At 41.4% G+C, this 72,089-nt stretch overlaps 2 protein-coding genes across 2 annotated transcripts; both read left to right on the forward strand.

Annotated features, from left to right (window-relative positions):
- The first annotated feature begins 1,434 nt into the window (after window positions 1-1,434).
- On the forward strand, window positions 1,435-54,166 carry LOC149276577 (sodium/hydrogen exchanger 7-like). The gene is made up of 17 exons (XM_089503512.1): window positions 1,435-1,600; window positions 22,960-23,159; window positions 32,272-32,349; window positions 36,935-37,011; window positions 38,226-38,338; window positions 38,427-38,532; window positions 41,928-42,069; window positions 42,818-42,923; window positions 43,094-43,182; window positions 43,906-44,019; window positions 44,569-44,680; window positions 45,555-45,708; window positions 46,979-47,038; window positions 49,616-49,679; window positions 49,776-49,858; window positions 50,683-50,788; window positions 53,921-54,166. The coding sequence occupies exons 1-17, from the start codon at window positions 1,435-1,437 to the stop codon at window positions 54,164-54,166; spliced, it is 2,016 nt and encodes a 671-aa protein (XP_089359638.1).
- A 7,876-nt stretch (window positions 54,167-62,042) lies between these two features.
- On the forward strand, window positions 62,043-63,350 carry LOC149276578 (carbohydrate sulfotransferase 7-like). Its single transcript, XM_089503513.1, has one exon. It carries the CDS (start codon window positions 62,043-62,045, stop codon window positions 63,348-63,350), a length of 1,308 nt encoding a protein of 435 aa, XP_089359639.1.
- The last annotated feature ends 8,739 nt before the right edge of the window (window positions 63,351-72,089 follow it).

A 72,089-nucleotide genomic window follows, 5' to 3' on the forward strand; every position in this document is an offset into this window, starting at 1 on the left:
ATAAGGGCAGTGTATGTCTATATGTGTGTTAATGGGCAGATGTGTGTGTAAAGGCAGTGTGTATGTGTAAATCTGTGTGTAAGGACAGTGTAAATAAAATAACCTATGTGAAAAATGGCTGGGGGGCACACTTTTCTTGCCTCGGGAGCAAAAAGAGCTAGCTATGGCTCTGGGGGCAGAGTGGCATATAGGGGGTATAAGGCATTTCTGGGGGCAGAGTGGCAAGCCTGGGGGCAGGTGTGCATAACTAGGGGGGCAGGCTGGCAAATAAAAGGAAATAAAAACAAAAAACAAAAAATTCTCAATCATAGCTTTTATTAAATATGAAAAAATAGTTTACATGAATCAATAAATAAAAGTTTCTTACAAGAATATCATGAAGAATAATGTAATCACTGTTTTGTTCCAATGAATAAAATATAACTTTTTCATCTAAAAATGTTTGCAGTAGCAAATGTTTTGATTCCATTGATGTATTTCATTTATTAGGGCCTTTTAACACTTGCTTTCTGGCATTTTAATACAAGTAATGTGATAAAAACAATGTTTTATAGTTATTTGTACGGTAAATAGTATGACTTGGGTATGTATAAGGGGTGCGTATGGGTATAAGAGCTCGACGGCAAGATAAACTATATGGGGCTGGTCTCTAAATGTTTCCAGGGCTGCTCTTCATTCCCAGTCCAGCCCTGACCATGGGAAAATATGCATGCAAAATTTAAATGTAGTCATATGTGCAATATCCTCACAGCCAACTAGCTCCATCACTGGAGTTTCAAGTGTTTCCATGAGACCCCAATACCATACATCTCCCTTTCACCAGGCACTGTGCTGTACAGCTGCAATATTGTTGCTTTTACCTGTTTTAACTTTTTTATTCTTTTCCCTCAATGTACTACTTTATATTTCACAATCAAAAGCTTGCAAGCAGGGCCTTCCTTACCTAATGCGTCCACGTGCCTCAGTATGCCAATTCTAGTTTTGTGTGCTTAATAATGTTGTAAAACTACAACAAAAATGCATACATTCATGAATTTATAAATAATAATGATAATCACAAGACGTTAGAATAAAGTCACGTGTACGTCCTCTTGCGGGGGGGGGTGCAGTGGGCGGGTCCCAATCTCCACGGCGTGCTGTGCGTGTAGTGATCAGTGGGATCCTAGCCGTTCTAATCGGAATGGTTCTGCAGGGTGGATTCTGCGCATTGGAGATTGGAAGGAAGAAGAATCATAGTGTGTGTGTTGCGCAATAACCCCCCTCCCTAGCAAGCCGGTGTGGGACTCCCCTGCACAGTGTTGCTGGGAAGTGGTTTGGATCCGGCAGCTGACATAGAAGACCTAGCCTTGTTGTCCCTGCACGGCATTGATCATGCACAGACTCGTCTATCTGCTGATCCCTTGGATCCCCTGGATACATGCTGAAGACAGCGCCATGGAGGAGATCGCCACAGAGAAAGAGGCAGAGGAGAGCCACAGGCAGGACAGCGTGAGCCTGCTGACATTTATCCTACTGCTGACTTTAACCATCCTAACCATCTGGCTATTTAAACACCGCCGGGCACGCTTCCTGCATGAGACTGGGCTGGCTATGATTTATGGTGAGAGAGCAGCGAGGGGTGTCCGTGCAGTGGGCTATAATGTGATTATTACCCGGGGATCTTGGTGATATTAAGAATAATACACTGTGGGATACACTGGCTATGATGTAGATATAAGAATGCTGCAGGGGGAGTGACATGTTGTGGTGACATGCTGAGCTTGCTATAAGGAGACACAAGAGTGTAATTCTACTCCTATTGTTAGAAGAAGGAAGTGGCAGATTTTAGTCTTTTGCTGGACAAGGTCATTTTCTAGCAGCAAGCTATTGTGTTAAGGAGTCCTAAAAGATGCTGCAGCCAGGACATTTTAGGTGCCATTGGATGATGAAGCACAACATTGGGATCTAAAAGTTTATGTAGCATTTGGAGACCTTATCGTATTGACTGGAAGGATTTGGGCTCCATTCTTGCGTGTAGCTGTAGTACTTGCTGAACACAATAGCAGCAATGCAAGTTGTAGGAAGAACTCCTTAGCATTTGGTTTTGTAATTAGGAGATGACTTTAAAGGCAGCTCACCAATCATTTTACTTAATCAGACATATGATATCTTAATTCCTACTACTTTGGTTACTACTACAGTCTGTGGTGTAAAATATGCTGAAGGATGTTTAATGAGGGGCTTGGATAGACTGAGTTCTGCTGTGTGTAAATACATATTTTTGCTTTTTTTTCCCCTTGTTTAAACAAATAACACCGTTATATTTACCCTTGTCATTGTACTTTGTTATTGGAGTGTGCAGAACAGCTGGTTCCACAGGTTATTGATGTGGGTCCATTGTTGTCTGGGAGGTGCAGAAGGTAGTCACTTGACTATGCTAGACAGTCATTTCCACTAGACTTCTGGCACTTAAAATATTCATCAGCTGATCTTATTTCAGATGGATTTTCCGTAAGTGTAGCCTGCCTTGAACTATACTCTCAGCCAGGGACAATAGTCTGGTCTTCCTATGTTCAGCATAATGGTGGTGTGTGTATGTATCTATCTATGTATGTATGTGTGTGTATAATATGGTTGGTGAACTGTCAGGTTAACTTTTCTGGAAAATGACTGATTAATGGGAAATCCTGGCTGCTAACCGCACTCTAGATTTTCTCTTTAGGTGATTGAATGCTGTTCCTAAGATTATAAAAAAAACGTAAGAAGTCATCTGGTAGCTTGTAGGCTTTCCATTATTTTATATACAAAATATAATGAGCAAATATGTAGCAGCTGGTGGGTGCAAGTCTAGCACTACTGGTATGAATGGACCATCATTGGGTATGAGTCCTAAAACAGTGATTAAGGAATTCCTAAGACTCGTACAAATGTTCAGCTGTCTGCGTAACAATAGTATACAAAAAACAAAATACTGTCTGCGCTTCTCACCCTAATAAAGTTGGCAACAAATATATAAACATAAATGAGTGGTTTTGGTTATATGAATTGGCCAAAGCATAATTAAGCTCACCTGCCACGTCAAGGCACACTCTCAATAGGGTGAGAACCTACTCTCACCTCCTACATAGTGGGCACACAAAGCAGTTTATACTGCTACCAAAACCTTATTAATGTGTTAGGGGAGTGCAATTAAACCTCCTCCCATTTAACCCCTGGACAGCAAGATGCAACCAGACTGATGAGGAGCCAACAACCTCAAATATGTGCAAACAGGGAAAAGAAAAAATGTCGGTGCGCTAAGCTAGTCTCAGGCTCAAATAATACAAATGTATAATATGAGGCCTACCAAACAGTGTGAGAATGCTGCAAATACAGTGTGTTGGCTGTACAATGTATACAAAAAACAAAATACTGTCTGCGCTTCTCACCCTAATAAAGTTGGCAACAAATATATAAACATAATATAAATGAGAGGTTTTGGTTATATGAATTGGCCAAAGCATAATTAAGCTCACCCGCCACGTCAGGGCACACTCTCAATAGGGTGAGAACCTGTTGAACCTGCGTAACAATAGTAGGCAGTCAATGGGACGTTTATAAGACAAATATTGCTTCTTTTAATAAAACGGAGTCCAAAGAAATGAATGGCTTGCGTTGCTGATCTTATAAAAAAGCAAGACATAGAGGTCTAGCATATGTTTTTAATATATCTTGTGTTGCACTGCCAACATTCAGAAACTTTTGAACTTAGGATATTATCCAGAAAAAATGGTGTGGAAACGTATAGAGGGATTCTTACCTAGGGCGGCAAGAATGAGGGAGAGACAGAGGACCTGAGGGGAAAAAAAATCCAAACACATAAGCTTGGCCTGGCCTAGGACCCTTACGAGTTGTAATACAAAGAGGTATGAAAGAGGTTTAGTGGGTATGTGGCTTTTATGATGTTTCAGGAGGTTGGCTGGTAGTTAATGGCCTAAGGAATATTGCTTAATCAAAGTGAAGGAATTAATGATTGATTTGCTGGAGCCTTGTCCATGAATCCCCACTGTGACCAAACTGTATTCGTGAAGAGAACAACTCCTATAATCCATTAAATGGAAAATCTATATTTTTCTATTACAGAAATGGTTTATTTGTGTCATCTGGAGTCTCAACAGACCACTAATACAACAACTTACCGTCATTTTTTTTTCTTCTTTCTTTTAGAGCAGGCTGTAAATTGGCATGTCTTATCTGTTCCTCACAGGGAGGTTTGTGTCCTGTTTAATGCCAGATTTTATTGTTAGAATTTTTAGTGACAATATCTTAATAAATTAAATCTTATGAAATCTAGAATTACACTTCATTTTTTAATTGCTATATCTGAAAGGAAATGTAATTTCCAAGCTTAATGAAGGGAACAGAAAGTAGATATGAAATGAGGTAAAAAGTCCCTGCACAGCGATAAGCAGAATTAGTCGCAAATGCACACTTTTATAATCTTTCATGCATAATAAAAATTGGCTCACTCTCTGTGGCCTCGTAGCGTGTCACGAAATCATGTGTCTCTTCGCAATCTGTGTGAAAATGATAATGCTGAGTATTATCAAGCCTCCGCTCTACCACTGGTTTTATATTTGTTCTGAATTTACATATAATCACCAAAATAGCCCTTTTCATATTCTCTGTTACATTGTAGCTCTGTTACATTGTAGCTCTGTGGTGTGATGCATCCGATAACGCATAGTAATAATTGTCAGCAGCCCAGAGTTAAAGGGGCTCTGGTATTAAATGTGTGACACTTGGATGTAAAGTGTATTGGGGTTTTTTTTCGCTCAGCTTGTAACATATCCTGTTGGATGCCTCAGGTCCTGTTGCAAAGTGTCCTGGTTTTTGCAGGACAGTCTCTGGTTTCACAGGACAGTGATGGCTTTTAAGCACTGTCCTGTTTTTGCTGGCAATGGGGATCATGGGATGGTTGTGGAGATCCTCTGACTTCCCAGTGAGCTGTAAAATCAATGTAGTATTGCAACTTCTACATGGCCACCTCATGACATTCCGAGGAGGCCACATAGAAGCTGAGTGCTGCAAGGTGGTTCTTCAGGTATGGTAGCCATGTGGTCCTTCTTGGCTTTAGTCTTGGTCACTCCCTGCTACTAGCTGCTCCCCCTGACACAATTGGTCCAATTTGGATTTATACCACATATGTGTCATAGTTAAACAGTAAAATTGAATAATGCATCTTACACTATCAATGGAACAAAGTATATTTACTAACCCGGGAGAATGCAAGCGAACTGAATTATCTGATTTCACTGCACTCTATGAGCCAGTCCCTGATGGTTTTTCTAGTTAGACAGTGTATATGCAGTAGCGTACCTAGCGGGGGGCGGGGGGGCGGTCCGCACCGGGTTCCGTTCATCAGGGGGGTGCCAACTTACCGGCACCGGGCACCCCTCCAGAGACGGACAGTAATGGAGGAGCGATCTGCGCGGCAATAGCTGCTGTGTGCCGGGGTTTGTTGTCAGATCCCGGCGCACAACACTGATGCTGCGCCCACCGCTGTCCGTGCCCTCTGAACCGGAAGAAGACAGAAGAACTGAAGAAGAGGAGCGAAGAGGAGGAAAAGGAGCTGTAAGGAGAAAAGAGGAAAGGTAGGAAAGCATTCAGTGGGAGTGACAGTGAGAGTGGACCGGTATATGTGTGGACCGGTATATGTGTGGACCGGTATATGTGTGGATTGGTATGTGTGTGAGATTGATGGGTGTTGTGCTGTACCATTTCCAATGTATTTTTCATTATATAATTATGCTCTAAAGTACATCATAACTCCCATCACTCTATACTGTTCCATATAATGGCAGAGCTGGGAGACAGAGGCCTTGCACCCCCACCGCAGGACTCCTGAAAGGTAAGTGAACTTCAAAGAGGGAGGGGGTAGATAGGGAGAAGGGAGTGAGGGCAATCATACTCCTATCATACCAAGTCTGCGAATATGGGTATGCCTGGGCATGATAGGAATGTGATTGCTGTTAACAGTCATATATATATATATATATATATATATATATATATATATATATATATTTGTGACGGAAGCCTCCATCACTGGGACCACTGGAGAAGCCTGACTGCCAGCCTCCTCCCTATTGACTATGGGCCCTGGGTTTGTAAAGGCTTCTGTGGCTACCCCCAGCAGTATCATCTCATCACTGGCTGAGGGGATTATCTCCAGCAGACGGCTAGGATCTGCCACCAGGGAGTGACCACCATTCTTTTAGTAATGTTGTATAAATCAGTCTCCCCCCTATTGTATTGTTAATCTCGTTACTGCCCCTGTTGTCTCTGTGAGGCAGATTAAGGGGGCGGTTTGTGTCCCAATATCTTCTTTTATGTTAATATGTGTTTTGCTGGATATATCCAGCTCTGTGTGTGAGAAATAAATTGGTCTTCGTTTGGTTTTACCCTACACTGAGTCTCGGCTAGTGACTGGGGAACCGGGGAAAGTGTGGTGTCCCAGGCTAAGGGAGCACAAGACAGCGGAGGTAGTCGGTCGGACTAGCCAGCTCCGTGACATACATATATATATATATATATATATATATATATATATATATATATATATATAAATATTAGGGCTGCAACTAACGATTATTTTCATAATCTATTAGTTGGCCGATTATTTTTTCGATTAATCGGATAAAAAAAATAAAATTTTTCATTTATTTTAAATTATTTAATAAAGTAACATAGGATGTTAAAAACAAACGGCAGAATAAATTTTTTTTCTTGTTTTTATTTCCCCAACCTGCCCCCCAGTTATGCATATTTGAGCCCAGGCTTGCCACACTGCCCTCCCCGACATGCCACACTGCCCTCCCCACATATGCCTTATATACCCTATATGCCTTATACCCCCAGATATGTCACTCCGTCCTCCCCAGGTATGCCGTATACCCCCCTGATATGCCATAGTGCCCTCATAGGATTTGCAGACTCGTTCACAGACACAATACTTTTATAAATAAATACAGGATTAATCTTCACTGCCCCCAGGATTTAGATTCCCCTCAGTTTGCCCCCCTTTACCTCTAACTGCACCTTAAGTTAACTTTATTAAATTAAATTAACCCTCAGTCCTCAGCATTAAATTAATCCTGAAGAGAAGACCCCATTAACCAAAACTGCCCTAAATTAACCCTGAAGACCCCATCAACCACAACTGCCCCTAAATTAACCCATTAACTATAACTGCCCCTAAATTAACCCTAAACACCCCATTAACTATAACTGCCCCTAAATTAACCCTAAACACCCCATTAACAATAACTGCCCCTAAGTTAACCCTAAACACCCCATTAACAATAACTGCCCCTAAGTTAGCCCCAAACACCCCATTAACTATACCTGCCCCTAAGTTAACCCTAAACACCCCATTAACTATACCTGCCCCTAAGTTAACCCTTTCTTCCTCCCTGTCCCTCCCTGTAGTCACTGCCGATTGGCCCCGCCCCTTTCTTTCTCCAGCAGCGATTGCAGGGAGGGACTGGAAAAAGGAAGTGGGCGGGCCAATCGGCAGTGACTGCAGGGAGGAACTGTAAGTAGCAACTTCTGCTGTGACTCCTGTGAGTCACACTAACGGATTATAACACGAGGGGTATTTTTCAGAGCATTTGCTCTGAAAAAACCCTCATTTTATAATCGATAAAAATCGATTCAGCTAATCGATTTTATCGATTAGTTGTTGCAGCCCTAATATATATATATATTTATTTTTATGGTGGGGGGGGGTCATATTCGGTTTCGGCCAGGTAAATGCTGCATTTTCGGTTTCAGTCCAGAATTTGTTTCGGTGCATCCCTAAGCCAGACAATGAAGTGGTAGTCCTACACCACATCAATGTTTGGCTTAGTATATAGTGATAGGAGTTATGCTGCACTATTGTCAATGTCTGGCTCAATGTATAGTGATAGGGATTACGCTGTACCACCATCAATGTGTGCCTCAGTATATAGTGATAGGTGTTATGCTGTACCACCTTCAGTGTCTGCGCCGGTATATAACGGTAGAAGCTATGCAGTTTTAAAGTGTGTGTGTGTGTGTGGGGGGGGTGCCACATACATGATCCGCCCCAGGTGCCAAATACTCTAGGTACGCCCCTGTGTATATGTACAGTAAAGTAAGGGTGGTGATGTTGGTTCATTAATGAACCATTATTTTAAAAGAATAGCAATGCTAAAAAAAAATTAAATTAGCTGACTAAGTCGATTTTAGGTCAGTAGATCTCAATAATTATCCCAGCAAAACACAAGTGGCACGACAGCCTACTAAACAACCTTTAGATACTTGTGTGAACACTTGATGAACACTATAAATTTCGGGTAGGGAGGCATCAAAATATCGTTCTAAAAATGTATTTATTTATTTTTTGCAGATAACTCTGACACCCAGTGTTGGTCATGTACAGTTTCACTCCCACCCCAATTCTGATGCACTCTCCACTAGAATAAGCCATTTTGTCCAGCATGCTTTTTATTAAATAACAAACTCACACTTTACAGAGTGATCAGAAATGATCTGAAAACTGTATGTCCCTGGAAGAAAATGGCTGAGAGTCCTTCCAGTTTATTGAAGCATGTCAGCAGCTTCTAGGAATTGAAATGCTTATTTGATCATACCATTGTGTTTTAGAATATGTTCATCATTTTTATCATTTCTATTATGTCTAGTATAACGCTGCCCAATTGTCGTCTGTTTCTTTTTCCTTTTCTTATGCAGCCGTTTCAGACCAAGGATTTTGTGGGTTATTATTAGAATTAGCTAACAAGGGTCTCCCCGTAAATGCGGATCCAAAATCGATTTTATGTCTTTTTGTAGTTCTCGGAGGCTTTTGCTTATTGTCCTTTGAAGCGCCCTTGGAATGTAATAGCTTAGTGCTCTAGGGTTTTGCTGAACCTATGAACCGAGCAGAATACACGTCATGGGAAAGAGAGATTTAATAATGCTAAGCTGGAAAAACAGCACTGCCTGCAGCTGATTGGTCTGTAGATGTGCTTTAAAGTTATGAAACAATGCGGCAAAACATGGACATGTAAATATGAATACATGCAATGGATTTATGGAATGGTGGAGAGAGAGGGAGATGTGGAAACCATTGTGCTTAAAGGGACACTCCTGTATCCCTGACAGTCACTAAAGCACCGTAAAGGGAACGTTTAATGTCCCAGGAAGCAAAGCTGGTCTGGAGGATGACATCATCGTGGCCTACAGCTGTATATGCGTGGCCACATGCAACTTTTTGTTGTTTGCCTAGCATGCCTATCCAGCCGCTGTCGGGTGAGTATGAGGTGATGTCACCCAGATGATTGGGCCTGCCAAGTTGCTATTGCAAGAAACAATTCATGATAAAGTTGCTCCCAGCTTCTTATGTGGTCTGATGATTTGTGCCACTGATTGGCTAATAAAAGCAGCCAATCAGTGGCAGGAAAGCACTCCTATGCAATTCGAACTAAGCACCGCTCCATAGGTTTTTATGTCTGGAGGGGTCTTCATATGCATTATGACCATTGACGTGTAGTGATCTTAAGTCAGGAAAATATACCTAACTACAGATATAACTGAGATATTTATCCAGGGATATATTAATGCATGTTTTTTTTATTAGAAGAAGCTTTATTTTTTTTTTCTTTAAATATATTTAGTTTCCTTTGCTGTTATTAATGCACTTCAACTTTTTTTTTTTTATCAATTCCGTTTATTGCAAAGAGAACCACAACGGTAAACGGTCACAAAATGAGTGAACATACGAGGAACACAGGTACAGACATACCCAGATATACAAAACATGATTTGAAACCACAGCAGAATGCCATAGGCAAATAGGCATGCAATACAAAGTACCCGTAACCTTAACGATAGAATGACACCAGGTAAGTAGCACAATATGCGGTTCAATTGAGAAAGCAAGAGCAGTGTATGCAAAGGCCTATGAGAATCGAGTAGGTACTGGCAATTTGCGAGCGCACACCGCCTCAGCGCGTAAAACCACAGAATGTGAGGCATTAATCAGAACAAACAAACGACAAAACGTGAGCGGCATCGACAATAATGACAAAAATGAAAGGAAAAAATCGAAAACAATAAGGGGTAAGTAATCAAAGGTGCGGGAGAGTGGGCATATGCAGAGTAGGGAGAGCAGAACACTCAGAGAGACGGCGGGGCATCCACACCCACTATGGCAGGGAACCTCGGAGACAGGAGGAAGGTCTTCCAATGAAACCAGCGCAGTTCATGCTTATGCGACAAGCCCTTAGAAGCCATAACCAGGGACTCCATCTGACAAAGAAAGTTAACCTTCTGCACCCACAGCCTAATCGGAGGTGTGGAATGTGATCTCCAGAGCTGAGGGCCAGAGCTGAGGGCATCAGGGCCCTGGCTGCGTTCAAAAAGTGTAGGGTCAAGGAACGCTTATAGCGACCAATCGGAATGGGAGGGGCCTGTAAGAGAACCAGCTGAGGCGTCAACTGGTAATCCGGGTCACAAACCTCTTTAATAATCGCAAACACCACAGACCAGAACGGGCGTACCCGGGGACAGTCCCACCAAATGTGAACATAGGAACCCGCAGACGACTCGCAGCGCCAGCACAACGCAGAAACCTGAGGCAAGAACTTATGGAGTTCCACAGGGACCCTATACCACCTGGTGAGTATCTTAAACGCCAGTTCTTGCGTCTTACTAGAAATGGACCCCTTGTGTGTAAGGTAAGCAATGTTGCCCCACTCCTGATCCGAAAACCGAAGCCCCAACTCGCCCTCCCAGAAGCTATAGTAATACGGTTTGGTCTTACAAGTGGTGTCCAGCAGGGCAGCATACAAAAGAGACAAAAGATGAGGGGTCTCCTTGCCAACATCACACAGAGATTCAAAGGTCGTGAGAGGACGCAGCACCCGGGGATCGCGGAGCAAGCCTGAAACAAAATGCCTAAGTTGGACATAAAAAAAATTAAAGTGCTTAGGAACAGGACGGAGTTTGCAAAGGTCAAGGAGCGGGCGCAAAGAGGAACCCGCGAGGACATGATGCAGCCGGAGTACAGACGACCCGGCAGGCAGCAATGCCCCCAGGTGTGCCAGAGACAAACCCGGGACAAAAGCCGGGTTATGCGAGACAGGCGTGAGGGGACCAGGATGAGTAAGGAGATGACCCCTGGATAGGACTCTCTTAAGAACCCTCAAGGTAGGTGAGACGGTAGGGTGACGTGGGATATGCAGGTGGCGAGATGGCTCAGGAACCCAAGGGACAACCGAGATATGTTGGGCAAAAATCGAATGCTCCATAACAACCCAGAGTTTAGGCGCAAAGATGGACCACTCTACAAGCCGCCGGAGATGGGAGGCCATCCAATAAAGCTCGATGTTAGGGAGCCCCACACCACCCGACAACTTCGGTCTAGTCAAATGAGAATAAGAGAGCCTAGGGGCCTTACCCCTCCAAACATAACCAGTAAAAAGCCTCTGGCAGGCCCTAAAGAACGACCTCGGCAAGAAAATGGGGAGGGACTGGATGGGATAGAGTAACCTAGGGAGGACATTCATTTTAAGGACCCCCATTCGACCAAACCAGGAGAGATGGGGGAACGACCATCTCCTCAGATCAAAATCAATGGAGCGGAGGAGTCTGATGAAATTAAGAGAGGCGAGGTCAGAAAGGTCAGGGGAAAAAAGAAGACCAAGATATTTAATATGATCGGAACGCCAATGAAAGGGGAAGGAAGCAGAACAGCGGACACGGAGCGATTCGTCTACATTAAGACCCAGGACGTCTGACTTTTGAAGGTTTATCTTATAATTAGAAAGGGTCTGGAATGCGCGCAATTCAGCAAGCAGGTGAGAAATGGACAGAAGTGGATCTTGTATGAAGCAGAGCACGTCATCTGCATAGGCCAGAACTTTATGATCAACGCCCCCTATCCGCAAGCCCAAGATATTGGGGTTAAGACGTATAGCAGTAAGCAACGGTTCCATGGACAAAATAAACAATAAAGGGGAGAGGGGGCATCCCTGACGGGTGCCATTCGACAGGGCGACCCGGCCCGAAAGGACACCATTCACTCTAACCTGGGCCGACGGATTGGTGTACAGGGACCCAACGAGGGACAAGTAAACGGGACCCAGACCCACCTTAGCCAGCACCGCAAATAGGAAGGGCCAGGCCACCCTGTCAAAGGCCTTTTCCGCGTCCATAGATAGCAAAACAGAGGGAGTTTTATGGTATTGAGAGTACGCCATGAGATTAAGTAGACGAATCGTATTATCCCGTGCCTCCCTGCCAGGAACAAAGCCCACCTGGTCAAGGTGGACAAGGGAGGGAATCAGAGGCTGGAGCCGGAGCGCAAGTATCTTGGCCAGCAGCTTCAGATCAGTTTTTATGAGCGAAATTGGCCGATAGCTGCCACAACATTCATTATCCCTACCAGGCTTGGGGACCACAGTGATCACAGCAGTGTTGGAAGAAGGGTGTAAAGGGGATCCATCAGACAGAACCCCAAAGAGCTTCAACAAATGCGGGCCTAATACAGGGAAGAATGTGCGGTAATAGACCGGGGAGAAACCATCCGGCCCCGGGCATTTGCCCCGCGGCAGGAGCTTCAGGGCCTGATCCACCTCCTCCAAGGTAATAGGGGCGTCCAATGCCGCCCTATCGTCTCCGGAAATACGGAGCCTCTGATATTTGGATAAGTATGTATCTATGGCATCACGAACGGAGCTGTCCGAAGAGGATGGCAGGTTATACAACTTTTGATAAAAGGATCGAAAACATTGAGCGATTCGCTCAGAATGGTAGTGGAGGGTCCCCTGCGCGTCACGGATTTTAGGTATATACGTGGCCGAGCGTTTATGTCGAAGAGTCCCTGGCCAGGGACTTACCGGGCTTATCCCCTAGCTCAAAAAAGTGCTTCCTCAGAAGCAGGAAGTTACGCTTAACTTTATCATTTAAAAGGGTAGCCAGGTGGTCGCGAAGTGCCTGCAATTGGAGAAGGAGAGCATCATCCCCAGTGCGCTTATGGCGCAGCTCCAATTGGGCAATACGTTGGTTAAGACTTAAAATAGAAGCCAATTCCAACCTCTTGTACCGAGAACCCAATTTGATCAGGTGGCCCCGAATGACCGCTTTATGGGCCTCCCACACAGTAGGGAAGGGGGTGTCAGGGGAGATGTTTTCCTGAAAGTAGGCACGAAGATGACCGGACAGGTCCGCAACATCCTGAGGATGCCCCAGAAGATTGTCATTCAGGCACCACGACCAAAGTCTCGTAGGCAGGCTGGGGAGGGAGAGGGAAAGACAGACAGGGGCATGATCACTTAAGGATTGGATACCAATGTCTGTCTTAAAAAGAAGGGACAGGTGATGGTGGGAAAGAAAAAACATATCAATTCTGGTGTAGCGTTTATGTAGAGCAGAAAAGTAAGTATAATCACGATCCCGGGGATGCTGCGCCCTCCACACGTCCACCAACTGGCCAAGGTGCAAATGCCTCTTAACCTTATTAATGCTAGAAAAGGAAATGTGAGAAGTCGAGGCAGAGCAATCCATGGCAGGATTTAGGACCATATTGAAGTCTCCCCCCAGGACGGTGAGGCCCTCCTGAAAGGAAGACAACTTAGTTAAAACTTGCACTATGAACGCAGCTTGATTCTGGTTTGGGGCATAGAGGTTAGCCAAGGTGACCTTTTGTTGACCAATAAAACATTTAATAAACAGACAGCGTCCCTCAGGGTCCCGCCATACCTCCAGCTCCTTAAAGGGAATGTCTTTGTGAATCAAGATAGCGACTCCTTTAGTTTTGGAGTCCGGACTACTGGCGAAGTAGACCGAGTGGAAATATCTATCAGACAACTTAAACTGTTTGGAGGCCAGAAAATGCGTTTCTTGAATGTAAGCAATCTTAGTTTTCAGGGAGCGTAAAACATATAACAATTTGGAACGCTGCTGCGGCTTATTGAGCCCCCTAACATTGAGAGAAGTAAAACGGATCAACTCAGGAGACATGGAGAGAATGGCAGGGACCCCTCAGTAATGACGTCGACACCGCACAACAACAAAAAAAAAGTGAGGAGAAAACAGAAACAAAATAACAAATAACCAAACCAAGACGAAGCAATCGTCAAATGCAATCGCATTGAAGAATGAGCCAGTAGATCGAAAAGACGATCCAAAACCAGGACCACCAGGCAAGACGCCCGGGGACGGCAGGCTCCGGCAGGGCAGCAACGGCCAACAAACAAACCAAGAGTAATCATAATAAATAAAAAAAAAACAATACACATTCAGAGCAGATACCCTCATGAAAATATAATAGGAGGTTAGGAGAACCACCGACCAGGGGAACCGAGGAGAAAAAAAAAAAATTGTAGCGTAGTGTGGTGCGAGTAGAGTACTGCAACCGCCAGTAGGGGGCAGTACATGCGTGACGGAAGCTTGAGGGACCAGAAATATGGCCCAAGGGCACTAAAGTGTATAGGGAGACATAAGTACAACAGAACACAATCATGTAAACAAAGCAAGAGAAAGGAATAAAATAAAAAGGTAAACAAAACAAATACAAATCAAATAAATAAAAAGAAGAGGGCACCAATACAGGGAGGACAAAGACCTCCACGGCAACATGAGACGCAACCTACCCCCACAGGGGTGCAGTATCAAGAGCTAAACGGGCGAAACGGATACGGGACGAGACGGAAAAGCAAAACGTCGGAATAAGGTAAGTCAATAGAAATAATAATAGAAAAACGAAGCGACGCGGAGATAGTCCAAGTCCCGGCAACACCGACAGCAACGAGGCAGAAAACCAACAGAGAGAACTGGAAGCCTCTCCAAAGGAACGATGAAGAAGAGGTCCTTCAAGCCGGTGACGGAGCCTTCTGATGGCGCTGACGCTTACGGCGCTGGGGGCCCGGAGTCCAGGCCCGGGCAGGATCCGACAAGCGCGGTGGTGCTGAAAAGCTGTACTCCCAATCCTCTACCTGCACCTGAGGGAGGTCCAGACGATCAAGAAAGTCCGGCACATCGGACGCCCGCCGAATGGAGAAGGTACGGCCATCCCTCCGAACCAGCAGAGCCGCAGGAAAACCCCACTGATAGGGAGTCGCCGAGCGACGGAGCAGGTCAGTAACCGGGCGTAAATGACGCCGAAACTGCAGCGTTTGCGGTGAGAGGTCAGGAAAGAGCAAGATTTTATGGCCTTCCCAGGAGACGGAATTCGTTGGCCGATAGCGTGCCAAGATGGATTCCTTGACAGGGAAGTCATGCAGTCGGCAAATGATGTCACGAGGCGGTTGTGTATCATCCGATCGCGGGCGAAGGGCCCTGTGAGCCCGGTCAAATTTGATATCAGCGTCCAACGGACGTTGCAGTAGGGTGTTAAAAATCTTACGCAGAGTGGGAATAATGTCAGGTAGCTCCACAGTCTCAGGGACACCCCGCACTCTCAAATTATTTCTGCGGCCTCTATTGTCTATGTCGTCGAGGCGTCGAGTAAGACCAACAATAGTACTCGCCTGATCCTGGAGCTGGGCAGATAGAAGATCGACAGTGGAGGAGATCTTGGTTGTGTCCGTTTCAAGCGTGGCCACCCGGTCGCCAATGTGCTTCACATCTGACCTGATCTCAGTGAGCACATCGTGAATACCACGTGTCGCACGGTCGACGACCTCCATAAGATCTGCTTTCGACGGCAGGTGTTTAAGAGCCTCTTGCCAAGGTGAGTCCAGAGGAGGGGTAGAACGGTCCCCGGGTGGAAGAGCCGGACCGATGTCCTCTGATACGCCACTCTGCGGGCTACCGGGAGCGGAGAGAGGCCTAGGGAACGAGTCCCGCGAGTCTTGGTCGACGGCCCCTTGAAAATAGGAGCGCACCGAGGTGAGTGGTTGCTTGTCCTTAGCCCCCTGCGACCTCGGCGTTGCCGCGGACCTGTTAGGCTTGCCCATCCTCAATTAAATGACCTGAACGGTGGGATTATAAAGTGAGGGTACACGGAGCTCACAACTCACGCGTCCATCTTGGAGCTCAGTTGGCCACGCCCCCCCAATGCACTTCAACTTTTAACACACACATGGAAGTGAACCAAAACCAAATTAAATATGTATAATTAAGATAACCAAACAACTTGGGCTGGCGTGGGTTTAATGCAACCCTGCTTCATACCGTATATCTTTGCTTGCTTGCTTGTTTGTTTGTATGTGTATAATTATGGAATGTGTGTGTGTGTGTATATATATGTAAATGTGTGTGTGAGTAGAGTTTCATGTCTTATTCTCCTCCTTCTAGAAAGCTACATTGCTATTATCTTGGTGTTAGCTGAGGGTGATGGAATTACATCGACTGTAGCCACATGATTCAGTTTTAGAGCAACAGCTTATACAAATAAAAATGTCTACACGCAAAAGGATCTGCAAATTGAGATAAACGTGCCAGTTAGCTTAACTGCTAATACATAACAAAACCCTTACAATGGCGAGGTAGAAAAAAAATGGTGTGGAATGCAGATACTGAGAACAGGAAATTGATGGCTTCCACTTATGGTCTATAGGTGAAACTTGAAAACAATTGGAAACATCACCAAATGTTTGCTCACCTAAATGCTTGTATTTGATTATTTTCCTGTCATATAGTGTCAGTACCACGGGGTGTCGCTCTTCCTAGGGACAAGGACCTAGAATTGAAGAGGTTAAGATTACCTCCTAACCCCTCCCACTCCTCCCCTATAAGAGCCCCGGTTGCCCAAATACCTCCAGTTCTTCCTTGTCCCTTGTCAGGGACGGACCTTTCTTTCGTTCTTCTTTGGTGGGACACACGGGTTGTTTCCAGGCGGATCCCTCCGATTGCTCCCCGGGCGGTGAGCAGAGCGAGGCGTACCGTCTGCATCGGCGGACGTTACGGAGCTGCATAGACGCCATGCTTTTATGCCGGCGAAATTTGGAGCATGCGCACAGCGGTGGAACGCACGCCAGAGGGCGCTGCGTTCCACCAAGAGTACTGAGCTCGCTACTGAGCATGCGTGAAGCAGTTCTCTTGTTCAGGGCGCGAAAACTAAATTGTTTTCGCATATATAATGGCTGTGCTGCCCAGTCTGACAGCAGAGGAGCTTGTCAGCACTGGTTTTTCCGTGTCACTAGCCCCCCCACACGGATTGAGGAGTTGTAAGGTAGGATTTGGTTAATCTTAACCCTTCAAATCCTCTGCCCTGTATTTTCTAAAAAAAAAAATCTTTTTTTTTTTTCTTTTATATTATTAGATGTCTGGTCCGGTTTCACCAGATAAGCCGGATAAGGAGAAATCTATTACACCTGCTCCAAAAAAGGCTGTTGTTAAGACTAAACACTTATCGTGCACTGAATGTGCCAGTCTTTTGCCGGATGGTTGTAAAAAGAAATATTGCAATGCCTGCTCCGCTGAGAGTTTGGCAAAAGAGAAACAAAAAGACATGCAGTTTTTCTTAGGTTGGTTCCAGGACAACCTGGCACAAATGTTTGAAACGTTTAAGGCAGCAGCAGTTAATCCTGTGGAACCCGTAAGGTTTAAATCCCACAAACGTAAAAGGGCATCAGCTTCCCCTCATTCTGATTGGTCCTCTGGAGAGGTCTCTAGTTCGTCGTATTCGGCTTCATCTAGCGAAGAGTCAGAGGATGAGACCAATTTTCCTCCGCAGGAACTTCGGAAATTTGTTAAGGAGGTCTCACGGCTTTTTCAAAATGCAGACCTGTCGGCACACCCTAAGGGGTTGCCTATGTTACCTAAAATGCAGAATCTCATGTATAGAGAATGGAATAATCCAGGCAAAAGAGCCTTTATCTCTAAGCACTTTAAGCAGCTTTTTCACCTTCAGGGTGATGAGAAATGGGAAGATAGCCCAGCTTTCTAAGTGTACTACCATTCCCATTAGTGAAGTGGCTGGTCTCAAAGACCCTATGGATAAGATGGCAGAAACGTCCTGTAGACGGGTGTTCCAGTCATCTGGTTTCCAGTGCAAAGTGGTGCTATCTAGCGCATCTGTGGCTAAAGCTCAAGGTATCTGGTTGCAGTCCTTAGAAGGCAGTCTGTCAGACTCTATGGATGAAGGTTTGTCTAAACTATTTAAAAATCTTAGACTGGCTAATAGCTTCCTGGTGGAAGCTGCCGAAGAGAGCCTTAAACTCTCGGCCTGTAACATGGGTTTGTCTTCCGTGGCTAGAAGAGCCTTATGGCTACGTTCTTGGGCGGCAGATACTGCTTCCAAATCGACATTATGCGATTTACCCTTTGAAAGAACCAAACTATTCGGTTTGAGGAACTGATCAGACACATGTCAGATACTAAAAAGGCACTTCCTCAGGGTAGGAAAAGCAGATGGAACAAAAGATACCAGTATAGACCTTCCAGGTCTTTTCAACCAGTGTTCAAGGCACAAACTTTTCGTAAACAACACGAGAGGAAGTTTCAGGAACATCCTAAGAAACCAGAGGTCAGGAAGTTCTGATGGTGTTGGAGGTCGTTTGCAATGGTTCCTACCAAAATGGAGACAAACCACAAACAACTCCTGGGTCCTCAGGATCATTGCGGACGGGTACAGGATACATTTTTTCAGGATTCCACGTCCTCTGTTCCTGATTTCGTTTTACCCTTCTCAAGTGAAGAACTCAGCACTGTTTGCCGAAAGCCTTACCCTTCTCAAAAAAGGTGTCATAGAGCCTGTTCCAAAGAATCAGGAGTTTCAGGGAGTCTATTCTCATCTCTTCCTGGTCTCAAAACCGGATGGGTCCTTCCGTCCTATTTTAGATCTAAAGAGAGTTACCGTCACTTCAGAATGGAATCCATTCTCACGGTTACCCACCTGTTAAGACAAGGGGACTTTATGGTTACACTAGACCTAAAAGATGCTTATCTCCATGTGCCAATCGCTACAGCTTCCAGGAAGTATCTCAGATTTGCCATAATAGTCGGGACAAGAGTTTGACATTTTCAGTTCACTTCTCTCCCTTTTGGCCTGTCGTCAGCTCCACGGATTTTCACAAAACTTTTAACCCCTATTGCAGCAGCTTTGCGGAAAGAGGGAGTCACAGTCGTCCCTTATCTGGACGATTGGCTTCTGAAAGCAAGTTCTTCTCAGGAGCTCCTGGCACATCTCAGGTTTACGACCCAATGCTTGGAGGAACACGGCTGGATCATAAACCACAAAAAATCCAACCTTATTCCAACCACGAGGATCCAGTTTCTGGGACTCATAGTGGATAGTGGACCTCTGCCACGCCAGTGGGTCACTCTCACCACGGATGCCTCCAAAGTAGGCTGGGGAGCTCATTTGAACGGCCTCTGCAGTAAGGGCAGCTGGTCCTTAATCGATCAGACCCAATCGTCAAACTTTCGAGAACTAAAAGCTGTGCTTCTGGCGCTCAAGGCATTCGGTCCAAGATTACGGGGGACAGCTGTGCGAATTCAGTCCGACAGTGCCACCACAGTCTCATACATAAACAGGCAGGGTGGCACCCGAATTCCAAAGCTCCAGGACCTGTCAGACGAACTCATGCTCTGGGCCCAAAGGAATCTAGAGGATTTAGCAGCCACACATATCAGAGTGTCTGGCAGACGGTCTGGCAGACGATCTCAGCAGATCTCGTTGCTCCCAAGCAAACTGGTCCCTGGACAAGAGCATCTTCTCTCTCCTGGTTCAAAAGTTGGGCCTGCCAGAAATAGATCAACCAGACAAAACAGCAAATTACCAATTTTCGCCTCCCTTTACAGGCAGGACAATCCTCTCCTGTTAGACGGAATGTCGGTGGTTTGGTCATTCAAGATGGCTTATGTGTTTCCTCCAGTGGCCATGATTCCTCGAATCCTCCTCAAGATTCGGGTAGACAAAGCCAGGGTTTTAGCTATTCTCCCTTATTGGCCAAATCGAAGTTGGTTTTCGGAGCTGCTCAGTATGGCGATTTCAGTGTGGGAACTACCAGTGTCTTCCCGTCTTCTAGAAAACAAGAACCTTTCCAGGGATGTTCTTCTAAAATTCAGATTGACGGCTTGGCTGCTGCAAGGATGATCCTCCAGGGCAGAGGCCTTTCCAGTTCTATGACAGAGGTCCTCCTGAATTCAGTACGAAGATCTATGTCTACTATTTATCTACGAGTCTGGAATAAATTCCTTCACTGGTGTGTCACAAAAGGTTTGGATTTTTCCTCGCCCTCAACAAGTTCCATTCTGGACTTTTTGCAGGAGGGTTTTTCAGCGGGTCTCACTGTCTCGACCCTTAAAGGACAAATTTCAGCCCTCAATTGAGTCATTTTCTCCTGTCTGAATTGGCTTCACAAGTTCTTATCAGACGTTTCTTTAAGGCAGTCACCATCCAACGTCCACCCAGACGTTCGCATTTTCCCTCCTGGGATTTGACCTTGGTCCTTCAAGCACTTTGCTCCGAACTGTTCGAACCCTTGGAAGACGTGTCTCTCGAGTTTTTATCTCTCAAGACGGCATTTTACGATTTTTCACCAAGATAAAGTCGTTTTGTACATTAAACCTTCTTTTTTGCCCAAGGTCATCTCTGAATTTAATATCAATCAGCCGTTAATTTTACCCTCCTTCTTCCCGTCACCGGCTACTCCAGAGGAAACGCTCTGGCACACTCTAGACGTCCGCAGAGCTCTACGGATTTATATAGACCGCACTGCTCCTTTCCGCTCTATGGATCAATTGTTTAATTATTTTGGTAAATCTGCAGGCCATGCGGCCTCCAAGCACACGATATCTCGTTGGCTGACGGAAACTATTCGCTTAACCTACACTCTCAGCGGTCAGGTTCTTTCATCTCGCATTACTGCTCACTCCATCAGAGCTATGGCCACGTCCTGGGCTGAAAGGTCTTCTGCATCCCCGGAAGAAATATGCAAAGCAGCCACTTGGTCTTCATTTCACACATTTGTCAAGCATTACCGGCTAGACATCTTCTCCTCCTCTGATGCTGATTTCGGGCGTAAGGTGCTCCAGTCGGTTACCTCGTGACTATATTCCCCACCCAAAAGGGGCATCTTGCTATATCCCCGTGGTACTGACACTATATGACAGGAAAAATAGAAATTTTACTCACTGTAAATTCTTTTTTCCTTAGTATAGTGTCAGTACATATATCCCTCCCTGTACGTTTTTGTATTAAAATTATTTTTGCAAGCTATCTTGTGTTCTTGGTATTTTCTGGAGGTATTTGGGCAACCGGGGCTCTTATAGGGGAGGAGTAGGAGGGGTTAGAACGTAATCTTAACCTCTTCAATTCTAGGTCCTTGTCCCTAGGAAGAGCGACACCCCGTGGTACTGACACTATACTAAGGAAAAAAGAATTTACGGTGAGTAAAATTTCTATTTTTTTAAATTTCAATGTTGCGTGCTACAATTGTTACTGAGTATACCTGTTTCAAAAACCAGTTGCGCTATCTCTACAGTTTGATGCTTGGTCTTTTTTGTTTGTTTGTCAAATAGTAGCAAAGTTTTTGAATTCTTTCACAGGCCAATTTATCAGTGTGTCGCAGTTCTGTCTAGATAACATGAGAGAGCACAGTATTCTTTATTTTTTATGGCTGAGCAATTAACTGTACATAAGAGGTGAATAACTAGACAATATTAGATATAATCACCATTATACAATGTTTCAAACCTTCTTTAGAACTCATTCATTTCCAGCTTTCTGAAATCTTGTAAAATCTCACACATTTTCATATCTTCATATGTTAGGAATACCAGCTATGTACTAGGCAATTGATATTCACTACATCACAGAATACAAAACAGGAGTTCAGAGTGATTAGAAAAATGCCATTTTCAGAAGTTCAGTTGTATAAAGTGTATATTGTTTTGCAAGCAGTGTTATTAAGGTATGTTAAGGACCTCCTGTTGAGGTCTGTTAGGAAAGCAATATGGCTGCTTCCCTTAAATTCATTACTAATCCATGTCAAAAACGTGCAAACTGAAACATAGCCAACTATGTTAAATGTCATCATTTATTTATTCACTAAATTGCAAATGATATTTCATGTTCCTTTCATCATTACATTTCTCTCATGTAATTAGTATGATACTACTAATGATATTACTACTAATAATGTAACTGCTATTCAAGTACTGCATAAGAAAATTTCCGGATCATGTTCACCACCACGTTGTGCTTTAACGTTAAGGGCGTGCATATACATTTTAATTTTATTTAGAAAAGTTTGTCTTGTGGAAGCTGAGATCTATGTCAGAATGTGATACAGGTGACATTATCCAATCAATTTAATTATTAATAGTGTAGTCAGTTTCTCTTCCTGAAGTTCTGTTCTTTCACTTCATTCTTATTAAGACCACCTGATCTGATAAGAGCATTAATAATAAGGGATAGATAACTTAATGGAGACTAATAATCATTCAGATCTTGCGCATGTGCTACACAGACAACTATATATTCTAAAATAGTTTTTCAACTGGATATAAAATAGAGAGGACAATGTTAACTTAAAAAATAGAATTTCAGATTATATTATTTGTTTTGCAAGTCTGTGTAATGTTCATTATGTTTTTATCCTTTTTAGTAAAAAAACAACCTAATTGACTGACTTATTTTAGCACACCAAGTGCATGGAACCTGATATGTTTCCAGCAGAGTTCCTTCATTTATGTGTGTGATATCTGGCTTTTCTGGTTATGTCTCAACCCGGGACAATAAAATTGTTCCCTCAACTAGGACAAACTGCCAGAATTCCACTTCTCGTAAGAGATTACATGGCATGTTTATTTTTTGGTTTATCATAGTTAAATTTCTGTTAAAAATATCTACAGTTTGTCTGTCAAAGTTGTAATTGTCTTGAAGATACCCAGTTTAAAAATAAAGGACTATCTAACCAAGGATTTAGGCTAGCAGTCTGGGTGTTAATGAGAAGTGACCAGTGTTACTAGACATTAATTACTAAATGTGATTAACTTTTTCTTCTTCTTCTTCTTCTAAAGGGCTTATCGTTGGAGTAATTTTAAGATATGGCATACCTTCTACCAGCAGCTATGAGAAAGCAGTCACTTGCTCTGAAGAAAAAAAGGCGTTTACGACACTGCTCGTCAATGTTAGCGGGAAATTCTTTGAATACACTTTGAAGGGCGAAATTAGCCCTGGGAAGATCAATAACGTGGAACAGAATGATATGCTGAGAAAAGTAAGTTAAAGCATATTTATTTGTAAACCTTTCAGGGTGAATTCAAACAGTCTAAACTCCCATTACTATTTTATTAAGATCCCGGCTGGCGCTATCCTTCAGACTAATGACATCACAGATGCATTAGTATGCCTTGCCTGTTCTATCCTGTAGAATTGGGGAGAACTAAATGTTAATTTTAATGTAGTACATGCTTATTACTTTCACCTGAAAAATACATCCACCCCAAATGAGGTTTATGATATTGGTTTAGCCACTGGAGTTAATGGCTGACCTTACCCGGTGAGATCATACTGGCCTTAACACTCACTGAATAAATTAGACGACTGAGTATTGCTGTTAATGTTGGACTGAAACGTGGCACGTGTTTACTCAAATATTGAAACAAGATCCACCACGCATAAAAAACGAATACAAGTGGCCACCGTTTAACTGGCTCTTTGCTTGAATTTGTGTGTTTGCGGATGGTTTGTAAACTGTGAACTGACTATTACTAAACATGAGTTTATTTGTGATTTTTAGGAAACACTTGAGCAGAGCTTATTTTGAAGGACTTGAGCTTCTAAATACTAATGATTTTTGCTTTGCCCTTGGCAAGTGTTGTTGGGATTTGCAGAACATTTCTTACAAAGTGGACCTGCTCAAAGCGTATCCAAAGAAATTCCCAGTGTAGCAGGATCTCGATGGCTTTGCAGTAAACTTATCATGTTCTTAAAATCATTTACCTCTTTCCTGTCGTATTATATCAGACATCATTCTATCCACTGTAGACTGCTCGGTGTGTTGAGACTCTGAATCAGAACAAGTTTTAACCAGCTCGGAGCCAGACTGGAGTCTTATTATTATTATTACTGTCACGCAATGCCATCCTAGTATTATACCGTATTTGCTCGATTATAAGACGACCCCCCAAAATCTGAATATTAATTTATGAAAAAAAAAGAAAAAGCCTGAATATAAGACGACCCTATAGGAAAAAAGTTTTACCAGTAAATGTTAATTCATGTAAACTATGTGAACTATTTTTTCCCTGTCATACAGTGGCAGTACGACTGGGTAATGTTCTCTCCTGTGGACAAGATGCTTAAAAGAATAGAAAGGGTTAAGTCACGGAGAACTCCTCCTACTTACCCATAAAACCCGGCTTCCCCTGAACAGCCCCAGTTTTCTTCTTGTCCCGTACAGGGACGGACTTGACGCTTTGCTGGGGAATTTTCCCCGAAGATCAGAAGTCTGGTGAGGCACACGGGTTCTTGCCTGGGGGTTTGCAGCCTCCGATTGCTCCCCGGGTGGTGAGCAGAGCGAGGTCCCCTCCGTAACGATGGACGTTACGGAGGGTTGTGTTGGAGTTTCTTTTCTTCGCGGCTGGCAGAGGAGCATGCGCAATAGGTGGAACGCACGCCCGGGTGGCGTTGCGTTCCACCGAAGATCCGATCGCGCTACTGAGCATGAATCGGATCTTCTGGAGGGCGCCAAATTCAAACCTTATAAAGGTTGTTTTTTTCGTTCCTGTCTGTCTGCATGGGCATTTCTCAGCACAGGATTCCGTGTCACCAGCCCCCCCACACGGTTCTGAGGATTTGGAGGTAAGATTATTTTATCTTTTTCTTCAATATTCTCTTCCTCCAGAAGATAGATAGATAGATAGATAGATATAGATATAGATATAGAGATATATATATATATATATATATATATATATATATATATATATATATATATATATATATATATATATATAAAAACTAAATAAATAAAAAATAAAAAATTATATATTTTTTTATTTTATTTATTAAGCATGTGGCTTGCTCTGAGTGTTCTACTCCTCTGCCAGATGGATGCAGAAAAAAGATGTGTAATGCCTGCTCGGCAGAGCAACTCACTAAAGACAAACAAAAGGACTTGCAATCCTTCCTGGAATGTTTCAGGAAAACCTAGCATCCAGGTCTCTGCAGCTCAAGCTCAGTCGAGGGTTCCGGGTAAATCTGCCCGTAAACGCAGGAGATCCCGGTCTTCCTCCAGATCAGATCTCTCATCAGGAGAAATTCTGCAATCTTCTGACTCCTCTACCTCGTTCAGTTCTGAGGACGAAGCGGTTTTTCCTCCCCAGGAGCTTCGCAGATTCACTAAGGAGGTGACTCGCATGTTATCAGACAAAGAGCTGGATAAAATCAAGGGTTTTCCTATACTTCCCAAGTTGAGACAGCTAATGGAAAGAGAATGGAATACCCAGGGAAGAACCCCCCAAGGAGGACGTCCACATAGCCCAGCTGTCGAAAAAGACGACCACTCCCATTGGAGGTGTCTCAGGGCTGAAGGACTCAATGGATAGAAGAGTCGAGACTTCTTGCCAGTGCATATTTCAGGCAGCAGGTGCGCAATGCAGAGCGGCAGTGGCCAGTACAGCAGTGTCTAGAGCACAGAGTTGTTGGATACAGGCCCTGGAAGACTGTTTGCCGGATGATCAAGATTCCGAAATCTCCAGACTACTAAAAATTTGCGATTATCCAACTGTTTTCTTACAGATTCCTCTCAAGAGTTGGTGAAGATATCCGCTAAGAATAAGGGGTTATCGTCTGTGGCTCGTAGAGCCTTATGGTTGAGATCCTGGACAGCGGATTCCGCCTCCAAAGCATCTCTATGTGACTTGCCTTTTGAGGGGAGTAAATTGTTCGGAGCGCCATTGGAAGATTTAATCAAACAAATGTCGGAGACCAAGAGGGCTCTTCCTCAGGATAGACGTCCTAGATGGAATAGGAGATATCCGTACAACCAGGGCTTTCCAGACGTCTTCCAAATCGCAGAATTTTCGGAATTTGTACGGAAAGAGAAAGTTCCAGGACCGTCCCAAAAAACAAGAGAAAAGAAAGTTCTGACAAAGTGGGAGGAAGGCTGCAGCAGTTCAAGCATATTTGGGAACAGACTACACACAACAGTTGGATTCGGAAAATCGTTTCAGAGGGGTACAGGATCGGTTTCTTCTCCCTTCCAGAAGTCAGTTCCTGATCTCTTCATATCCTTCCTCAGTGAAAAATTTAGCTCTACATTTGGCGAGCCTATCTCTCGTATCAAAAGGGGTATAGAGAGAGTTCCGATTTCTCAACGCTTCCAAGGAGTCTATTCCAGACTGTTTCTAGTCCCAAAGCCGGACGGATCCTTTCGACCCGTTTTGGATCTAAAAGAGTCAACAGCTGCATCCAGTATCGCCCCTTTCGTATGGAGAAAATTTCTTCAGTCACCCACCTTCTTCAGAAGGGAGACGTCATGGCTTCCTAGGACCTGTAGGATGCTTACCTTCACGTCCCAATTGCGGAGATTTCTAGAAAGTTTCTCCGGTTTGCAATCCGTATAAAAGGAAAAATTCATTTCCAGTTCAAGGCCCTTCCGTTAGGTCTGTCGTCGGCCCCAAGGATCTTCACAAAGATTTTGTGACCCTTGACGGCTTCTCTAAGAAAAAAAGGGATTTCCATCGTTCCTTACCTGGACGACTGGCTCATCAAGGCCGAATCTTCAAGGGGGCTCCGGGCGGATCTCGTCACCACAATGCGATTGCTGGAAGTGCACGGCTGGATTATCAGCCGCAGCAAATCCAACCTCAGACCTTCCACCAGGATCCAATTCTAGAGGTGGATTCGATTTCCCAACGTATGTTTCTTCCTTCCGAAAAGTCAGGAAAATCATGAGACAGGTCAGATCGCTTCAATTACATCCGACTTGCTCTATCAGGAAGGCCATGAGCGTCTTAGGTCTACTGACAGCCTCCATCCCAGCAGTCAGGTGGGCAAGATCTCACCTAAGTCCCCTTCAGTAGGATATTCTTCAGGGTTGGTCCAGGCGAGAGGACGACCTAGACCGGGACATAACTATCTCGAGTCAGGTCTTATCCCAACTTTCCTGGTGGAGGACCTCTTCTCATCTTTCAGAAGGCCTTTCTTTTCGTCCTCGCAATTGGATAACTCTTACCAGGGATGCTTCCGGTATCGGTTGGGGCGCCCATTTAAGTTATCACTTCAGGCAAGGAATCTGGTCTCCGGAAGATTCGCTTCGTTCGTCCAACTACCGGGAACTAAGCGGTTCTTCAAGCACTAGTAGCCTTCAGGCCCCAATTGGAAGGTCGTTCCGTGAAGATTCAGTCAGACAACGCTACAACAGTGACATATGGAAACAAACAAGGGGGTACACGAGTAAGTTCTTTATTCGACCATAATGAGTTGGGCCCAGCTTCAGCTGGAAGACTTATCGGCTACCCACATAAGAGGCTGCGACAATTGCATTGCAGACGATCTAAGCAGGCTAAGATGGTCTCAAGCAGAGTGGTCCTTGACCGAAAGAACCTTCACCTCCCTGGTTTCAAGATTTGATGGCCTCCAGGCGAAACAGGAAGGTACCGATTTTTGCCTCAATCAACAGGCAGGATTCGCCCGACTTCCTGGATGGTCTGTCAATCAAGTGGAACTTCCATCTGGGATACGTGTTTCCGCCTGTCGCATTAATTCCCCGTGTCCTCCAGAAGATTCGCTCGGACAGGGCTCGGGTATTAGCCGTTGTCCCTTACTGGCCGAACCGCAGTTGGTTCTCCCTCCTAAGTCAACTGAGTCTAATTTATTGGGAACTACCTCCCTCGGATCAATTGTTGGATGGCGGCAATCTTCGTCCAGATCATCTCCAGATGTTCAAGTTGACGGCCTGGCTACTGCAAGGATGATTCTTCGTTATCAGGGTGTTACGGAGGATCTTTCTGACTTGCTGTTACGATCTGTCCGGGGCTCTACTTCAAAAATGTATTTTCGTGTCTGGAAGAAGTTCCTGCTCTGGTATGTCGCTAGGGATGTTTCGGTTTTTCCTCCTTCCATTTTTATGTTTTTAAAAGATGGTTTTTCTACGGGCCTTAGTGTCTCGACCCTAAAGGGTCAGATATCGGCTCTAAGTAATTTTCTTTTTTCTTGAAGACCTGGCTTCTCATGTACTGGTTAGACGTTTTTTTAAGGCCATTACAATTCAACGTCCTCCGAGAAGGACTCCCTTCCCGTCATGGGATCTTACCGTAGTTCTTAACGCCCTATGCTCTGCTCCGTTTGAACCTATGGTACAAGTGTCGTTGAAACTCCTCTCATTAAAGAGAGATTACGCCTACAGCCCTCCTTTCTTCCGAAGGTTTTGTCAAAGTCCACTATTAATCAGCCCTTGGTGCTTCCATCATTTTTTCCCGTCTCCTTCCTCTACGGATGAAGCTAAGTGGCATATGTTGAATGTTAAGAGGGCACTAGAGTTATATATTGCTAGGACTTCCTCCATCCGTTCCACCGACCAGCTTTTCGTTTCCTGGTATGGTCGTTCGGCGGGTAAGGCTGCCACTAGGCTACCTTGTCAAGATGGATCACGGAAACTATTCACATGGGCTACCATGTCTCTGACCTACCTTTGTTATCTCCGATCAAGGCCCACTCAACCAGGGCCATGTCTGCTTTTTGGGCTGAGAAGGCTTTCGCTTCACCAGAGGATATTTGCAGAGCAGCTACGTGGTCGTCTTTCAATACATTCGTATGTTCGTACGTTCGTCACTAACGGCTAGACGTCTTCTCATCCTCAGCAGTGGATTTTGGGCGTAAGGTGCTCCAAGCTGTTGTTTCCTAAGGAATTTATTGCCCCCCCCCATTTTTGGGGGGATCTTGTTACAGTTGTACTGCCACTGTATGACAGAAAAAATGGGAATTTTTTACTCACCGTGAATTCCTTTTTCCTTAATACAGTGGCAGTACGGATTTCCCTCCCTTTATTCCTAATAAATTATTTTTGCAAGCAGTTTTGTGTTTCTTGTTACTTACTGGGGCTGTTCAGGGGAAGCCGGGTTTTATGGGTAAGTAGGAGGAGTTCTCCGTGACTTAACCCTTTCTATTCTTTTAAGCATCTTGTCCACAGGAGAGAACACTACCCAGTCGTACTGCCACTGTATTAAGGAAAAAAGAATTTACGGTGAGTAAAAAATTCCCATTTTTTTTAAATAAAAGCTATGATTGAGAAAAATATTTTGTTTTTATTTCCTTTTTTCAACCTGCCCCCCCCAGTTATGCACATCTGCCCCCTGGCTTGCTACTCTGCTCCAGAAATGCCTTATACCCCCTATATGTCACTGTGCCCCATGATATGCCTTTTAACCCTCTAAATGCCACTGTGCCCCAGATATGCCTTTTGACCCCGTATGTGCCACTCTGCCTCCAGAATTGCCTTATACCCCTATATGCCACTCTGGCATTTAAGGGGTTAAAAGGCATATTATGGGGCAGAGTGGCATATAGGGAGGTATAAGGCATTTCAGGAGGCAGAGTGTCGTATAGAGGGTTAAAAGGCATTTCTGGAGGCAGAGTGGCATTAAGGGGGTTAAAAGGCATTTCACAGAGCACTCTGCCTCCAGAAATGCCTTATGCCCCCCCATTTAACACTCCCTCCCTCCTCCAAACACACGAAACTCCCTCCCTCCTCCAAACACACAACTTCTGTAGCTCTACACGCTGCCCGGACTAAGCTCCGGGGACTCGGAAACACCGGTAAATTGGGGGGGGCATAACACAGGAGGATCCAGGTTCCCTGCACCGCTGCGGGGGATCTGGATCTTAGTCTCAATCAGACCTAGTTGAGGTCTGATTATAAGATGACCCCCGATTATAAGACGAGGGGTATTTTTCAGAGCATTTGCTCTGGAAAAAACCTTGTCTTATAATCGAGCAAATACGGTATTAAAGAGGTCATGGAATTGTTAAAGGACTGTCCAAAAAGACGTGTAGGCAAGACAAAATATATGTATTTTGTTGGTAGCACCCCCCCCCCATCACAATGCCTGTATTTTTAAATGTGATATACCGTATTTGCTCGATTATAAGACGAGGTTTTTTCCAGAGCAAATGGCATATAGGGGTATAAGGCATATCATGGGGCAGAGGGGCATATAGGGGGTTAAAAGGCATATCATGGGGCACAGTGGCATATAGGAGGGTATAAGACATTTCTGGAGGCAGAGTGGCATATAGAGGGTTAAAAGGCACATCATGGGGCAGAGTGGCAAATAGGGGGGTATAAGGCATTTCTGGGGGCAGAGTGGCAAGCCTGGGGGCAGATATGCATAACTCTGGGGGCAGGTTGGCAAATAAAAGGAAATAAAATTATATATATATTTTTCTCAATCATAGATTTTATTAAATAAGAAAAAATAGTTTACATGAATTAATATTTACTAGTAAAACTTTTTTCCTATAGGGTAGTCTTATATTCAGGCTTTTTTTTTTTCCTAAATTAATATTTTGATTTTGGGGGGTCGTCTTATAATCGAGCAAATACGGTAATTTGCATTTGAGGTCATTCGACTTATGTAGCGATCTATCCAAACCATTCTATCACTCTATACAACTGCTGCAGCTTGCGGTGACTTATCGTATGCAAATTATTCTTTGACAGTGTTTTTTGGATGTGGACGTAAATATGTTGTTGTTAAAGTCTACCTGTTTCCTTCAAAGATACTGATACCTTCTGTTTGTGTTATAGAATTGCTGTCAAAACTGAATCATTATGTGGCAGCGTTATTTAAGCACCACAAAAACCCAGAGTGCGGTCATGTCCATTTTTTTGTCTTCAAGTCCCTTTTTATTTAAAATTTAAAACTTCCTAGTTGCCTTGGGTAGTTTTTAGGGTGTGTAGGCAAAACAAGATTGTGGTAAGACATGGACTTACATTGTAACTAAAAATAAATAGGAAATCAATGGGAGCTTCATTTTTTTTTTTAACCAAATGAAATAGATTTTGCATTATTATAAACGATAAATCGGGACTTTTTCCTTGTTATTATAAACCGTGGTCACGCTTAAAAAGATCTATCACGCTCTGACGGGGGAGAGTATGAATCAGTACACAGTCTAAACATCTGCTTCATTTGCCTATATGGTATCACTATCTTGGTTAATTAACCTTCACCTGGCTACTGACATCCTAGTTTCAATGAATAAATCAGGTAATTGAAATCACTCACTACATAAGGAAAGCATTGTTGATTTTCAATTATTTTACAAATAACATTTCCTAATTAAAATACATTGTGTTTACCAACCCTTGAAATTATTTTCACACTATAAATGTAATTCCCAGAGTAGACCAATAAGTGTTACAAGAGTCTTAAAATGTATCACAAGGAAGCATTTTATTCTATTGCGCTCATCAGAATATAATTACGGTACAATGCTTTGTGCATCCCAGCTGCCATTAAAATCCTCTTGCTCAGCACTTAATCATCAAAATGTAGATTGCAGAGACACGTCTCAAGAAGGCAATTTCTACATAAAAATATTCAAATTCTAAAATCGCTTGTCGTGGTAAAGTATTTTTGTGACTATTAAATATGATGTACAATATGATATTTAAAAAGTATGCTCACATAGGTTGCTTTAAATGTTATCTTTTCTTTACCAGCTAATTATGACTTATCCCAAGGAATATTCACTGGAGATCTATAGCAATTTTTGTAAATAGCTGGTGTTATATTGGTAGTAGAACAGGAATATTTCAAATATTGTGAATTAAAAACTATATTAAATAAAATAAAAATGGCTGTAGGTGCACATTGACAAAGGGGTTTGTGTACCCCGAAACGTTTGCTTCCGCCTTGTCCGTCATCACACTTATTACATGTGTGGATTCACTTGCAACATTCCTGGAGTGTTGTGTTTTTGTTTTCTAATGCAAAGAGTGCTTTTTTTTTTTTTTTTTTTGCTTCTGCAGTGTGTGTATATAATCCTTTCTTATATACTTTACACACATTTCTGATTAGTATATGGTAGTCTTCTGATGCATATAGGCATTAATTTGCATTTTGTAATGTGGCAAGTCATCATCAGTAATTTTTCTGTAGCTTTACCCAGATTTGACATCATATCCTACCACTCTACATAATAATGAAAAATATGTGCCATGGTTTGGTTTAACTGTTTTTAAATAGTTCAGGAAAATAGTAGACTTGCTTGTGAAAACTTTTTTTTTTTTCTGGTATTTATTTTTTTAAAGAAAAAATGTGTGGTGCTTGCTTGTCTGCCTCTGATAATCATGTCTATTCTATTTCTTTGGTCTACAGTTGACCTTTGACCCCGAAGTCTTCTTCAACATCTTATTGCCACCTATTATCTTCCATGCAGGATACAGTTTGAAAAAGGTAAACCGTAATTGTAACAATTCAAACAAAGTTCTTTGGAAACTCTTTGTTTATAATGCTATAAAATAAAATTCAAGCTTTTACATTTTTTTTTTTAAAAAAATGCATATATTTCAAGGAAACGTAAGTCCTTGGAATTCATTATTTTGTGCAGTTAGTTGTTGTGGACTATTGGATTGATTGTACATAGAAAGTCTCTTGGCATAGGCTGTACTGTTGCCCTGGCCATGGTATAAATTAAATAGCACTATTATAAACAATCATTGATTTATTTAATTATTTTACATACTATTTGATTGCTGACGACTAAACTTTACTAATCTGCCATCTGTACACCTATCCTATTACTGATAAAATCTGCTTTATTCATAATATTAAATACTCAAAGTACCGATTCGAAAAATGCATCTAAATAACACGACGTAATAAGATTCCATCTCTTTGAAAAAGACAGAAAGAGGGATCTTCTTTTTCTGTCCCTTCCCATTCCTGTTAATGTCTTATAAAGTAGAGGTTACTCTATCTTGTCAGAAGCTCTTAGGCATTTTCAATACCAATTTCTCTTCTGGAAGATTGCAGCTCCTTCTGGCTGCAGGTTGTGTGAAATTGTAGACCTGCATAGTAACTCCCTGCAGTCCATTTATTGAAATAAACTCTAATAATAATATAAAGATGTAGCTGATTGAAAAAAACATTAGCCTGTATGAATTTAGGTTAACAAACAGGTAGGAAAGTGTTCAGTGTTAAAGTATCCATAGAAAATGCCAATACTTCATAAGCAAGCTATTTTGTACAAGACACAATCGGCTACAATATTCCTATGATTCAATAATGACACATAACAATGTTCCAGTGCCATTTATAAACGTTTTTCGACGAACTTCAGGAAATAGAGGATGCGCAAAATCATACTTTTATATACAAATACCCTATTTTAAGTTTGTTGTCATCATAATGAAGTGTTTAATTATACAAGGAGAGAACGGATTCTAATTTCTTTGCAGGCGCCATAAAGACCTTTTTAGAAACCCTGTAGACGTTTAGTTGTTGCTGTTGTGCACAGTTTCAAATAAGCTTTAATTCGTATTTTTCAGAAAATTCCCGGCATCCCTTAAAGTAGTTATAAACAAATGTGCCACCTAATCTTTCTTTCTTTGTTATTATTTGTTTCTAGTAAACTAGTAGATTGGGACCATGAGAAGTTTTGGCAAACCGGTTTTACATTCCTTCCAGGCATGGGTGTAGGAACCGGGGGGGACAGATCCCCCCCCCCCAGTAACTCATGCGGGGGGGACCGATAATGAAGAAATCCCCCCCCCAGGGCCGTAGGACACCCCCCCCCCCCAAAATAGAAACGCAGCAAATGCGGCCCTCGAGACCTCGAGGTGCGGCCCGCGTAAGATCGGTTGCCCTGGCTGCCGATCTTACGCCGGCCGCACCTCGAGCCCTGCTACTTTCCTGTGGGAGGGTCTTCTATACTGCACAGAGGAAGCGGAACCCAGCAGAGTTCACGTGACATCACATCACATCCTGCTTCCTCTGTGAAGTACCAGAGAACGCAGAGGGAGGCCGCGCCTTCTGAAGTCTGTGAGTGGCATTGAGGAGCTGCAGTGCAGGTAAGGGGGTGGGGAGGGTGTTTGAATCAGTATGCGTGATTGAGGGAATGAATCTGTGAATGAATGAATATATGAATGTGTGTGTGTGATAGCATGGATGTGTAAGTGCTGGAACCTAGGCATGATGGGACTGTGATTGCTGTTAGCAATCACACTCCTATCATGCCAAGTCAGCCAGTACATACTGAAACCTAGCTAGCTGCCCCCCTTGTGTATTGATGCTGCCAGCAATATGGGGTCTGCACATCACTTACAGCCACCCTTTACCAGCATGTACTGGCTGCCTTGGTATGATAGGAGTGTGATTGCTGTTAGCATGCCAAGTCATATTGCTATTTTTTTTGTCCAATTGTGGTGTGTTACCTACTTTTATTAAAAATGTGAGTTTTTATTATTATTTTTAAAGGTGGGGGGTCATTTTCGGTTTTGGCTAAGTGAACTGTGAATGTTTTGGTCCAGAATTTTCATTTTGGTGCATCCCTAGAATAAATAGAACTATTTCATTTTTAATTATCCTGAGTCCTGAATTTGTAGTCACAAAACATTCTAGGTCCAGAAATCAGTAAGAGGAAAAGTAAAGGTTTTGTGTCATTTACTTTATTTTAATATGCATATTTTATTAAAGGCCATATTTTCTCACAGTGAAAAGTGAGTGCGGTCCGCGCACGTATACAATTCTGATGAAGTGGCCCACTGCAGAAAAAACTTGGACACCCCTGGGGTAGACAGTGAGAAGGGAGGGTAGGGAGAGGGTAGCTAGTGAGAAGGGGGGGTAGGGAGAAGGGGGGGTAGGGAGAGTGTAGCTAGTGTGAAGGGGCGGTAGGGAGAGGGTAGCTAGTGAGAAGGGGGCGATAGGGAGAGGGTAGCTAGTGAGAAGGGAGGGTAGGGAGAGGGTAGATAGTGTGAGAAGGGAGGGGGTAGATACTAAAAGTGTGAGAGGGGGTAGATAGTGTGAGAAGGGGGAGAGGGGGTAGATAGTGTGAGAGATGGGGAGAAAGTGGGGATCTGATGGGGGAAAATGCTGCCCCCCCCAGATTTTTAGGGGTTCCTACGCCCATGCTTTCAGGCTATACTAAAAGTCAAATAGTTGTTGATTCAGAACCATATTTACCTGGATCTAGATTTGACTGTTCTTAAGTCTGTTAGATTTCTTGAGAATATGAGCAGTTCTAGGCCAGTATTGGTCATGTGACTATCTCTAGGTAAGTGCACCTTGTCTTGATGCGTTGAGTTGATTTATCCACTGAACTGACTAATTTAACCCAATGTTTTGTTAGGTTTGCATTGCAACTCAAAGTTAACTGTTCCAAGTTTAGTGAGGTCCAGACTAGAATAACAAATTAGGCCCTGGAACTTTAAGGCTAGTTCCTGAAAAATCAAAGATGTGTGTGTGTGTGTGGCCTCAGGCTTCACTTTTCCAGCATTTGTCTACACACCAAGCTAGGTGGAGGCCATAGTAGACACTAATCCAGGTCTGGTTAGATGATGATGATGATGCACAATTTATAATCAAAATACTCACGTGGTTTAGGTTGCGGTTATGATCATTAAATCGATTGTAAGATATATATATATATATATATATATATATAGTACAGATAATATCAAGCTTGCGTTGTCCTAATCCTCCCTCAAAGTACATCGGATAAGTCCTTGCTGCAGGAGGTTATCAGTCTGTGGAGAGCAGGCACAGTTCCCAAGTTCCTAGTCATGCAAGAACACACCGTGAAGGGCATTGCTGCATACATAAAAATGCACAGTATAGCAGTTCCTGCATGCATCTTAGTGTATGAATCCAATCTTTCTTTTGCTGATTTAGTATGCATACGTATACCTACAAACACTTTATTCTAGATTTATAAAATTAGATTACGTTGGATCCCCCATATTGTTGGTTTTTTTTGTTTTGTTTTTTTTACTTAAACAGTTTCTTATATTTTTCTTGATGTAACTTACTGTGTTGTAGAGGCACAGCTTGATCTATAATGTGTGGTAGTACCATTGGATCGGTTTATTAAAAGGAATGGTAATGGTGTGGCCACATGATGTCACTCTAAGAAGATTGTAGTAAGACTCGCATTTGCAGAGCATTCTTCTGACTATAAAATGGCTTAACCAGGTAACCTGTACAATAATGATACAAAAACCCTTGGAATATAACTGAGCAAATATCACAATTAAAAACTGGATCTAGTGAGTTATTTTCATTGACAAGAATGCACACACAGTTTGATTTACTGCAAACTTGGGGGGGGTGCTCATTTTGCCACAATTGAAATTACTATCTCCTATACCTTAGTTTCAATAACAATGTTAATTTATATAGTCAATTAGACAATTAATCATTTTAAAAATATATATATATATGCCTATCAGTGGTATAGTAGTAATAGCAACTCCAGAGGCCAGGATATGCTTCAGTTAGATAGCTTTGAAATATACATCCCTGAAAATCTTGTACAGTAGGTTGAAATTAATTGCACAGTAAATTTAACATATCACTGCCATTATTATAAAGAAGCAAGTGTGTATTCCATCTGCTTGGCCAATTCTCTTACAAGTATACAGCCAGATTCTATTATTATTTCCAACTGATCAAGGAAAGCCCTAAACCATTGTAGCAGCTAAATGGCCCAGCCAAATCGCCAGCTGCTTATTAGGTATACATAAAAGTGATATCATGGAGATGACATGAGTTTTTATGGGCTCAACCAGTCTCTATCTCATGCAGGATTTTAGTAGTTCAGGCAGTCTGTACCTCTATGAAACCGGATGCTTTTGACAGCATATTGCAGCACCATCTTTGCTGATCCCATGTTAATGGGGTATGAATCAGACACCACTGATGGCACTGTGTCATCAGACCTTTAAATAAACTCATGTTGAGGGCCACAGGCCATGTGCAGTGTGTTGTATCCTTGATGAGTTACTGATTTCCAGTCTTTGTCCCTTTTTTTTCTTTGTTACAGAGGCATTTCTTCAGGAATATTGGATCCATTCTTGTCTATGCTTTCTTTGGTACAGCACTCTCGTGCTTCATTATAGGGTGAGTCACATACGCCGCTCATGACGCAATGGGTGATAAATGGCAGCCAGTTAAACAGCACGTTGCTTGTGCTTTGGAGATAAATGTACTGTGTCTGAGCCAAAGCCACAGACACTGCATTTATCTTTTAGATTATATGCTGTACCAGCAAACCAACATTACTCTATTATGTTTTTCTTTGCACTGACATCAAAACATTGAATTTTTTTTCATCGCAGAAGTAATCATAAAATTACAACTTAACTTGCATTGAACAAGTTTTTGGTTTTTTTAAATATACGTGCAAAGCTTTGAGGAGGTTAAATGAACATGTAGATATACAGCCAGCTGCTGTGGACTGCAACTCATTACAACTTTCTGGCTACACTTCTTTTTTTTTTTTTTTTTTTTCTGCTGGCTGTTCATAGGTTTCAAATATAATATTCATATTTCTGATATATTGTATGTGTTAAGATGTTTAAATAATCTGATCATGTTAGCATTTAAAGGGATAACAACTGCATTAAGCATAGAGTTGTGCATACAAAGGCTGAATAGGTTGGCATGATAAAAAAAAAAAAATTAATTGTAAGATTGCATTTGTAATTGTTGTATTCTGACACTACCTTTTTTTATGGGTCAGATCATAAGCCACGTGTATTTTTTTTTTTTCTGCTCTCTTCCAAATAAATGTGAAACATTTATTTTGATTCCTAACAGATACCACTTAACATGACAATATTCATTTATTTTTCATCACTCCCAAGAAGTACCATATTATGTCTGCATACCGCAGTTTTAAAGTCTGATACAAGTGAATGCTTGTGACATCTGAGATAAATCGGTGTATATGTACGGTGAACACTTACCTAATAGCATTTGTGTGCAAAGTGCAAGTATGGGGGTCTCCTAGCTGTGTAGTTGTCTGAGGGCGCTACACTGTTAATAAGCCTCTCAAGTTTCCCACGTAAATATAAGTACTCACGAGTTTCTGAGCGGTAGGGGATTCTCTTACTAAAATCAATGGTAACCGATCCTTGACACTTTAATAGAGCTTTCTCTTTGTCAACTCAAGAGGCAATAAATATATGCATTATAGTGAGCACAAATATAATAATTGCATGTTGAGAATTATGTCATTTCAAACTGTGCACCCAAATCGCTTTTATATGTGCTTTTAACATACTGTAACAAGTTTGTTCTGGACAACGGATATTCTTGTATAATCCTCCTAGAAATCTGATGTATGGAGTAGTGAAACTGATGGCACTTGTGGGACAACTGCATGGCAAATTTTACTACACCGACTGTCTGTTCTTTGGCGCCATAATCTCTGCGACTGATCCAGGTACCTGGATACATTTTGCTGTGCATATTGTGAAACAATCCAGCTGATCACCAATGCAATTCAACTATATTATTATGTTTCTTTTAAGTGACTGTCCTTGCAATATTTAATGATCTTCGAGCAGATGTGGATCTTTATGCTCTTCTGTTTGGTGAAAGTGTTCTTAATGATGCTGTGGCTATTGTGCTATCTTCGTAAGTACCTTTCTGTTGTATCATATTAAAAGCTAATATATATATAATGTGTGTGTTTTTAGACTTAAATGACTGAGAGGTTTCGTATTCTGCTATTCCTTGTTCCGTGTACTAGAATTAAGTGCTGTATTTGTGCCTTTTAATATGACATATTCTGTCTGAGACAATCTAGTGTGCCTGACAGCCCAATTTAAAGTAATGTGAGTAATTTAATGTGCATTCTTTAGGGAAAAACACACACAAACATACATACACTCTTACCATAGGTGGAAACTGCATATCTGCCGCAGCCCTTCACCTCCTTTGCCTGACAATTCTTACCGCTGATTAGTTGAACACATCTTCTGCACTGAATATAGCAAGGGGAAAGGCAATTGCATATGGTGAGATTGTGCTGAATCCTTCCATGTAGGGGGATACTACAAACATATAAATGGACCACAAAAAGTGGTCATAACTTTTACATGTGTTAACCAGAATGGAAGATTTGGGACCCGTCTCTATCTGATTAAAATGTTTCCCAAAATAGTTTTTCATGGTACAATCACTCCCTCTATTGCTTAAAAAAGCTAATGACCGTTCCAGTGGTGGGTTGACAAGGGACTGGTCACAGTGGGAGACCTGCTCCTGAATAATCGACCCTACTCCTTTCAACGACTGACTTCGTTGCACGGTATCCCTGCTGCTGAACTTTTTCGATACCGCCAAATTTCTCATTTCCTCAATCTTTTTCTTAAACGCTACCCTGACCATGTATCCACGTTTTACGAGCTGGCGAGCAGCCGCCCTCACAAATCCAGAGGTGCGATTTCCGATCTCTACAGCCATATTTTGGGGGTCAAATATCCATCACCGCCTTCATTTGAATGTCGCTGGGAGTCCGACCTGGATCAGCATCTCGACCCCTCTGATTGGGGGGAAATCTATGAGAATGTATGGAAGGTCACAGCTTGCACCCTAGTGCAGGAAAACTGCTTTAAGGTGTTGTCTCGCTGGCACCTTACTCCTTCCAGACTGCATCATATGTTCCCGACGCATTCTCCCCTCTGTTTTCGCGGATGCAACGCGACTGGGGCTCCGCTGCACATTTGGTGGACTTGCCCCCAAGATCACGCCTCTGTGGTCTCATTTCTTCAGTCTGCTGAGTGATGCCCTCGGGGAGCCTCTCCATCCAGAGCCTTGGTCGGCTCTTCTCTGCAGATGTTACCCTTTTGACACTTTGACGAAGCCAGCCCATCGTCTCATATTCCGAGTCTGTACAGCGGTCCGCCTCGCCATTGCCCAAGTGTGGAAATCGGGGACTCCTGAAATTCCTGCTGTGGAAGCAAAAATTTGGCACATGCTGAAGATGGAAAAAATCACGGCATACCTACATGACAAGTCACATCTTTTTCTTCTCACTTGGGAGCCGTGGCTGGAGAAGTTCGGAATGCCCTCTGCGGCCATTTCCTGGATCTGATGATGTGGTCCTCTACGGTGGACGTTTTCTGTTCGGTTAGCTGAGTCCTTGAGGTGTTATCACTACGTCTGGTCCCTTTTTTTTTTTTTTTTTTTTTTTTTTCCCCCTCTCCCCCCCCCCCCCTCCTTCTCCTTTTCCTCCTCCCTTCTTTATTATGTCTTTTTCTCGTCTTCTGACCCTACTCTCTTTTCCTCTATCTTTCTTTCTGTTGCTATTTTCCACTGATTTCTACAGCCCTGTCTCAGGTCTTCCTGTCTCGACACTCACTGAGCATTCCACATGCCTTTATGACCATCCTCCCACAGGCACCACCACCCGTGCCTGTTGACGTGAGGTGGCCCACTGTTTATGCCGGGGCTCATTTGTGTACATCCTCTATTGTGCTGAGATTGTTTGAACTGCTCTGTTCTGTGTTCTGTATTCGGTATGTTTTGTCTGTATTTGCTTTCCTCTGGAAATCATCTTTTCTTTTGACAAAATAAAAACTACTTTTCAAAAAAAAAAAAAAAAAAAAAAAAGCAGATTGTTTGTTTATATATTATTTATAACAGTCAAAGGAAATGTACATCTTAATCTTTGGGATGTATGGGCTTACAACCTTGCTGCTTTGCCAAGGCATGCATTTGGCTGGATAATGTGCTCTTCTAGATTCTCCAACACTCAAGAGCCGCTAAGAGCCCAGGAATAGTCCTGACGTGTCAGAACAGCTTGTTAAAGTTATGTTGTGGATAGCTGCTATGTTGCCATCCTCAATATGCATAGAAAAGGCCTTAAAAATAGCTCATAATGTGTACTGAACACCAGAGCAACAGGCCCTCACTGTAATGAGCGGATCTGTTGCATGGACTGTGGACATGTCCTAAGGCACAAGGATTTTGGCAAAGGGTCTATAGATTTAAGTGGGGTAGGTAGGTAATATGCCATGGAAATCCTAAAGAGTCATGCTCTGTCTTCACCACACTGTAGTAGGAAATCAATTCTCCAATATTGGTTAAAACAGGAACAGCCTGCCTTGGCTCTCTTTGAAGCAGTTATTTCATGTGTTTCCCATGGACTGGCTGGAATGCACCAACACATAGGAGCTTAATACAGAGACGTTCTTCAAGCTTTGCTTGTCTTTATATAAGAACGCTAGATGTAGATATTCACTGACAAATTAAACAAGCATTTCAAAATACCTTTTTTTGAGAAACAAGGGCATTGGATGATACTGTGAGGAGTTACGGGCCGACAATAGATTGAGGGCCAGATAAGGGGATGGAGATCTTGGGTAACATGGTTACACAACAAGGTTTTGTTTTCTTTTTTTTTTTATTTGTTTGGACATTGTTTAATTGCTTAAGCTTCACATGAGTGGGTGTTATGGCAGTGTGCGTAGGATGCCACTACTGACTGGGGACCCTAACTTTTGTAGTGATCTCATATACTTTGAACACAAACTTGGTGTGATATACAATCTAAATTTCAAACAGGTTAATTGTGATCATGCACTGCAGATTTTATATTCATTTGAAGTACTGTAGACAAGAGAACATGATGACATTATGCCAAGAGGACCTGGGCTCTTCTGCTTCTAATGAATTTTTATCTTGTATCCCTTTTCATTTATTTCTCTCTATATGGTTTTTGTAAAACAAAATACTGGAACATAAAGGGATCACATAGCTATCATATGCATTAACATGCTGATGATTGTTGGAGTGTATCTTTCATGAAATTTCACGACTTCAGAGTGTTTCCAAAATGTAGGCACAGGAGCCAACTTACTGAGTCACTGACACCGTAGCCCAACACACAAGTATTACTTTGCATTTTGATATGGATTAATGTGACATTCATGAATGGTATTGTTTATTAGGGGAAGGAGTTTGTGTGACATGATTATTACAAACCTGTAATATTTGTTACATCATGTTTTTTCTTTCCACAATCCCAGGTCTATTGTTGCTTACCAGCCCACAGGTGAGAGAAGCCATACATTCGACGCAGCTGCCTTTTTCAAATCTGTTGGAGTCTTTTTGGGGATTTTCAGTGGCTCGTTCGTTATGGGAGTTTGTACTGGAGTTGCAACAGCTCTGATATCCTTTTCGGTATTTGCATTTTACTACTATTTAACAAAAGGTAATCATCATAAACACTTGCATTCTCCCATCTGAGAGGGTATTTGACCTGAAATACAATTGTGTATACTGTACAGCCTGGAGACTGCTGTAATAGACAGTCATCCGTGTTGGCAATGGTTTTCAAGTAAACTTGTATTCCTCCTTTATTCATAGACCTTCATTAGACAGAGAATCAGGTTGGGTGATTAAAACTATTGTTTACCAGAAGGCGGTATGATAGTGAGTCAGGCTGTTTGTCTTGTAGACTGGGTTAATAAAACAGAGCTAGAAGACAAATTGCAGTTGCCTGAAAACGTTATATTACGCAAAAACTAGAACTGTGGGTTTTTTCACTGTTGTTTAAGGGGTGTGATTTTAGATAAAAACCTTTCCCATTTCTCAGTAACTTCACTGTGAAGGGCCAGCCTTAGTAAGCACAAGTTCTTTTGAAAACACATTCTTAATGTCATACTAGTATGAAAATAATAATATCAAATGTACATGTGTCTCACCAGCACAGTAATTGTCTGGCAGAAGTGAATACAAGAGTAATCGTGCATGCCTTGACAATAATGAACCAATCATGCCAATCATAGTAGGTGTTTTTTTTAGGGGTGGTGGACAGGTTGAGTTTATTGTGACCTTAATATATTCTGTTATAAAACATTTTTTTGAAAATATGAAGAAAATGCAAAATCAGTGTTTTCTTTAACCTGCTGGTAACGTGACTAAATTCACCAAGCTGCACTGTTTCCCATTGCTGGAAACTGCTCTGTTCTTCCTGCTGTCCTGGAGCACGTTCCTCCTGGCTGAAGCATGTGGCTTTACAGGTAAGCATATAGGTTGTTCAGTAAGCGGGCATGACAAGACAAAGGAGGGTAATGTTCTTAATGTGTCATGGAGCATTGTCCATCCGGTCTTTTTATAGATTCTATTAGCCATGTTTTAGTATGTATCGCCACTATTTCTTGGTTACACATGTTCTTCCTTTTATTTCCAGGGGTCGTTGCTGTGCTGTTCTGTGGAATCACACAAGCTCATTACACACACAATAATTTATCGCCTGAGTCAAGGAACAGAACTAAACAGGTGCAAGTAACCTTCCACTAGGAAGGCATTAAAAATGGGCACTAAAGTTTCATTTAAAGCTCTGTCGCTTCAGGGTTCAATGCTTAAATATTGACCTAGTTTCAGCCACAAATTTGCTTGTGAGTTGACTTTATGAAGTGATAGAGTGGGTGTTTAATATAGATGGAGTAAAAGAGTGGGTGTTTAATATAGATAGCTGGGTTGTTTTAGGTTGAAAACCGTTTAGGCAACCAGAAGAAGCACAATGCATTGCTATAGACCACGTGTTTCACGGTAAGCCATATTGACATGCATTGTTAGGCTGGCCATATCTACCATATGGAGTTTCTGGCAAGATGATGGCTTGCAGAAAGTTTGATATCTTACAGGAAAAGCTAGAAGAGGCAAGTGAAAGATGAATAAGGGAGTTGTGGCTGCAAGAGGGAGAGGGGTTCAGGAGAGAATGGATGTGTATATGAAAAAAGGTAAAGGCTTGGCAAAAAAGAAACAATGTCCCAAAAATATATGTTGTGTGCATAAACAGGAATAAATAGAAGTCGAATGAATAAACCTGCTTACATGTCTGGTAAAAGTAGTCTAAATGAGGTTGAAATACCTTTTCTATCTCCCAAGGAGCTTGTGGCAAGATGGGTTGTTACATGAAAAGCTAGAAGGGGAATAAGAGCTCTCCATTGGTGCTCTTCTGCTCTAAGTAACACATTTGCTCTTTGTTTCTTGTTACAGCTGTTTGAAGTTTTACACTTTCTGGCAGAGAACTTCATCTTTTCATACATGGGTCTGGCACTTTTTACCTTCCAAAAACACGTCTTTAGCCCAATCTTCATTGTCAGTGCTTTTGTATCCTTTATCTTATTGTGGATGAAAAATCCACCTTGTGTTTTTTAACTGGTTTAACCAAACTGCATTTTAATTTATAGGTGAAATACTCATGGGGTAAAGTTTTAAATAATGTGCTATATAAATTACTATCAACCCCTCCCCCCAGTCTATGGCAATAACCCATTTGTGCCATATATCTCATAGCAAACTATACTTTTGAACCATAATGGGGTAAGGGAGACTTTCACCTAGCTTTGCTGTGCTGAAAAGTACATCAGGGTATAAAAAGAACTTCAGCTACGAAGTATGGATCCGTAGTCACAAGCAATACAGTAGTCTGTGTATAGATAGTATAGAAGCATAGATTGTATTGGGTGAAGTAGATCTAGGATGTTAGTCAAAATTGCATGTTTTAAGTGGCTCCCCTGAAACATTTGGCCTCTAAGACACTGCTTAATGTATAATGTGATCGTATACTTTATAAACATGCTGTTAGCCACCATGTCACACTTCTAACAGGCAAGTGGTTTGTTTTCTGTTGAATCCTTAACTATCGTCTGTGTGCAGGTTGCTGTGTTTGTGGGCAGAGCTGCTCATATCTATCCACTGACATTTTTACTAAATTTGGGTAGAAGGCACAAGATCGGATGGAACCTTCAGCATATGTTGATGTTTTCAGGTACAGGAATGTGCATGGCAAATAAAGTACATACATGTTTTGTGAGATTTCATGGATTATGGCATTTAGGCATATTTCTTTCAGGGTGTTGACAGGGTTGTTCACTTCCAGTCTTTTACCCCATTTAACGATTGCCTTCATATTATGAAAACCCACCCTTAGTGATTAAATTATGAAATCCATAGATTTTGAATTGTTCATGTGTGCATTTAAGATGTCCATATACCGCATGATCAATTAGTACCTTCTTCGGGTTCCTGAGTTCTGCCACATATGCAGTTGCCCTAACTCCTATGAAATGCGTGTACTCGCCTATGGTGTAAATCCTCCTTCCGCTGTGATTGCTCACTGGGACTGGCTTTTTTAATGCATAGTAAAATTACTGAGCAATTGGAAATGTTTAAATATGGAACTGTGTATCTTTGGCCCGTTAAACAATTTTAACACTCCTGAGTAATAATTGTATAGGGTATATAAATAAAATGGTTTTATAAAAAGAATTTCACAGTCAAACTATAAATTACAAGGTAAATAGTAAACCTGTGCCCAGTCCTTCCAGGTGAGAATTAGTTTTTGGGGCCCTTTTTTCTGTTACATGGATGTATAATGAGACACACACACACACCTCTTGCCGTACACATCCACACAATCTCAATCATCCGTGTGCGCATGTACCTTCATTAGCTGACTTTACAAAACATTGCTGATTTTACTACATGTAACTTGCCCTAGTTTGCATCGAAGACAGACAAAAAAGATAGTTGTCATCCTGTGACTCAACCTAAAAGAGATGGACGTATAGATAATATTGTGTTTTTGAATGCTTTATACTGAAACAAGCAGAACGCATTATAATTTCTAACTTTTTTGATAGGCCTTCGAGGTGCTATAGCATTTGCTCTTGCCATCCGAGATACAGCTACTTATGCACATCAGATGATGTTCTCAACAACACTCCTAATAGTCTTCTTTACTGTCTGGGTAATTGGAGGAGGAACAACACCCATGTTATCCTGGCTTAATATCAGGTTAGTATTGCACTAAATCTTTGTATTTAATTGCTTTCAATGATACTTTGTTTTATCTTTGAGCAGAAATGGCTCAGAATAGACGAGACGTTTCACTTGGAGATAGGCAGTGACTTTATTTTGTAAGATTTTTTTTTTTATATAAGAAAAGTATGCAGCCATTATCTTTAGAGATAAAGGAAAAAAAACTATTTGCTTTCTGAAGGCCACTTCATGCAAAGTGCCTTTTCTCAGTGGGCAGTACTTAGAAATACATACATACATACATTCATGTATTACAAACAGAGGGTGCCATCTGTTGGAAGTAATATCTTCTAAATATATATGGGCAAAGAAAACCTTTTTGTGTTGCATTCAATTGTGTTGGATGGGAACAAGAAGAGCATCCGAGAGAATTTTTTTTACAATAGTACTTTCACATGTCCTGATTTTAAATATGTTTATTTGTGCCTTAATTTATTCATGTTTGTGAAAAAAAAAAAAAACTTTGACTTTTTAAATTGCTCAAATCATGAAGTTCATGTTATTGTATGGACAAATGGGGAATAAAAATCAGCCGTGGCATTAATTTAATACCAAACCCATATTTCATGGTGCCATTGTTGTGTACAAGCATTTATGTGGGGTCTCAGCCCTAATATTTTAAAACACTGGGAGAGTACCAGTATAGCTGACTAATCTGATAAACTATTTGCATTTCATACTATACCAAGTATAAAAATTAACCATTGTCAAGTTTTTATTTCGATAAATTACTGAAAACAAAGTTCTTTAAAACACACAAATCACTTTCACATAAAATGTAAGATGAAGGGGGAAGTGTGTGAACTGCATGGATGATCAGAGAGAGAGAGAGAGAGAGAGAGTGTTTTACTGTGGGCTTGTCTATGATGTTGGTACAGGTGTTTGTATGTATGTGTAAGTGTATGGTGGTATTGTGGGTGGGTGGCTGTGAATGTATGTGTACATGTAGAGCTGTCCTGTCCATCTTCATACCCACCCACCCCAAAATTCATACGTATCCCCCACTGTTACCCCGCAGTGTTCCCTCCTCTGAGAATGGGTACAAGTTGGATTGGCCATATAAGATGAATACACACACACACACACACGTAGATGCCTCAGGACCTGTTACTTGGAATTGATAAATCCTAAAGGTTTCTTTCTCTGGTTATATCATTAATGGTCTCTTAACTTACCGCATTTGAGTACTTAGGCCAGCTCTCATGTTCCATTGCTCTCATTCCATTTCATTCTTGTGCTGTATCAGAGTTGGTGACCATAATGCATCGTTGGAAGATGTGACCCTTAGATCCTGGCAATATTTCAGGTGAAACAAATGGTTTGATTTGCAAAAAATTAACACAGCATGGTGCACAAAGCTTTCTAACCTTTCACGTGCTTTTGTGTGTTTATAGCACTCCCAGCCATTAAAGTCACATGATTAATAATGCTAACCCTGTGCTTTCCTTGTCAGGCTGTCTTTGATATATTTGTATTGATCCAAAATACCTACATAGATTAAAACAATCCAACAGTATTTCCCAATATGTGACTTAGGTCAGTTAAACTTGGAAACGCCAACTTTGTAAACAGTTATAGGGATCCCTCGTTCTAAAGCTTAAATGCTTTCTCCCATTCTGCAGGTTTCAAGCTGAATGTACAGAAATGCAAAATATGATGGGGCTATATAAATCAGTAAAATAATAATGTGCCATCATGCTAGAAGGGACCAAGACAAGTGTAAATTTTTCATGCAAAAACATTTCACAGGGCACAGGGAGAAGATTAATCATAAATGAATAGTCCTCTTTTAAAAAATAAAAAAAAAACATGATATATTGTTAAAGAATACTCATGAAGGCATTGATTTGGTTCCCCTTTCCAAAAAAAATGTTAAAAGCACCTAGTTAGTATTTTTTAGGTTAAAAAAGACAGATTAGCTTACAAGATATTAAAAACCCCATCATTAATTTTAAATTTGCCAAGCGCTGCCCCCCCCCCCCAATAATACCACCATTATAGTGGCTATACATAAAACAGCATTCATAAACACGTCTATTCACTAAAGGGATAATTTGTAGAGTTGTTCTTTCAGCTGTGTCCATCCTCAGTGAGCTTCTGCTTCAAGAGTTTGGCTGACCCTGTATAATGTATACATCCATTGACCTTTACATGGCCAGTTAAGCCCTTTGTGGTAAAGAAACCCGCCAGTGTTGTCCCTTCAAAATTAATAATGAAGTGAGGAATTTAAAACCACAACTCTCCTGCCAACTCTCTTTACTGAATAAAGCGCAAAGTATCTTGGCACAAAATATATTTTTACCTTTTCATTTGAAAGCTGGTTGGTAAACGTGATGGATATTAATCTGAGATATTCTCCCTTAAAATAGTAGATGACAGGTTTACTTTAACAATTTGTCCATCCGTGATTACAAAGTGTTAACCTTCTTAAGACCAGTGGCGCATTATAAAGCGGTGCATTGTGTAACTACCGGGTAGTATTTGCAAACAACCGGCTTACAGTAAAGACCACCTGACAGAGCTGAGTTGTTCTAAACTTTGGCTGGAATCCCATGCTCTGCCCCTCCGATCCTATAAACTTCTCACTGACAGTTCAACAATAGTCACTCTGTGGCTTAGCTCAAGGCTTGCTTGTCTTCCTGATGTCTTTGCAAGTGGTTTCAAATGGATTTGAAGGCAGACTCAAATAACTTTTGTCATTCTGCAGCTGCCATTCGAGAGTAATGGACTAATTCCAAATGTCCACTATTAACACAAAAGTAATAATTAGCTTTCTCACTGACTGTTCTTATTCGCTCAGATTTCTATCTGTACTACAACATTTAAAGTGGAACCGTCGGCTCATTTTATATATTTTTTTTCAAATCATGTAACACACTAAGGATACCGATGGTGACACATTGAGTGGAAAGAAATCTCAGGTTAAAAAAATATATATTAAAGGAAGTGTATATGCAAACACACAAAGAGGAACCTTCAACACACAGTAGACTGCCATCCCCTTAGAAACTTGCCAGTGCAACATATACACTTGTTTTTAGTACTCTACTGTTATCAGGTCCCATCAAAAGCTTTCTAATAAAGCCACAGTTTGAAAAATAAAATGCATCAAGACTGTGTACAAATAACAGACCAATTTCTATATGTTTACATTTTGGTTTGTATTATTTCACAGAAGTGACGGATGTTGCTAGCCACGAGCCAGACGCCTGATATCAATAGTGGGTTTAGAGGTTTTTGGTAACTTTGTAGGGGTTCCGGAATCTTCGAAAACGTGACTTCTGGGACTCGTTTTTAGCTGTGAAGAGAGACAGACTGAGAGTAATGCAATGTTCTGTAGAATTAACATAAAAATATATTTTCTTATTAATAAGCACTGTTCAGTATCACACAGTTTTTATATTAGCTCTGATATGGTAGGACTTGCTTGAAGCCAACAAAAACAGAGAATTTTTGAAGGCTCTAGGGCCTAGCATTTGTTGCAATGATCATAGAGAAACCAAGCCTGTTATCCTCTCCACATTTCCTAGGTCATGTTTAATTTAATCTTTTTTTCCAATTGAAATAGCTGATTTCAAATAAGAAATGTAAATCAATAATCCTGCTCTAGGTGCAATGTTTACCACTTGCACTGGAATACATTTGGGATGCATTTAATAACTACATAAATCGTAAGATTTATAGTGCCTTGTTCCAGTAATTGTACAGCACTTCCAAATATATAAAGAATTTATAAAGCAATTAATAATTAAAGTCGATAGTTCAGTTGAAATAGTTCCCCTACTGAAATGCATGTAAACGGTCCAATATCTGTACCTCTGTATATGTAGGTTATGTGCAATAAGATACATAAGAGTTAACATGGCTTTACTTTGTGTGCTAGAGTTGGAGTTGATCCAGATCAAGACCCACCTCAGACTAATGACAGCTTTCAAGTACTGCATGGGGTAAGCAACTAAAACATATTTTTTGTGAAACATTATTCCATACGTATACTGCGACCTTTGAATGCTTAATAAGTCCATGTTGCCTTTTTTATTTAGGAGGGACCTGATTCTGTAACAGGAAGCAGGACAAAACAGGAGAGTGCCTGGATTTTTAGGCTATGGTACAGCTTTGACCATAAGTATCCTTTTTGCATTATAGGGAACACTGTATTTGCCCGAATATAGCATAACTTCAAAAGGAAATCATCTAGAATTTGTCAGCAGATAATAGCCATTCAGCCCAAGTAGCTTTTCTTTTAAATTGGTATTATGTACTGATTTTATAGTTTATCTATTTGTTTTATGTTGACTTCAAGACATCAATTTTCCTCTCTAAGTGTAATGGTATGGTACAGTAAACCCTAAATCCCTCACTCTTAGTCTTCTCTGGGAAAGATAATGTCTCGGAGCTATATCTTAAGAAAAGGCAAAATATGTCGTAGTTGTAAGCATTATGAGGATAGAATATTCTGTTTTCATTCTTGCAGAAATATTGTTGGAATGCACTTGGGTTTACTTCTCAGACTGCCCAAGAAAAGCAGAATTTTTAGGACAGTTTTGTAGATGATGTGATGCAGAGAATAAAGCACCTTTAACTCAAGTGGATTCAAACTGTAAAGTAAACCGGGCTACATTATAAGAAAGAGGCAATGTATGAACCAGTTTAGCGTTGTTAAATACTCAGCAGAAGATGATTAAGTAGGTTTTTTTTCTTAAAAGGAAGGGCATATTCATATAAAGATAAGACAGATAGTGGGCATTATTTACCTGTAGAAAAAATGATTGCATACCTACCTGTAGGTCTCGTTAGACTCTTGCATGATCCAGGGCTGAAGCTAGTTTTGAACCTGAGACATAGCCTTTTTTTTTTTTTTTACCTTTAGGCACTTGCAATGTACTGTAAACTGTTTTGTAAAATAAGTGTTGTTGACAAATGTAGACTTCTCTTTAACTTTAAAACCAGCTACCTTAAGCCGATGCTCACACACAGTGGCCCGCTGTTAACCACAACATTGCCCAGTTGGTGTGGGCTGGTGGCCAGGTGTTTCACAAGCCCGCAGGTTTATGATGTAAGTATACAATTCCACATCACTGTTACTCTTTACACTGTACGTTTGTAACGTTTTTTGATTTTAAAACTTCCTTACATTACATCTGTATCCGACCCTCTAGTTTAAGATTATGACCTCCTATTCTAAAATGTCTTTTCCTTTGAAATAAACTTCTGACCTGTTAATCCCTTTTAGTATTTAAATATTTTTATCATATCTCACCTGTGACCCATTGTCAATGAAATTAAAATAACATCTATGTAATACAACATATAGAATGTATTAGTTATAGACTGAATTGGGTTACACCAGTGTATAAATTCCTCCATACTTATAGGTGGCACTACACTATTAGCCTACAGAACATCCATTTCATAGCTGTTAAGAAACGATCAGTAAAACCAGACTGATGCAAAATGAAACCCGACTACCTAGGTAGCCACATTGGCTATAACTAAATATGCAAAATAAAGCAAGAATTCAGTGCATATCCAGGGACTACCATTCAAAAAACACTTATCCAAGGCATAAATATTGGGGGATTCCGTCACACTATGTCAATTTCCTGTCAATGTATCCTAAGTTTTCATGGCTATATTGCTCACCAAGGAGCTGAATCAGTGGCACTGCTCAGCATTTTAACCCAATGAGTCTCTCATGCAATTTGAAGCCTTCTCTGGACACCATTATTGAGGCACCTGTGCTTGAGGCAAGGTTTGGCTTGGTGCACCCCCCTTTCTGTATAATTTTTGTGCTGTGCATATTGGCAGGTTTAATTAATGGTGTCTAGAGAAGGCTTTAAAGTCCATGCAAAGCAGTTTAACTGATTCTGCTCCTTGGTAAGCAATAGAACCATGAAAGATTAGATAGGACTCGCCAAAATTAGGGTAGTTTGCCGTAGCGGTGGGCTAGGCAATGTATGGCCATATATTGTGATGGGATCCCTAATATTTATGCCAGAGGTGTTTCAGGAATGGTATGTGCTGAATTCTTGCTGTACTTACTGCTCATTATTATTCTAGCAGTAACCCGGGAATCTTAATGTGTATGCCTTTTATGCTTTTAGGTTGTGCGCTCCCCTTTTATGTATATTTTATAACTAAATCTGCCCTCTAATACTGTGTTGTCAGTTAATTTTCTGTAAAAAGGGAGAAAAATCTTCCCCTGGAAGTTAATTGCATCTAGGGCTGCAACTAACGATTATTTTCATAATCGATTAGTTGGCCGATTATTTTGTCGATTAATCGGATAAAAAAAATGAATGTAAATTTTTCATTTATTTAAAATAATTTAATAAACAAATGTTAAATACAAACAGTAGAATAAAAAAAAAACTTTGATAAAATACATTTCTTGTCTTTATTTCCCAACCAGCCCCCCCAATTGATGCACATTTGAGCCCAGGCTTGCCAAGCTGCCTCCCACATATGCCACTCCACGCTGCCTCCCACATATGCCACTCCACGCTGCCTCCCACATATACCACTCCACGCTGCCTCCCACATATACCACTCCACCCCCACATATGCCACTGTGCCTGATACGCCTTATACCCCCTGATACACCACTCCATCCTCCCCAGACATGCCACACTACCTCCCAGACATGCCACACTGCCCTCCCCACATATGCCACTCCACTCTACCCCCAGATATGCCACTGTGGCCCCAGATATGCCTTATACACCCTGATACACCACTCCGTCCTCCCCAGACATGCCACGCTGCCCTCCCCACATATGCCTTATATACACCGTATATGCCTTATACCCCCAGATATGTCACTCCGTCCTCCCCTGATATGCCTTATACCCCAATATGCCTTATACCCCCCAGATATCTCATAGTCCCTTCATAGAGTCACAGACCCGTTCACAGCACACTGACACCATACTTTAATAAATAAGTACTGGGTTAATCTTCACTGCCCCCAGGATTTAGATTCCCCTTAGTTTGCCCCCCTTTATCTCTAACTGCACCTTAAGTTAACTTTATTAAATTAATCAAATTAACCCTCAGTCCTCATCATTAAATTAACCCTAAACACCCCATTAACCATAACTACCCCTAAATTAACTCTAAATACCCCATCAAAACAACTACCCTAAATTAACCCTAAACACCCCATTAACCATAACTGCCCCTAAATTAACCCTAAACACCCCATTAACCACAGCATCCCCTAAATTAACCCTAAAGACCCTGTCAACCACAACAGCCCCTAAATTAACCCTAAACACACCATTAACCACAACTGCCTCAAATTAACCCCAAACACCCCATTAACCACAGCTGCTCCTAAATTAACCCTAAACACCCCATTAACCATAGCTGCCCCTAAACACCCCATTAACCATAGCTGCCCCTAAACACCCCATTAACCATAACTGCCCCTAAATTAACCCTAAACACCCCATTAACCATAACTGCCCCTAAATTAACCCTAAACACCCCATTAACCACAGCATCCCCTAAATTAACCCTAAAGACCCTGTCAACCACAACAGCCCCTAAATTAACCCTAAACACACCATTAACCACAACTGCCTCAAATTAACCCCAAACACACCATTAACCACAGCTGCTCCTAAATTAACCCTAAACACCCCATTAACCATAGCTGCCCCTAAACACCCCATTAACCATAGCTGCCCCTAAACACCCCATTAACCATAACTGCCCCTAAATTAACCCCCTCCTCCCCTAACTTTCAGCAGCCCAAATATTAATTTTATACTTACAGTTAGATGAGTGTCACAGCCATGTGGTTCTGGCCTTCTGGGAGAAGGAAGGGGGCGGGGCCAGTTGTCACAGTGATTACAGGGAGGGACTGGTAAGTAGGAGCTGCTGCTGTGAGTCACTGAAACGGTTTATATAATGAGGGGGATTTTTCAGAGCGTTTGCTCTGAAAAAACCCTCATTTTATAATCGATAATCGATTCAACTAATCGATAATGAAATTCGTTGGCAACGAATTTCATTATCGATTATTATCGATTTTATCGATTAGTTGTTGCAGCCCTAATTGCATCTTTGTAATGTTAAAACTACATGTGATGGTTTGTTTTCGTAAAGTTATGATTCACTTCTCTAAAGCATGCAAAATAACTACATTGGGTGCGAACACCTATTTATTTTCTTCTTTTTGTAGAATCCAGAGCCACTGAGAGAAGAAGATGCAGACTTCATCCTTAATGATGCTGATCTCACACTGACTTATGGAGACACCACAATCACTGCCAATGGTTCTTCAGGCTCACACACAGCCACCACAAGCCTTGATGGCAGGAGAACAAAAAGTAGTTCAGAAGAAGCTCTGGAACGTGAGCTTGGAGGAGACTGTGAGATAACAAACAGGGGAACCCGACTGGTGTTCCCCCTTGAAGATAACCCGTGATCCACAGTGTAGTCGACAGTGAAGGAAAGAAGACCAGTGTCTCAAGAATGGGGCCAGGAGCATCTCAGGGCCCAGTGTGCTGAAGAGTTAGGTGTGCAGGTTCATGCACTGAATATGTGACAATTCTTATGGTACTGAACATGGGAATTACTGAGACCATGGAAACATTTCCAATCGCACACTGCAACATTTAGACATTTGTAGTTGCAATGCGTGTCTAACACAGACAGTTACCTAGAGCCCTTCCCATGCTTGTTCCTCTGTGACCCTAACGATATAGACTTGAAACCTGCTCCTAACATATACCTGTGTAGTTAACAACCTTTGTTTTAGGTCATTGTGACTGATATACCTTCAAACTATATGCAGACTTTTTGTCGCTAGTAGGGACAGTAAAAGTTGTTTTGGGAAGTGCCTGTCTTTTAATAACGAAAAGGGGGCAACCGAGCAATTTCTCCAATTGCACATCTCCCAAAAATGTAAATGCGTTATTTTTTAACCATATAAAATTAGTGTATAAGCACTGAACTGCATGGAAGATGGGTTACCTAAGTATGATCATTTTTAATTATTTTTTTGTTTAAGTTGCAACAAGGTGTGTTTAAGCATGACTGAGAAATGTATATATTGTTGAGTGAAAATATCAAAAGTGCTACATAAAGAAAAATAAGATTGCAAACTGGGTTAGTTTAAAATTCACCAAACTATTATGCTGACTCCACTTATATGCAAATCATCATCCTTACACTACATTTTAATCCACATTACGATGGACTGTTATCAAACCTCTAACATTACCTACATAACCATTAAAAATCCAAGTGTTACATTAAAGTGGATATCTTAACACCAAGCCTTCCTACTTTTTCCTGTTCTGCTTTCTGCACCAGTCATGAAATCTATTACAAGTCATTTAAAAATATATATATTGGTACATAGCAGCCGTTTAGGAAGAGACAGTTGTATGTTGGTAAAAAAATAAATAAATAAAAATGCTCTATGCCCCAAACACGGGCAATGAGAGTAAAATATTATTAATGAAACTAATAGGTTTAAAACAATATTAAAACCAGAAGTAATACAACAATTTTAAAATAAAAGCCCAGAGTTCTTAATACTCAGATGGTGTGTAAAGAAGGTCTTTATCACAAATTAAGGATAGTGCCTAAAGTATACTATGCATAGTGACTTTCTATACACCTGACTAGTGAAATAGTTTATGGCCCGTGAAAATTTAGGAGATATGCACTAAAGCCATGTGTATCGGACTTAAAAACGGCCTTATTTAATGGAGGTTTTAGAGGATCATACTTAACTTTGTTTAAAACAGAATATGTATATTCTTTACATAGTCTTGTATATTGCAGGAACTGACGGAGGGTGATCCAGACATTTTATTATCGAATTTTAATGTATTTCAAACCCCCCCATCTTTTCTAGGCTTGTATAGCATTTTTTGGGATAAGCAACTTTACTCAGCTAGTGTTGGCAAACTAGCACAGGGTCATATGAGATAGGACCTACTCTGAAGCGGTGAGATTTGTTCAGAGTGGGCAGTTGGGGTGGACCTTGGAGCAACAAACACCGTCCTTGAGACCTTGCATTTAGAAGTGAAAACTCCCAGATAAACTGATCACTCTGGAGTCATGCTGGAGAAGTACCGGCTGTTTTCACTTGTAAAAATCCAAGTGATTACAAATGATAATGCACTTTAAACTTACTGCTTCATGTTGAGTATATTACTCAGTGTCCGGGCTGCGTTACTTTACATAGCTATAAAAGGGAAAACTATCATGAACGTTTTTGACATGTTTTTTAATACCGATTTAAATATTATATCTGTTTCATACAGATACATATTTCCCTTTTATTTTTTTTTTGTAATTTAACAATAACTCCATTGGCGGTTCAGCTAAGAAAATCAATAGGCAGTATCATATCCACGAGAGGCTAGTCAGGGACACTGGTATGAACACATTCTCCACGCTATGAATATAATATATCCACTACCTAATACTTTTTTCTATCTTTTGTTTTTGTGTGTTTTACTTGGGTTACCACATGTAGCCAAATAATGTGTAAGTAGCATTTAGACCATGACGGGATCCTTTCTGTACTTCTTTTATTCAGTCTCTTTGGGTGAGTATTTCATGGACGTGACTGCATATTCTTTCCAATAAAAACTTACCAAAGAAGACCGTTTTAAGAACGTCTACTGGGAAAGTACATTTTAAAGAACCGATTGCTTTTGTCACCCTTCCGTAATGACAATATCCGAACATGTAGCCTAAAACATAAGTATTATGGGGTCTCAAATTTTGAAGACCAAAACAGGTTCATGGGAGAATGGCACTCCTGCCCCACGTTAGCTCATGTGTGGAAATGACTATGTTCTGCACTTTGTCTCCATGGCTGAACTCTTGTAACTTGAATTATACTTAAGTGGTATTGTGTAATATTTCTTGCAGGAAATAGCCTTGTGAGATGTGCAATTGCAGTCTGAAAATATGTATATGAATAAAATATTTAAAGTAATTATTTGTGGTGGCCATTTTTATCTTCACAGCACAGGCACCTTTTTGAATATTGTTAGCCCTTTATTGGGTTCCTACCACTTTCAGTTTGCATGGCTGGGAGCTTTTCTCTGCCTGCACTGATCTCCCATCCTTGATTAACCTATTGAGTATGTATTCCATACAATACAAGCATTTGAAGGGTTAAAGATGATTCAATAAGCATTTTCCACAAGAAATAATGCATTTATTGTATGAAATTCCATATGTGAAGGTTATCATACAGCTGCTGGTTAATTGGATATTTTGTCCTGCCACGAGGCCATTTATAGAAAAAAAATTACTCCTGGATTTGCATCAGTAGGTAGAAGTCTCCCAGAATGGACAGTGTCCAAATGAAAAACTATTCGGGTTTATTGACTTAAGGGATAGTTGTGAGAACAGTTGTACTCTCAACCCATTCACTATTCATTATTAAGGGCCAACACTAGTTTCTTCATACTGACCTGGCCCTTAATAATGTATAATTCAGTAGGTCAGGGGACTGAACATATCTCCATGTTTAACAATAGATTATATTCCTGCAATAGAAGCTTATTGAGGAAGGGTCTTCATAATGTATAGTGAAAAATAGAATTTGATGGCAGATAAGAACCTTTACGCCCATCAAGTCCATTTTTTTCTGATGTAAAGACTCTGACCTTAATTCTCACTGACTGATCCATGCATTATACAAGCCCAGCCACCATCTTCCTGCAGTAATAGCTTACTGGGCTTGTCAAGGTGAAGCCAATAGCTGAATGGTTAAATCAATAGTGAGCTGAAATGCAAATCTCAATTTAGTGAATAGACCTCACTGTCCTGTCCGTCTACAGTCAGGCTGTTCTTACATATTACTTACACATGTTAAATGTTTCCATATTTTCCTCTTTGTCCTTCAGTTACAACTAAACAATATCCGATATACAAAATATGCATGATACATCCATTTAAACCAAAAGTCACTTATAATAGCAAACGCCTTATACAGTATGTGCTAGCCAAATCTTCGTTTCCCATTTTAAACAAAACATTTTCTTTTAAAAAAAGGATTTAATTTAACCATTTGCTAAAAAGCAGGGGTAGACACCAACATTGCTCATGGTGGACATTTACTGGGGTCTGTGGTGGACAATTTAATGATGCTCTATGGCCCTTCACAAACCTTGCCACGGACACTGGCGTCCTTCAAGTGACATCTGCTAATAAACTTAGGGGTACAATTGCTGTTACGGAAACTGCTTCCATTGAAATCAAAGGGAATGATAAATGTGTATGTGTGCAGACATGATGGTGGGAATATCACTGGTCTCTCGTGACTAGCCTCATGCTTTTTGTCTGACATCACGTACGGAGTGAAAAAAGGTGCAAGTTTATATTTTCTACTTAAGTAGTTTTGTTTTTACATGCAATTTTTTTATGCATGGCATACAAAGTCATAAAGGTTTTTTTTGTTTTGTTTTTTTAAGTAGGTCTGGTTCAAGAGGTATGCTTGTTCATATGCTCTTATATACACAACACTCCCCACTCTAAGCATACCCAATGCAAGCAAATTATTTGTCCATAATGTTAAAATTCACTCACAGGCAGCTTACAGAATATAGGTTTGTTCAAACAATGCATTCCGTATTAAGCAATTTTGCATGAAAAAGAGGAATTATATCAAAGGAAGTATATGTAACACCAACCTTAAAACACAATTGAAACTCACAATTTTAGTATCATAAATTTGCAGACCTCCCAAGTTCCCGATCAGTAAACAGGTTGTCCTCGTCAATTCATTTACCATTATTCAGAAATTGGCTTTCACTAAGCAGAAGGAGCTGATGGAGCAGAACTGAAGTACCATGATTATGGTACAAGATAATGGTTACAAGGGAGGCATTGATGTAGTAAAGGCCCTCACAGTTTAATGTTACATAAGACACCTGGGTTTCTTGTTTATTGGTGAAACATCATGAACCCTTAGCTGAGAACATTGCCGAGCTTTTGTAGCTCCGTTGGAATTTGAGAGTTGGGAAACTAGAAGGAACAAGCAGATATAAAAAAAAAGTACTTCAGTTAAACGGGGCGTATAATATGCCTGTATTGTCTCTGAACAGATCTGAACATAAAACCACCAAATTTACTATTCATTAATAGGCACCAATAATTAAATCTACACATAACTAAAGCTGGATACAATAGGGAGATATTAACACAGCATGTCTATTGTGAAGTCATTGTAGAAACAGAGAATAAAGACATGTTAATTGCTTGGATCTAATGGGACATGACCCCCTATTTAACCTGAAACATATATCTAACAATAATAAAGTGAATACTATGTATGTGCTACTTAGTCTGTTTATATCCATTAGAAGAAGAGCTCGCTGAGGTCCCAAAAGCTTACGTAACTTTATATCTTCTATGTTGGCCCAATAAAATGCATCAGTTTCATCTAATTAATACCAGATACTGATCATCTACAATAGAACTGGTGCTTATTATATGAGGGATAGTTGATCTCATTTGTATAATCTAGACTACTGTAGATTATATATGAAAATTGTTTCAGAAGGGCACACAGCCCATAATGTGATTTGGTGGACTCCATCTGTTGTAGAGTGTCCATTGCTTTTGTTCCAGACTGAAGATCTATAGGAAGTGTGCCTATGGGTGCTTGATTTTGTATCCTTTATTGTTGTTTTCTTTTAATATATTGCACACATGCACATATGCCAGTTCAGTGGTGCTATACTTTATTCAACATTTGTTAGGTTTAAAACAAGGAACAAGTTACCTTATAATTTGTCAAAATTGATACTTTTCCCGCATTCTTTATAGCTTTCTATCCCTGTAGCTTATTTTGGCTGAGCCATGCCCTAGGCATGACCCAGGGCAGCACCACAGCCACCCCTACCCATTTACCTCAGTGTCCAACATCCTCTATGGTGAGTGCCAAGTTTGCTACTAAGGTACAGACCTCCATCATGTATATGAGTCGTTTACAAGAGAGATCAAAGAGCTCCGCAACTGGCCCATGGAGCAGTGATGTGCTGGGAAAGGGGATCAGCCAGAGGGGCAATGTACCCCCAGTTATGCTCCCGAGGGGCTACCACCCCACTGGAACAGCGTGCTTAGGCCAAAATTGACCAATGTTGTCACCTTAGTATGGATACCAGTACCTGCAGCTGAGTAGTCATACTGACATTTTACCTGAGAACTGTAATACTAGAACAAGCTGTTTTATGTTTAGTCTGCTGAAATTTTATCTGATTGTGATATTTTGCTGCCACACGCTTTAGTCTCCTTTGTATATTACATCAGTAGCTCTTGAGAGCTACAATGAAAATATAGTTAACTATCTCCCACATTACCTATGCATTATAGAGGTCCAACTAAGACCTTCTTGCTGCTAAGGTGTTAAATAAGGTTTTACTTTGATAATGCATAGTGATATATCAGGGATTTGAAATGTTCAACTGTCCAGCATATTCCCCCTTTAATTAATACATTGTTGTTATAACTGCTAAGCCAGATTGTCACAAAATGTTCCAGTCAAACTGGAAAACCTCAGCCTTGCCTTGGAGATCCTTGAGCATTGAGAATACATTACATATGGCCTCGCCTGTGAATGCAGCTGCCCTATTGTTTCTAACAGTGTGGTTTTCTACACTGTGAGTAGTTGGTAGACTCATGTGTCCACTTTGTGCTGCTCTGAAGATGAGCACCTTCAGGTGGCTCTTCGGCTATACGGGCAGGTGGCCCTGTCTCGGCTACTTGCCAGACCTCCCAATGCAGGTGGTCCTGATTTGTACACCTGAAATGTAGGGTTGTGCGCATGCGCAGTATTCATTCTCCAGTGTCGCAGACACCACCCAATGCTATTAGGGCTGCAGGATTACTGTCTTAAATCCCTCTGAGCTGCCGAGCTCTACATTTATCCTGAAAAATGGGACAGAGGTAGAGCTCGACGGGACAGCGAGATAGACGGGGGAAAATCAGGGCTCTCCTGCAGAAAGCAGACTGAAACTCCGGAGCAATGGATTTCACTGAACAAGCAGAACTTTACCAGCATTGCAACAAACACCTCAGTGTGGCACCGGAGGGGGTCACCCAAAACATCACATGACTGACATCAATGGCAGCCTCCTGGCAGTTTATTGGGACATAATGAAATACTGTAAAGCAATGTTTAACTCATTGCAAAATTTAATTACCGTATACAGTACTATATATAATGTTCAAGGATTTTGTTATTTTTTTCTCATTATCAGAAGGCACATAAGTCTAGTATAAATTTAGAAATAGATGTTTTTTTTTTCTCCACGCGTATAGAATAAGTAATGCGAGAACCGCAAAACAATTGCCTGGATATTAATGTATATCATTATTGTTTGCAATTACCATAGAAACAAAGGAGAGACATAAAAGAGAGCTAAATCTATCATTGCGTTTGTCGTCTCCTGTGTGCAAGCGACCGGAAAATAAAAACATGCTGAGTCTAATTGTTCTTCTGAGAACAGATTTACTTTGCACAGCGGGAAGCTTCCTGCGTTTTGTAAGGGGAGCTGGGGAAGAGAAGCAGGAGAAGCTTCAGCTATGCTGGGAATCCGTTGTTCGACTTAAGCTACGGTTACAACAAGAACACAGAGGATCCCATTCATGTATCAATGTATTAGACATAATCAAAATAAACAGCCATCTTCTATAGTCTGCATTTAATTCTTGTTCAGGGATCACCAGCTAAAGCCACTTTAGCGTTTAAACGCCTGGTGATAAGAAGACAGTTACGTCCTGGGGTTTAGTAAATAATGCCTATTTATCTCCCATGTTTACATAACATAATAATTCTTTAGAATCAACTGGATCGCTATCAGAAAGCAATCGCCGCTCGGCATTGTTACACCGATACCGACTCAATGATTTAGGAAGTGAGAGGCGTACAGAGAAGCCTTGCAGTTTCAGCTCCACCTCCAGGGCGTGGCTTCAAGGAATCCGAGTGAAGTGTGAGAAGACAAACAAAAACCCAGAAGCAAGAGCAGATTAGCAAAGGCTTGCCTTGGATTGCATGTTTTTAGGAAATATTAGCCTGCAGGCACCTAATGTTCAGCTTCTGTGCCCCCGGGCTATAGAGCAGGGTGAGAAGAATGCATGGCACACACAGAAAGACTGGATTACCTTTGGATATATATTCATGGTTTAGCAACTGCTGTCACTGCAGAGGAAGTGAGTACACAAGTGGTGGAGAATTAAAGATCCGGAGATGAATGTACTGGGTTAGGACAAGAAGTGTTTGCAGCTTTGGCTGTCAAGGAGACATCAACTCCCATCTGAGCAGGATGAAGAGGAGGAGGGTGAGAAAGAGGTCTTTGCTTCTGGTTTTGGTGTATGTGACATTACTTCTTCTGCTCCTGTCCATGCTCATGCACAATGATTGGTGGACTGTGAATAGCAAACATTCTGGACATGAGAGTAAAGTAAGCAGGGAAAGGTCTCTGCCTCGGCTATTCCCCAAATTGGATTCCTCAATATGGGAGACAGAACCAGAGGAGGAGGGAAGTCCAGCTCCTGGTTCCCCACCACCTCGTACACATGTCTATGTACATGCCACCTGGCGCAGTGGGTCATCATTCCTTGGGGAACTCTTTAACCAGCACCCTAATGTATTCTATCTATATGAGCCTGCCTGGCACATGTGGCAGTCACTGTACCCAGGAGATGCAGAAAGCCTGCAGGGGGCACTGAGAGACCTTCTAAGCTCTCTATTTCGCTGTGACTTCTCAGTTCTTAAGCTTTACAGCGGGGAAAACCTAACTACCTCAGGACTTTTTGGTGGGAGAAGCAACAAGGTCATCTGCAGCGCCCCATTCTGCAATCATGAAAGGGAGTACTCTGCCTTTTCATCCACTGCTGGGGGGCCCAGAGACAAAGTGGGTCTTGTAGAACCAGGAGATTGTGAGAAAAATTGCCCAGCCCGCAGCCTTAAGGATTTGGAGAGGGAATGTCGACGATACCCGGTTGTAGTGATAAAGGATGTACGGTTGATGGAAGTGTCTGTGTTGCGGCCACTCCTGAAAGACCCAGAACTTAATTTGAAAATCATACAGCTATTTCGTGATCCACGGGCTGTGCACAACTCACGGCTTCGTTCCAAGAGATCACTGCTGCGGGAGAGCTTGCAAGTTTTGCGAAGTCGCTTACGAGTAGGAGACCCAGCAATCAAGGCCCAGCAGCAACAACAGCTTCACCGAGGGGGAGCAGATTACCTGTTAGGTGGGGCTCTGGAAGTGATCTGCCAGGCCTGGCTGAGAGACCTGTTGCTCCTTCGTGGTTCTGGTCCTGTGTGGCTCCGCAAGCGTTATCTTAGACTGCGCTACGAAGACCTAGTGCTAAGACCACAGGAAGAGCTGGGTCATCTTCTCCGCTTTGTTGGTCTGCCGTCCATGGCTGAACTGGATGACTTTGTCGTGAACATGACCAGGGGGTCGAGTTACTCCTCTGACAGGCCTTTCCTTGTGTCAGCAAGGGATGCCCGAGAAGCAGTGAACGCTTGGCGGGAGAGACTGAGCAGAGATCAGGTGCGCAGAGTCGAGGAAGCCTGTGGGGAAGCTATGTCAGTGCTGTCCTATAGGCCAGATATGGAGTAGTAAATAACTTAGGCCCCTGCATTGGTTGGACAGAATCCAAAATGCCTTATTGCTGAGTATATACCATGCACTAATACACTAAGTTCAAGCCAGGATATATATATATGTATGAAAGGAGCTCCATTAAAGAGGAATTGGCGGTCAGAAGTTGATGTACTACAACTAATCCTTGGAGATAATACCAGTTGTAGTCTTAAGAACGGCTGCATGCTAGCAAAAGTACATTGCAAAAGCTTAAACCAAATGGCTCCTTGGATGAATCTGCAAGGACTGACTGGAAAGCTAAATACCAGATTAACCAATTTCAGCACATTTATTACTTGCTTTTGTGCTGAAAAGTTTATTTAAATTTATTAAATTAATTTTGAAAATATATTTTGCTTACAACAGAAAGTAAAATAGCGATTGCCAATTATTTGTCTTAATTGTGGATGTTGCTATCATGCGTTGTTCAACAGAACCTTGTGGTTTCCTTATAGATACTTGTTTAGAAGAAGGAAATGGGTTTGCCACCACAATAGTAAGAATAATAACACATAAACTAATTATGCTGGATTGGCTATATGAGATATTAGACTGTTCCTTTAAAGTAGCTTACACTGCCCCAGACTTTCAGAAATTCTAAATGTCTTTAAGACTTTAAGAAGATATATATGGTCCGCATTTGGCTATAGGCCAAATTGCAAATATCATGACTTCACAGACGTGTTTTTTGGGTTTTTTTTTTTTTTTTAATGAAATTAGGCCTTTTATACCAGTTTACAAGGTAGTGCTAGTCAGACATTGAGGGACTTAATTGTTATTGCATGTAAATGTGTTACCAATTTATATGCAAAAGAAGGCTCTACAAGTTTACATGCAAAGGCTTGTCTCTTTGGAATGCATTGTTAACGAAAAAGAATGTAGATGACGAGATGTCACCTGTAATCAGTAAACTCGTAAAAACATTTACTGCTTCTGCACTAAAATCACTGTTCCCTTACAGAATGCAATTAATTTAACCTAAAAGGAGGCTGGATACTGTAATTTGAATCCGAATTTCAACAAACTTGCTAACAGATTCTACTGGATTTTTGAGCTTTTTGTACTGTAGCCATGCCAGAACCTGTCCAAAATATATTTAATATATATGGTAGGCAATAGTCCCAAATCTCCAACATGGTCCTAAAAGCGGGGGTTTATGTGCTTTAGATTGGCACTGCTGGCAGCTATGCATGATCTGTTTCTTTACACATTATTGTGATACATGCATGCCTTCCAAAAAAGAGTTTCCGATCCATTAGTTTGATTCCTGACCTTTTGTTTTGGATGAAAGTCGGAGGTTTTTTTTTCTTCTTCAGAAAATTAAAATGTGTAGGAAGTCGTAGGTGTCTAATGGATACTATTAGCATAAGTGTCTCTGGCAGGTGTATCCAGGAACATCATAGTTAATCATTCAGCAAACAATGCAGTGTATTCTCTGCCCAGGTTATGGATTTTAATTGTTGGGTTTAGCTTGGTCTCTGTCGCAAAAATCAGATTTCAAGAAATTAACTGGTTTCCACAGTGAAAGCTGCCGGGGATTTCAAAATTATCTATTTTGTTTTAAAAAAAAATGTATAATGACTAGTTCTGTTGGTAAACGCTGATGCAATTTAATCCATAATAATACTTGGTAGACTGTTTCTAGCGGTAGATTTAGTTCAGGTTTTGTCTCAGAGTTCACAGTTCCCCTTTAAATGAAGATATGAAAAGTAGTAGTGAACTGCAGTAGAACAAATGTACAGACTAGATGGGCAAAAGGGTTTCTTATCTGCCCTAAATTCTATGTTTCTATGTAACTGTTGCATTGAAATATTCTATGTTTGCAAAGCTAGTAACTTATTTGTGATTACGGTGTAAACCGTGAGATCCCACTGTGTGATATTATTTTCCCTTAAAGAAAGTGAACCATGATCTCAAGTGGACATCGTTTTAGAAGCGCCTCAAAAGTCTCATAGAGAGAATACTAACATAGGATACATACAGTATGTGGCGGCTGTCATGTGCAAAAAGAAGATGGTAGACTAGATGGGGCGACTGGTTCTTATCTGTCATTACATTACATATTTCATTAAAACTAAGTAACAACAAACATACATTGAGTAAAGAGAAGCTTATTGAACAATAAATGGTGGAACATCTGGATATTAGACCAGGGAGGCAAAGTCTTGGAAGTCTCGGTCAATGTAAGATATAACTGTATATGCCATAAAAAGGCACTTAGCTAATAAATGAGTACAATGGCACAATATAGCCATTTCCTGACTGTATAAATTATTCACATTACATTTTCGTACATGGCATGGGGTATGTGGGGAAAATTATTTTTTTTCAGGAAGCAGGGGCCTGTAGGCGGCAGTATCACGTACATATTTCTCAAGCCAAAGTTCAAGGATCCTAGAAAATAAAAAATCACCCTAATATCCTTTCTTGTATATCACGCCATGAAGTACTGTAAAATACAGGACTAGAATCCTGTTTTTTTATGTCCTTTGAAGCTAGGATCTTACCACTTTATTTTCTGTTAAATTCTAGCAAGACAAGCTTCTATTGTTCAAGAAGGTCACTTCACTGATTGTACTACACATTATGCAGGGCTAGCTCATGTCTTCTCAAAGGAGCAACTTACAGGGCTTGGCCATTTATAATGCATAGTGAAATAATGTTTTTCCTACAATTCCTGCTCTACTGATTACATCTGTTTTATTCAATTAAACAAAAGGCAGAGAGTTGTAACACAGCTGAGGAGTTTCTATTAAAGTGTCTATCTTTCTTGAGCGGGGGGGGGGTAAATCGTATAACAGTGCAAATTCAATTAGATTAGCATGATTTAGTATTGCATAGCCAGGCACTACTGGCAACAGAATAAAGATGACAAACATCATTTAATTTTTGTCTCATATAATTTCTTTAGATGTTTTAAGTGCAGAAGAGCATATTTCCTAGAGGAGGCATCCTATTATCAGTCAGTTAAAGGTGGGGAGTAGGAATGCGTACTTCAAGGTATTTAAAAATAATTTGCTATTTAAAATTAAAGTTTAGGGTTATTAAATTGGTCATCCTGGGAGAGAGAGATATTCTGGGCCTTACATTTTGTTTCATTGATCTTAAAATCTGGTATCAATTATCAATTAGGTATCGAGGTAGGTCGACAGGAGAGAATTAGGAATATGTCTATCGCAACTGTGTGTCTAGGTGGCCTTGTATAGTTCTATCAAGTGGTTGTAAGAAATGAACGCATAATAATGGTGATGTGCACAGTCTTGGTGAGTGTTATTGATTATTAGGAAACTGGGAGAGACTATTACCATTGTGTAAACAGAAGGTAAGAGCTGGGTATATATGGGGAGCTGTTCCAATGACAGAAGGGCCCTTACGCTACCAAGGGTGACCAAGCCTTTCATTGACTGATCACTTGTGCCAGTAGCCTTTTAGTCCAGAAAAAAAAATGTTTAGACTCTGACTCTTAGGAAGAGAGGCCTTGCAAATTAGATAAATGCGAGTCACTACTTTGTCGGTTTGCCAGATATTCAACTCTAAATTGTCTGGTTGTGTTCTTTTAAGTAATTAGTCAGAGCCTCTTCTAATTCAAGGGCCAGTACTGACAGCAAAAGCAGATATGGTTTGAGTCTCCAGCATGCTCCATGTGTCTGTAGGGCAAATTCATGTATGTTCATGTCTTTGACAGCATGGTCTAACCAGGTTATGACAGAGATTTTGGATGGCATCTGGAGATCTGTATTTTAGAAAGCTATAATCTACCCTACAATAGGAGGCATGTGGATGGGGATTGGATGTATAGTTCTGCAGGTTTTAGAGTCCTCCACATGTCTATTAGTACCTTTGTCTTGTGGGAACAGAAGGTTCACACTTTCGTTAACGACTTTGAATTGTTCCCACCATCAGCAGGTAATCGGCTATAGCAGTAAAAACTGCAGGTGGTTTCTTAAACAAAATTGTAACAATTTTTTAGTGGTTGTAACCCCGACTGGTTACACCTGCCACAACCCTTTAAGCGCTGGGCAGGTCTAGCGGCGATGAGATGGAGAGGGACTGTAGATCCAATGGAGCTGCGCTAACACCGTGGATAGCCGAAGCCCAACTACACAGTGTTGCTATTGTCCTAATAAGGACAATAAATTATCATAGCAGCCCACCCCAAGCATCAGACTGGGTAAATCCCAGTCCTAAAGATTAGTGATAAAACTGGGCCCAAATGAGCTCCCTCTCCGTAACTACCTCCGATTGTTGCCCACCACGAGCACAGTATAACCGAAAAAGAGCGGCGTGGTGGGACGACGGACGTCCGTAGTGACACAGTCTGAATTGTGTGGGGTCCTAGCCGCCGTAACAGTTATTTTCCGTCAGGTGCATGGTACAGAAAATGATGATCCACTGGGTTTTTAACATCCAGGTATGATTGTACTCCTAGTGGAAATTGAAGAAACAGGGAGAAACAACTATGAACGGATAAACAGCCCTAGTTTTGTGACATTAGTGTTATTGAAAACTGCCAAATCCATAGGCAATCCCTTGTCCAAATATTTAAACTTTGTGTCCAGAAAATTATGTCTGACCCTAAACTGATATAGTTATGTAGTCTTAAACCGCTTTATGGGGTATTCTTCACACGCTTGACATTGTATGTGACTAGTAGTATAAGTCACAGAAAAAATATATGTATCTTGCCTAGCTGGCTGGGATCCAGACCCTCAATACACCGGCTGCTGATTTTATATCACATCTTCAACCTTCAGTGGCAATTTCAGTTTTGTTTCATTTGTTATTAAACCTAGTAAGTCAGAGAAAGCATGCTGAAGAGGCGTACAAGACCTCACAAATTATGATTGTGATTGCAAAAACTACAGTAAATATGAAAAGAAAAAAAAAACTGATAAACTGATAACCCTGACGTAGCAACAAGTGCATAAGATATCTGTGTTATTATGATCTTTTATATATATAGCTCCAACAATCTACGCAGTGCTTATTACAATACATATATTCATGGGGTGTGACAAGACTAGAATTGACAGACTAAGACAAAATGCTACATTAGGTGAAGAGGCTCGGCTCGTAAGCTTACAATGGGGTAAAGGACAAACATACCGTAATTTTTAACATAAACCCATGTAATCAAGCACATCACAATTACAATACATTGGGGGAGTGCAGCCCTACACCAGGAGTGCTGAAGTAATCAAAGTTTGCCAACAAAATTAGTGGATTAGTATAAATTGTTTCATTGTCCGGCAGTAGAAATATAAAGATTTGTATTGGGGCAGGAGAGTACACATCTGAGATTGTTGGATGCTACAGATGATGGACTTTGTACTTTGTACAAAAATGTAGCTGAATAATAATTGAATGTAAGGAAGACAATAAGTTAAAGTGCTCACCCCCCCTCCAAAAAAAAAAAGATATGTTGTTGCATGTAACCTGTGAAAATGGACCAGAGTGCTGACTGACCAATTCTTAAAATGCAGCAATACATATTTCACTGAAACCCTGTATATAGAAGATTGATTACCCAGTGAACAAGGTGTACCATGAAAAAGGGAAGGGGATGGTTTCCTTGTAAGAATTGTAGAGAAAACCATTCAATGTATTGGAATGTTTGTAGAAGTATGTGTTGCCATGAGTTATCTAAAGTATCTGTTTACAGTTTACAGTGGAATGTCGCAAGAGCCAAATCTAGTGCTGGAGGCACGACATTGATTCATTGGGAAACGATCACTTTTTTAGTTGTAGCAGAGATAAGGTCATAAGAGAAGTCTGGGAGGCAAGATAGAAGAGAGGGTGAAAGGTCTGGAGAGGAAACATGGATTAGGGCAGTGATGGCAAACCTTTTTGAGCCCAAGTGCCCAAACTGCAAACCAAAACGACCTATTTTTTTCAAAGTGCCAACACTGGGGGCGTGGCCAGGAGAGGGCTGGCAGCCTAAGGCCTGGGGGGCAAGTCAAGTGAAGTGGCTCCGCCCCCTCGCACTCACCTTTCACCCCTCACGCTGCTCCCATCACTATGCGGCCATCAGACTGCTGGAAAACTTATCTAAACGGCCGCTGGGTGCTGATGCCACCGGCCGGAGCTACTTTAATCCTTTTTTTTAAAATTTATTTAATATGCCGGATCGGCTTGCCATATTAAAAATAAATAAATAAAGTGTTAAAGTAGCGCCGGCCGGCAGCATCAGCACCCAGCGGCCGTTTAGATTCGATTTCCAACAATCTGATGGCCGCATAGTGATGGGAGCAGCGTGAGGGATGAAAGGTGAGTGCGAGGGGGCGGAGCTTTCACCCCTCACACTGCTCCCATCACTTGGCGGCCATCGCATACGGCCGCTGGGTGCTGATGCCGCCGGCCTGCGCCGCTTTAATACTATTTTTTTTTTCATTTAATAGCCGATCCGGCTTGCCATATTAAATTTTTAAAAAAAGTATTAAAGTAGCGCCGGCCGGCGGCATCAGCACCCAGCGGCCGCTTAGATTAGATTTCGGGCGGCCTGGGGGGCAATTGGCCCAGCCCACCCCTGGGCATGGCTTCAGTGTTCTCTGGGGAGGGTTCTCCCCAGAGAACTGTGGGAGATGTAGTCCGCGGGAGCCGACGCCGTGACTACAGTGTATGACTGTAGTCACGGCGTGCCCACAGAGACGGCTCGGCGTGCCAACAGCGGCACGCGTGCCACGCGTTCGCCATCACTGGATTAGGGTGTCCTCTGCATACAGTCAAGGAAAAAATTATTTGATCCCCTGCTGATTTTGTACGTTTGCCCACTAACAAAGACATGATCAGTCTATAGTTTTAATATTAGGTTTATTTGAACAGAGAAACAAAACAATCCAGAATAACGCATTTCAAATAAGTTAAAAATTGATTTGCATTTTACTCAGTGAAAAAAGTATTTGATCTAGTATCAATCAGCAAGATGTCTGGCTCCCATGTGTCTTTTATACAGGTAACAAGCTGAGATTAGGAGCACTCTCTTAAAAGGACCTGTATAAAAGACACCTGTCCACAGAAGCAATCAATCAGATTCCAAACTACCTACCATGGCCAAGACCAAAAAAGCTGTCCATGGATGTCAGGGACAAGATTTTAGACCTACACAAGGCTGGAATGGGCTACAAGACCATCGCCAAGCAGCTTGGTGAGAAGGTGACAACAGTTGGTGCGATTATTCATGAATGGAAGAAACACAAAATAACTGTCAATTCTGAAGTTTGCCAATGAACAACTGAATGATTTAGAGGAGAACTGGGTGAAAGTGTTGTGGTCAGATGAGACCAAAATCAGGGCTATCAGGGCTATTTGGCATTAACTCAACTCTCCATGTTTTTCTGCTAAGGGTACAGGACAACTTCACCACATAAAAGGGACGATGGATGGGGCCATGTACCATTAAATCTTGTTTGAGAACCTCCTTCCCTCAGCCAGGGCATTGAAAAGGGTTGTGGATGGGTATTCCAGCATGACAATGGCCCAAAACACACAGCCAAGGCAACAATGGAGTGGCTCAAGAATAAGCACATTAAGGTCCTGGAGTGGCCTAGCCAGTCTCCAGACCTTAATCCCATAGAAAATCTGTGGAGGGAGCTGAAGGTTCGAGTTGGTTCAATGACAGCCTTGAAAACCTTAATGACTTGGAGAGGATCTGCAAAGAGGAGTGGGACAAAATCCCTCCTGAGATTTGTGTAAACTTGGTGGCCAACTACAAGAAACGTCTGACCTCTGTGATTGCTAACAAGAATTTTGCCACCAAGTACTGTTTGGAAAGGGGTCAAAAACATCTCACTGAGTAAAATGCAAATCAATTTATAACTTATTTGAAATGCATTGTTCTGTATTTTTTTGTTGTTGTTATTCTATCTCTAACTTTTCAAATAAACCTACCCTTAAAATTATAGACTGATTATGTCTTTGTCAGTGGGCAAACATACAAAATCAGCAGGGGATCAAATATTTCTTTCCTTCACTGTATATGTACTACAGGAAACCAAAGTAATATATTAATGGTTCAAAGGAAGATGTCTAGATGGAGAATTGTAGGGGGCGTAGGACTGAACCCTGAGGAAAACCAACTCACTCCACTCACAAATACCTGTGACCTTAACACTCTACAGCTACCAAACACACGTCTGCCTCTCTTAAAGTGGGAGGTGCTGGGGATAAAACAGACTGCAGATTGTTAAAAGTATAAAACAGACATTTAGGGTTGTGGAAGCGTGACAAAATAAATTCAGAGAGATGGAGAGAAGTACGTGAATTTGTAATGTGCATAGTTCTCAGGTAAACGGGATTTCTTCCACAAATGATCAGCTATATGTAAACACATTTGGAGGGTTTGTGTAGAATGCCACAGCTGAGGTCAGAGATGTGTGTGTGTGTGGGGGGGTGCACAGTCACAGGAGCAATTTTATCAAGGACAGAGTCTATTGTGTGGTTGAACTGAGCTGTGGCAACATCAGGGCAGTTGGAGGTAGAGATGGTTGAAAGGAGAGGCAGAAGTCAGGGGCGTAACTAGACGCCTCAGGGCCCGGGTGCGAGAATCTGTTAAGGGCCCCCCCACCCCCTCACCCCCCCAAAAAAAACATGATTTTTACCCAACAATTTTTTTTCAACTAATTCAACAAATTCAATTTACATATTGAATCATATCTGTAAAAAAATCAAAGAAAAAGGGGCGCATGTACAAAGGGCATAATCCAGGGGTGTCCAAGT

This window comes from Sceloporus occidentalis, unplaced genomic scaffold, assembly GCF_023333645.1.
Source record: "Sceloporus occidentalis isolate IW3139 unplaced genomic scaffold, rSceOcc1.0.p SCAF_234, whole genome shotgun sequence".
NCBI classification, from domain to species: Eukaryota; Metazoa; Chordata; class Lepidosauria; order Squamata; family Phrynosomatidae; genus Sceloporus; species Sceloporus occidentalis.

Coding starts and splice junctions, on each gene's coding strand:
- LOC149276577 (XM_089503512.1), top strand. CDS start 1,435: ATGGAGGAGATCGCCACAGAGAAAGAGGCAGAGGAGAGCCACAGGCAG. Junction 1,601..22,959: donor TGGGCTGGCTATGATTTATG/GTGAGAGAGCAG, acceptor CTTCTTCTAAAG/GGCTTATCGTTGGAGTAATT. Junction 23,160..32,271: donor AGAATGATATGCTGAGAAAA/GTAAGTTAAAGC, acceptor TTTGGTCTACAG/TTGACCTTTGACCCCGAAGT.
- LOC149276578 (XM_089503513.1), top strand. CDS start 62,043: ATGAAGAGGAGGAGGGTGAGAAAGAGGTCTTTGCTTCTGGTTTTGGTG.